This window comes from Oryzias latipes, chromosome 3 (assembly GCF_053564925.1).
Source record: "Oryzias latipes strain Hd-rR chromosome 3, Olatipes_Hd-rR_3.1".
Lineage (NCBI taxonomy): Eukaryota > Metazoa > Chordata > Actinopteri > Beloniformes > Adrianichthyidae > Oryzias > Oryzias latipes.
Window position 1 is genome coordinate 11,211,459 of NC_136239.1, and position 72,089 is coordinate 11,283,547.

The 72,089-nt window shown below is 39.7% G+C and overlaps 1 protein-coding gene and 1 long non-coding RNA gene across 2 annotated transcripts; one reads left to right on the forward strand and one right to left on the reverse strand.

The window, feature by feature from the left end:
• Positions 1 to 12,273: 12,273 nt before the first annotated feature.
• Positions 12,274 to 16,437, reverse strand: chst1 (carbohydrate (keratan sulfate Gal-6) sulfotransferase 1). The gene is made up of 2 exons (XM_004066843.5): positions 16,003 to 16,437; positions 12,274 to 14,064 (listed from the first exon to the last, which is right to left on the reverse strand). Exon 2 carries the CDS (start codon positions 14,016 to 14,018, stop codon positions 12,732 to 12,734), a length of 1,287 nt encoding a protein of 428 aa, XP_004066891.1. The 5' UTR covers positions 14,019 to 14,064; positions 16,003 to 16,437; the 3' UTR covers positions 12,274 to 12,731.
• A 3,677-nt stretch (positions 16,438 to 20,114) lies between these two features.
• Positions 20,115 to 35,053, forward strand: LOC144991172 (uncharacterized). The gene is made up of 2 exons (XR_013655127.1): positions 20,115 to 26,244; positions 29,720 to 35,053. It is a non-coding gene; the product is annotated as an uncharacterized LOC144991172 (long non-coding RNA).
• Positions 35,054 to 72,089: the final 37,036 nt, after the last annotated feature.

Here is a 72,089-nt window from a genome sequence, read left to right on the forward strand (position 1 = left end):
TTATGAGCCATGAAAAAAAAAGGTTATGTCAACAGCATGAAATAACAGTGTAGCTTCACAGAATGTTGCTTTTTTTATGTGACCATGTTTGTTTTTGGACATCTTGTGTGTCTTAGTTATTTAATCCACTTTTTTCTTATTGTCAACTTTCTTAAGTTTATTGATGTATCTCCAGATGTTAGAGTCCACTGATTAAAACAAACCAGTTGCCGAGAATGATCTGTCACGGTGAGGTGGCTCGAGAGCCGGTTGGACCCAGATGCAGAGGCAGGAGGCAAGGATCAGGGCTAGTGGGTTTTAATGCACAAAAAGAACAAACAAAAAGCGCTGCAGAGCAGGATGACAAAAACCAAACGAAAACTCACTGTGGCATGGCGAGGGACAAGGAACGAGGAACAGGGCATGACCACCAGAACAGGAATACTAATGGACCAACACAGGAGGAAGGCAGAGACAAGACTTAAATACAGACAGGGCAGACAAGACACAGGTGAACACGATCAGGGCAGATGGGGACCAAAGGAAGTAAAACTCAAAAAAACAGACAAGACAGGAGACTTTCAAAATAAAACAGGAAACAGAAACAAGACAGAACAAGGACCAAAACAAGACAACAGTTCAAATCATGACAGTACCCCCCCCCTCAAGGAACCGCTCCGAGGTTCCAAAAGTCACATGAGGGGGGGGCCCCGGAGGAAAAACCTCGACGGGCACAAGAGTCCAGAGGACGGCCGGGGTCGCGCCGTCCGGCGAGGCAGGTCCGGAGGACGGCCGGGGGGCCGAGCGGTCCGGCGAGGCAGGTCCGGAGGACGGCCGGGGGGCCGAGCGGTCCGGCGAGGCAGGTCCGGAGGACGGCCGGGGGGCCGAGCGGTCCGGCGAGGCAGGTCCGGCATGAGATGGGTGGAGGGGTCGTCAGGCGTGGAGTCGTCAGGCGTGGAGTCGTCAGGCGTGGAGTCGTCAGGCGTGGAGTCGTCAGGCGTGGAGTCGTCAGGCGTGGAGTCGTCAGGCGTGGAGTCGTCAGGCATGGAGTCAGGCATGGAGTCAGGCATGGAGTCAGGCATGGAGTCAGGCATGGAGTCAGGCATGGAGTCAGGCATGGAGTCAGGCATGGAGTCAGGCATGGAGTCAGGCATGGAGTCAGGCATGGAGTCAGGCGGGTCGGGCCAGCAGTCAGGCTCCGGCGGGTCGGGCCAGCAGTCAGGCTCCGGCGGGTCGGGCCAGCAGTCAGGCTCCGGCGGGTCGGGCCAGCAGTCAGGCTCCGGCGGGTCGGGCCAGCAGTCAGGCTCCGGCGGGTCGGGCCAGCAGTCAGGCTCCGGCGGGTCGGGCCAGCAGTCAGGCTCCGGCGGGTCGGGCCAGCAGTCAGGCTCCGGCGGGTCGGGCCAGCAGTCGAGCTCAGGCGGGTCAGGCGTGGAGCCGAGCTCAGGCGGGTCAGGCGTGGAGCCGAGCCCAGGCGGGTCAGGCGTGGAGCCGAGCCCAGGCGGGTCAGGCGTGGCAGTGGAACCGGGGACCCGTCGGGGCGCAGGCGGCACCCCCCTGGGAGCCGGGACGGGTCGGGGCGCAGGCGGCACCCCCCTGGGAGCAGGAACGGGTCGGGGCGCAGGCGGCACCCCCCTGGGAGCAGGAACGGGTCGGGGCGCAGGCGGCACCCCCCTGGGAGCAGGAACGGGTCGGGGCGCAGGCGGCACCCCCCTGGGAGCAGGAACGGGTCGGGGCGCAGGCGGCACCCCCCTGGGAGCAGGAACGGGTCGGGGCGCAGGCGGCACCCCCCCTGGGAGCTGGGATGGGTCGGGGTGCGTCCGGGACCACCACTGAACGTGGTTGTGGTGCATCCGGGACCACCACCGGAACATGAGGGGGATGGGGTGCATCTGGCACCACCACTGGAAAGCGATGTGGTGCGTGCCGGACCACCTCTGGAACAGGAAGGGGACGGCGGGGACGACGGCGACGACCCCCCCTCAGGGCAAGACGGCTCCCTGTGTAGTCCAGGTGGCTCCCACTCCAGGCATACGAGGCAAACTGGGCCTGGTCGAAAACCCAGTAAGACCTCGTGCGCTCGGCTTCCTGACAATAAGCCTCTAGGAGCTGCATGTCCCGCTCTGCTGGGTCCAAAAAATATGGTTGGTCCATTCTGTCACGGTGAGGTGGCTCGTGAGCCGGTTGGACCCAGATGCAGAGGCAGGAGGCAAGGATCAGGGCTAGTGGGTTTTAATGCACAAAAAGAACAAACAAAAAGCGCTGCAGAGCAGGATGACAAAAACCAAACGAAAACTCACTGTGGCATGGCGAGGGACAAGGAACGAGGAACAGGGCATGACATGGCATGAACACCAGAACAGGAATACTAATGGACCAACACAGGAGGAAGGCAGAGACAAGACTTAAATACAGACAGGGCAGACAAGACACAGGTGAACACGATCAGGGCAGATGGGGACCAAAGGAAGTAAAACTCAAGAAAACAGACAAGACAGGAGACTTTCAAAATAAAACAGGAAACAGAAACAAGACAGAACAAGGACCAAAACAAGACAACAGTTCAAATCATGACACTATCCCTTTTTGATTAGATTTAAAATAAAAAAAGCAAATTTTCCTCAGTTAAAGTTAATATTTACATCTCTGACCTTTATTTTGAAACTCTTCAATGTGACATTGACTTGCTTTTTAGCACAAAGAAGGTTAAGCTTTTATTTTCCTAGATATGGCTGCTGATTCCAAGTTGCAAATCAAATCAGCATATCGAGAAACTGATCTAAGGAATGCTAAAATGCGTGGTATTTCATCTAAAAGACAGTTCTGTGACTCCCAACATAAGGTCATGATGTAGACTGAAGGAACTCAGTACAAAGTCACTGTAATGAGCTTTCTCCTAATGGTAGCTGGACTCACCCTGAAGGATAGACGCTCAATTATTCAAGAGGATTTAAGAATAGCTGCCCCTGTGCATCGAAAAGAGCCACTTGAGGTTGTTTAGGGGATCTCTCTGAGAAAGCCTGGAATACATGACAGTATTTGTGTTTTTTTTATTTTCAAGAGCCCACACAGAACAAAAGTCATAAGGTAAAGCCAGAACATAATCTTGATATGAGAACCCCCCAGCAGGAGGAACTGGAGTAGGCAGTTATTTGTCTCACGGATCTCTGCCCATTGACCCATTCCTAGGACAATTAGGAAATTTTAACAAGATGGAAGTGTTGCAAATGAGGTAGATGACGTAAGGTTTTTGGAAACAACTGCAATGACTGAGCCTAAACCCAACAAATAACTTGCTTTTAAATGGCTTTATTGGAGAATCTAATTTTAAACACACAGTGGCTCTTTTTTTCTTAGTTAACAAGCAGTTCCAAAAGCTTTTTTAGGAGATTGCCTGAAGAAAGACAAACATAATAAAATAATAATAATAAAAACATAAAAGATATCTGATTAAAACTTTTGGTGAGTCCTCCTAACATTTTCACTAAGGGTAAGAAAGGAAAAGCCTAGAAAAGTTTAAAGACATAATCTTAACAAAATCTTACCCTGAGACTAAATGATAAGCTGTTTTGTTTTCAGTTATTTAGAATAAACCATCTTCTGAACCTGCTGAATCCCTTTTGGGGGTCATGGGTTGCTGGAGTCAAGCAAGCAACTGTTAGGCGATGCAAGTGCAATTTGGTTACAAGGCCACACAATCCCATTCACAAATTAAAATGTTAAATTAAACCATGATGCATGTTTTTTAAATGTGAAAAGAAGGTGAGGTGCCCGGATAAAATCCAGCAATGCCCAAAAGTCCAGACAAGGAGGGTACCAGCTGGGATTTGAGCCACAGCATTCTGAGTGTGAGGTGAGGGTGCTAACCACTACATCCCTGTGCAACCCTATATATGAGGTTGCTCTTTGGTCTAAATGATGGTATGTAGATAACAAAAAAGCAATGTTTTGCTGGTTAAACAATAAAATTATTCTGATTGGAAGATTCCCTCTCCCCCTTTACCATTTTTTTTAAAAAGAGAAACCTTACAATCTTCCAAACAGAAATCCATTCATCCATCCATCCATCCATCCATCCATCCATCCATCCATCCATCCATCCATCCATCCATCCATCCATCCATCCACCCAGCTGCTTTATTCCAATCCGCAGCACGCCCAACTACCAAAGGGCAAAGTCAGGATAAGTCCTGAACAGATCGCCTGCCAATTGCAGAGCCTCAAGACAGAATATTAATTATTTCAACAATGCTTATTTCATCTTCAGCTTTACAAGTAAAGCTGTAAGGTTGTAACTGTCAAACAGTCACCGTTTAAGGTTTCTTGGATTTTCCAAAATTTGATAGAAATCCGTCAGAAAGTGAAATAACTATGTACCGGAAAATGACAGCACAGAAAACAATGTGTTTTGAAGCACTGAAAACAAGTTGAGACTGACATGTTCAGCTTTGAACTGGCTGCACGTTATCCTGTTGAATTACACTTTGAGTGTTGAATTACACTTTCACTTTTGATGACTTAGCACTATGAGTTTAAAGCATTCATCATCAGGGTGTAATAACAAGGTTCAAACTCATTGAACTCTTATTTTACTGGTATTTGCAGGTGTTGTAACAACCACTAAAAACCATTAAAGATTCTGAAACCCCTAAAAAATCTTCACCTGAAGAAAAACAAAACTGGAACAAAATGGGATCAACTGAAGAAAAAACTTAGAGCATTTTTCTAGACAGACAAACATCTACTTGTTTTCCAGTTTTGTGCAGAAAAGGAGGTTACTTGAAGCTTGTATGGTGTAATATAATTTATTACTGCTCGAATATATTTTTAACAAAGGACCTAAAACCTGCAGAAAAAGTGTAATGATTTCAAGTGTGCAAATGGTATAATTACCAATTATGTTTTCAAAGTTTGTTTTCTGAAACATTGCTTTTTGAATGAATTGAACATGTCTAATGGTAGTGCTGGAATAACTATTAAGCACCTCATTACAATAGCTTATTCTGCAAAAACGAAAAAGCATAAGTGAGTAAATGGACTGCATTTATGTAGCACCTTTCAAGTGTGGCTGAGCTCACAAAGTGCTTTTGCATTACCAGATGCATTTATATTGCAATGTTTAGCCTACACAGTACAGATTCACTCCATACAAATATTGCGTGTACAAAGGAAAAAATGTATACTTCAATACCTGTGAGAATCAATATTTCGTTTAGTTTTGTTGGAAAAATGTATATATATTAACTGATAATACTTTTCTAATTTTGCCAGGAAATGCAAGTTTATCATAACAGCTGTAATGTCCAACTATCTTGAATACATATCTACATAGTCTTTGTCATTATAAAGCTGTTTTTGTAACTCATTTCACTGCTTTCCCATGTCTCCACAGCCAAAAAATGAGCGCCGTCCAGGCTAAAATGTGTAGAGGTCTCACAAGATCTATAATAATGAGCTCAGAAAATCCAAGGGTACATACATTTTTGATCATGCACATTTGGCACACATAATCATGTGAGAATAAATGGTTTCAACCATCACTACCGCTAAATAAAAGATTGGTTTTCTGCTTATTCTGCCATGCTACCCAAATACTTAATACATTCTGTCAGGGCATATAATCCTGTGGAAAACTGTATTTACATTTTTAACATCATTTGTAACGTAATCAAATGTAGCCAATTATCCTGTATGTATCTTGTTTGCTCTTCAGGCTGATGAGGAGTACTGGAAAAACAGTTGCGTTTACAGAGGATGCTGCTATTGAATAAAATATCATTCAGCAACGAACAAAGCCTCATTTAAAGTGGACACTGAATACAAATAGTATAGACATAGATGCTCACGCCAGCCTTTTTTCTTCAGAGCAGAGAGGGCCAAAACAAATATATGCTGCTAGCCAAAGCAGCAGGCATGTCAGAGGGATGTTCTCTTTTTGAGGGATATTGACAGACATGTCTGGCAAAGGCTTTGATGCAAATATAAGTCTAAGATCTGCATGCCAGCCGCAGAGATGTACAGATAACCATTACTTTGCTCAGCCGGGATTTACTAGACGATAGCGCCTTGCTCTTCCCGTATATCCAAATGAGAAACAACTCATGCAGGGTCCACTTATTTTCATGAAATCTTTTATTCAGACCTGCACTGCTGCTTTGGTACTTCACTCCATCATTTCACCATTAGGGGCCTTGATTTACTACCTCAATATCACAGAAAACAAATGTGTGTCTTGCATTTGTGAGCTTGAATAGGATTTATGTCTCACATGAAACATATACACGTACTACCCCGCTCGGCTATAGTCTATGAATGTTTTTCAAAGACTACAGGTCTAGTATCTTAACCTAAATGTCACTTTGACCCAGAATTGACATAATCATGTATTCTCAACTCCCCATGCTCAGACAGCTTCATTTTTAGCTCACGTATGCATCTGCTTGTTTACTTGTCAGTGTGTGTGCTAAAGTCAGGTCAGCCAAGGGGAGAATTTCAGCAATGGCATTGAAGCAAGAGAGCCATAACTGACCACAGTGACGTAAACAGTGCTGACCATGCTCACAGAGCCTGCCAGCACATATGCATGCTCTCTCACACACCGTCACACTCACCTAGAGCCACATTTCCACAGGGGAATTAACGATCAATGGCCCCTCAGTGTAGATATGAGCCTTCGTGTATGAGAGCAGAAAAAGGGCAACCTATGCTTGCCAGCTGCAGCTGAGGCTCCCTTTTTTCCGAGATAGACCATCAGTTCTTGTTTTCCCATAGTCAACTGAAAAAAACTTCAAACAAATCTGGAAGATTTAACTTTCACCTTTAATTTAAAAGGAGTAATAAGGAAAAGTGGTTTTCAGGTTTTCATATTCAGATTGCCCTTTAAGTTGAAAACATTTCAGTAGAATCCTCCATGCAATACTGAATGGGCTCAAATAAAATTTAATTTTAGTAAAAAAAAAAAAAAAAATATGCAGAATGATTCAGAATGTCAAAATAAGCAAATGAAAAAGACAGACGTTTTATTCAGTCTGGCATAAAACCTTCAGAACTCAACATTTGTTGAACTCTGCCAATGTATTTGATGTGTTTGTGTCTAATGCACTAGCCACATGCATCCTACGGATTAACCCCTGTTCCGGGTTTCTAGGTTGTCCATGTTGCCTTTAGGCAAGTGCGGTCACCTCAACATACATCATGAAAATAAAATGTACCATTGTCGTGTTGTAAATATTAATATTTGTGCGCATTTGTGACGTCTTCTTGATGATGTCGTATGGTTCCCTTTACGCAGCCCTCCAGTCGTTTACTGACCACATGCAAATGCCGCACGAACGGGGTGTGCGTGTGATACGGAAGTGCGTGTAGATACCCACAAAAATTTTACCGTGATTGTCTAGGTTCTAACAGTCAGGCTGCAGGCACGGAGTGTGCAACGGGCGCATAAGGAGCGCACATTTCTGACTTGGACAGAACTAACCCTTTTCGCAGTGCACAGGGTTCTGGAGGGTTGAAAAAATGAAAAAGCTGTATGACACGCTTACTCGCCTACTTCGTCCTTGCTTACCACCCACGCCAGTCATCTTTTGATCTATTGTAAAAGCATTCCCATTGGTCATTATGATCATGCCATTTTAGCAAGCATTTTTTTTAAAACTTGTGTTGGTTTTTTTAGGTCATTGTTTCTGTAGAGTGGCAGGAGTTTATTAGAAATTCACCTCTGAGTTGTGGGTAGGACTGTCGCTGCGATGTTAGCCTGACCACACTTCCCATCAACTCTTTGTTTACACTCTCTCGCTTGCTTACAACCTCTCACAACCTCGACCTAACATTACCAGTCCAACAAAAATGGCGAGCAATACTGGAGCTGTACTGTTTTGAGCCAGATGTCAGATCAGATGAGGGAAAACAAAGACATGCATGGATCTATTTGTATGCAAGCAAATGTATAGGAATGGAGTTTGTGGTCTGCTGATTGTAGGGTCTACAAACTGCTACAAGCTTTTTCCAACTGCATTTTTTCATCTGCTCCTGACTCACAACGATTTGAATACAGATGTTTAACTGTCTTTATGTGTGTCCTCCATCAGAAAAATGTCACATGAACATGTTAAAAACACCAACAACATAATTTTCATTGGAGTGGGTCTTCAAGTGTTTGCTGTAATCTGTCACCTGCAGCATGCCCATAGAAGAATGCACACGAACAATTTTGTTGTCTGGAATTACAGAATCTTAAAAAATGTGTGCAGGCCGTCTATATGTACAAGTTTCCCCATTTTTCACCAACAGACAGGCCAGCAGTTGTGACTAAGGCATTAAGATAAACACAAATCCATCCATCCACCTTGAACAATTGGCCAGTCCCCATTGCGCAAAAACATATGTATGCGGGCTATTTAAACTTTGAAAGGTGTTTCAGATCCCTTACTGGATAATGAGCAGACTACTAGTCCTCTGTTTCTGACCCGCTGACAGTTTCAGTTAAGCTCCTTCCAGCAAATCCCAGATTGGCAACACCTCCACCCTCCGCTCTCCCCTTGTCATTTTACCAGCAATCAAATAAGAGTCTGCCAGACAACCTGTGAACAAGAGGATCTTGTGATTTCTCACATGAATAGCTATGATTGCAGTGGTTAGCTTTGTATTAAGATAAAAAAAAAAAAAACGTAATAAAAAAAATAAAAAAAACAGCAGTCGCCTGAGCAACACCTCGCACTGAATCAGCCGAGCTATGAGATGCAGAGTTGTGTGCCATGACGCATCAAGCACAGAAGTGTTCATACTTGCTGAGTCATAGAAATGCACATAAACTCTGCACCTCAGACACAATGCCACAATTCATGTGGCTCAACTGAGTTAGTTATCACGCCACAGCTAGGTCTTATGATAATAATGGCAGACTCATAGTCACAGATGTTTGTTCACGCAAAAGAGTTTCTTTGTAGACCTCAGCAGGTAAGCATTAAGAATCAACTCTGACAATCAAAAAAATTGGCTTCTTAGGTTTTGCGAGACAAAGTAACCTCGTATAAACAGTCAGAAAGCAAAAATATCTTTGCTCTGTCCTGCAGTCATATAGTCAGATTATTGAGGTCACATTTAAAAGATAGGAAAAACAAAAGCGATGGAGGGAAAGGGATTTTCTGCCATCTCTACCAGTGGCATGTGAACCATATGTTCAGCCCTGGGACACAATAAACAACACAGGGGCTCAGCAAGCGCTCAGACAGAGACTAGCACATGGGAAATAGGCTGCAGACTGTCAGGAATCAGGCATGTGGAGGAAATGCAACATTGACTGCGAACCATCAACGCCCAGCACTAGCAGAAAGAAACAAGGTGGAGTTTAATTGAAAACTCTAGTTCAGATGTTTAAAGGTTCAGCTCAACCACACGACTATTGACAAACTGCCTAATGATGTTTGCTCCCACCTACTTTACAACAAGGTCTTTAAATGATGTGTAAATTGCAGCAAAAATGCCCTCTTCTTTCACCATCCAAATGCTGGTTCTGCAGTAGGACAGCCTTCTGCTAACCATTCTGGCATAACTCATATCATTAAAGGCGAAACTGTTCAAAATGAGTCTTGAATTTTACTTTTTTGTCAATGCCCCTAATTCTACATGAAAATAAACATTTAGCATTATTTGAATCTCAATTAATTTATTTCATGTTCCTAAAGTCCCACTCCCATTATATTTTGATCTAATGTAAAAGTGTTTCCAGTCATCTTTTAATTATGATAATGCTGTTTTTAGCCAAAATCCAAAACTTGTGTCGTTTTCTAGGACATCTAAAGCAGCAGAAGGAATTTGCATCTGAGTTGTGGGCGGGACTCTTGGCAAAACTAATCCTGCCCATACTTCCTATCATCCATGTGGTTAACGTTCTCCTGCTAGGTTACAGCCTCTAACTACTCCAACCTAACATTAGTGGTGCAAAAAAGACAAGCAATATTGGAGCAATCTAACCATGCAGTTTTGAGCCAGAAGCCAGTTCAGAAAACAAAGACGTTCATGGATGTAGTCATCTACAAGTGGATGCATCACCTACTGTATTTGTGACATCACAACTACAATCTTTTTTAAAACAGCCTCTTTTGTCTGCTCCTGATTCACAATGAAATACTCAGACATAGTTTTTTTTTTCCTAATATATGTCCTCCATCATCAGAAATAACCCACAAGAACATGTTAAAAACACCAAAAACACCATCAGAGTGGGTCTTTAAATAATTACCTGAAAGTGAAAAAGGTTCCCACATTTGCAGCATTCTTCAATTTTTAGGCTATACATTAAAATGGGTCTTAAAAGATTTAGAAAATTCAGGCATAATGTATAAAGAAAAACAAAATGTGAGTGTTGAAGCACAGAAATAAAAAAAAGAAATCCCCTGAGATAAATGTAAGAAAAAAAGGGAGAGGGGGGATGCTGAAGGAAGCAGAGGCAGAGAAAAAGAAGGGGAGGGAGAGTTTCCCTCAAGTCTCTGCGCAGAGGAGGATCAAAGGTTTGTGCTCTGCATCTCAATGGACATCCGGTCACCAATACTGATGAGCCCAGCCGTGTGACGCTTCATTCACAGGGTTTATCTAGTGGGGAAACAAGTGGTCATTGTGTGCAAATAAATGGGCAAGTAAAATTAACACTTGGGCATCACAGAAATTAAATTTTGGTTCAAAAAACAAAAAATCCAACAAGAAGACAATGTAAACAAATCCTCTGTATATTTTGTACATATAATGCATGCGTGATTTTTACTTATTATTTTTTTCAATAAATTACTTTTGAGGAATAATTTTCTCTATTGTTTGACCTGCCTGAAATATAGAAACATTTCCATATCCCATTTGTGTTAAGATTGTTTTTGTTTATTTTAAAAACAGAACAAATAAACAGCAGTCATAATTTCCACCCCCTCTTTTTAAGATAACCAGTCTTATTCTAAATGCACTAGTCATGTCAAGAACTGAAGCACATTGTTCTTGCATACAGTGCATTTATAAAGACAACTCTTGTATCTTGCATTTTTTTCTGCGTGCAGCTGCATTTTGAGCAAATTCTCATAAAAAACACCCAAAACACCCAAATAGAAATGCAATTCACTGCATGAAATGGAAAGAAATAGCATGCAATATTGTTGCAATTACATGTACAGAGGTAGGTCACCAATCCAGTTTCCGTTTGAAAAGGCAGTTTTGGATAACCTGGCTGGAACAAATTCAAATGCACTTTTGAAGCAGTACATTGGTAGGACTTCTGAACTGGAACTGGGCCAGAAAAAACATGTCTGCTAGTCTTCAGAACAGATAAGAGTGTGTTACATGTCCAAAAGTTGTGGCAGCTTGTGTGCTGTATTTGGGTTTGTCTTGAGACGCTGAAGCAAAGATTGACACATTCATTTTACTGTGTGTATGTGTTTCTGCTTTGGGCTTATCCCCATCACATTCTTGGCTAAAAAAGGCACATCAGCTGCGCTAATGATCAAAGGATTTGTCCCAGATTATGGAAAGCCATTAGTGTAATACAGTTTTTGCATGATCTAATGTGGATACAAAACCCATCTGAAATGTACCTGTGTTGTGTTGAGTAAACTGGGCGACATTTTTTCTGGAAATGCAGAAGTCTGTGGAGAAACCTGTTCTACAAAGACATGTTTTTCTCAGTGTTGAATCTTTTATAAACCGAGATGCAACACAAACTGTCCTAAAGTCGAATAAAGAAAAAGCTGCTTCTTTGGGTTGTGGCATAATGCATAGAACCATTTGCCTAGGCTGTGTTTTCTGTTTGTTTTGCACCTTGCTTTTTGTGGGACATTAAAACAAAGCAACCCCTTTTGTTTTGAAGCAAACAATGAATCTAATTTAATGCAAAATAGGCTCATAAACAATGACATCTCTTTTAATTTCTCACGGAAAACTGTAAAATTGCAGAAATGAACAAATGGCTATGAATAAAACCGACTCTCCATTAGAGTGCCTCTACATTTAATTATGTAAGGGCCTACATAACATCTAAGTACATAATTTTTAATTCAATTACCATTTTTTAACAATTCATTATTTGTATCCATCTTGACAAACCTGCGTGTTCGATTGGAGAGATTTGAGTTTTACCTTTCTTTACTGTTCGTCTATCACAGATGGTTGCAAATCCTCTGATGAAATGCTCGTGACCTCCAATGGGATTCTGTCCCTTTCACTTGAGAGCCCATTAATTGTCTGCAATTATCCTTTGCAAGCATGGCATCTGTCAGAAGTACCTCTCCTCTTCCTACGTGGATAAAAATGCCATAGTGGTAAAGGTTGACTGCGACATTCACCATTTATTGCACAAAAGATCTTGTACAGTTCAAATTTGCCATCACAGATCTAAAAGGGAAAAACAAAAAACAAAATAAAACCCTGTTTTTTGGAATCCCTTCTGAGTCCTGTTTTTAAGGGGACATATTTTAAACTTTGCAGAGACACTGTTTTGCATACAGAAGATTAATGATCAAACTGCTTGGAATTGAATCTACTCATCGGGAACAAAACAATAGTGTCATTTGTCAACAGATGGATGATATCATTTCTTCTTTTCATTATAATGTGCGGTTATGGTTTCCAAAAGGGACTCACCCCTGCTTTCTGTGATGCATTCTAAATCTTTAGTGCAAATCTTCGACAAACAAAATCATGGAAATGAAATGAACCAAGGACTTCATAAGGCAACAGTTATAAATATATCAAAAATAGTCATCAGAGAACTATCTTTGTTACAAAAACGGTACAAAGGCTTTATCCTGTACCAGCGAGAAGGACATGTTTTTCAGTTCCTCGACTGATTTCACAGCCTTATAACCCAATTGATTAAGTACTTTCTGACAAACTGTTTGCGTGAAATCTACAATGTCATAAGATAGTTTCAAACGCCAACTTTCTGCGTTAGCTGCTGAGTCCCTCACGGTTCCAAACTTGTGTTTAGCTGAAGGCTCATTGCTGCCTTGAGTGTTTGTACGTATCCAGTGTTTCACATTTTTATCCATAGATAATCCCAGGAAGTCATACATCTCCTGTGTCTTGAGAAGTGGATTTCGAGCCAAATCCTCGTATCGAACCACCATGTATTTCCCTTTAAGCCAATGGGGATGGCTCAAGCCAGTGGAAACAGAGTTGGAAAAGTCTTCACAAATAACTGTGAGCTGATTCAGGTCTAGATTGTAAGGCCTTCTCCCTGTGGCCCTCCAAATGCGCCATAGACGATATGGGTCCCTGAATGTCTCAATCCGTGATGACAGGATGCCACGAGGGTCTCTGACTAGCTGAATTATTTTAATATTCAGTCGAGGATCTTCAACCAGAGCTCTGAGATCCCCAATCTCTGGTACCCGAACAACTTTGATGGCAACGTGCCGCTTCTCTTGGCATGCTTCAGTCGCTAGGGTCATGTTAAGAGTTGCACATTTCTTCACACAATCTCCTTCCTCCACGTTTAGATCACCAGGACCAAAGGCATCGCACACAGGTTGCTGACACAGCGCCCGGCTGGCCCCGCGACGGAACAGCTTGTCTGTGGTGTGGTTTGAAGGAGTGGGCTTGATGTAGTTTTCCAAGAAATACAGGTCGCAGCCATATAGGCTGCGTAGAAGGTCTCGACTGGCACCTAAAGTCACACGCCGCTCTGCTGGATTGCGAGTGTATGACTGTCGTGGGACCAATGTGGCATAAACATGATAAAGGGGTTCGAACAGGTAGAATATATCCTGGTGCTGATTCAGTAGCTGGCCAACAAAGGATGATCCACTTCTTGTAGTGGCTAAGACTAGTATGTGCAGTTTACGAGTGGAGTTTACTGAAAAGTAGGAGTAGTCATCGCAGCCCCCCCCTCCAGCTGTTCCTCGCTCAAAGGATGGGTCTGTCTCCTGGGCCCCAACACCGCAGTTCTGGGGGCTGGGCAGTTGGCAGAGCTGGAAAGGCTTGGAGGTGAGCGTCCGAATGGCTGTGTACTGGATGGCGATGGAGGCTAAGGCCAGCAGAATCACTGACTTCCAGGAACATTGCATGGCTGAACCACTTCATCTAGACACATGCGTCTTTTCCAGGTCCTCCCTGGGAAAAAAAAGAGGCATTGGTCTTTAATCTGGTAATGTTTTAGTGTCTGCAAAATAAGTGTCTAGAAACCCAGTCATTATTTGACTTCCCATGGAACAACTTAATTATGTGCTGTCCCATTTTAAGACCGACTCAGATCATCCTTTAATCTATTTTTAAATTGTTCACAGTGGTTCTTTTAATTATGACAATGCCACTTTTAGCCAAATTCAAAAAACCTGTGTCGTTTTCCAGCACCTAGTTTGAGCAGAGCGGCAGGAGTTCATTCGAAGTACCCCTCTATTTTGTGGGTGGGGAACTGCTGGTGTGGAAGTAAGCCCATCCAATCATCCACCTGTTTAAACTTTCTCCCACTAGTTTACAGCCCCAGCCTAACGTGTAACAAAATTGGCGAGCAATATTGGAGCTATCCAGCCATACAGCTTTGAGCCAGATAACCGCTCCGGCGAGGAAAACAAAGACTTTCATGGATCTAGTCGTCTATAAGTGGATGCATCAGAATGCAGCGGAGCAACACGTTTTTTTTTCAAACAGCATTTTTTCGTCTGCTCCTGATTCACAATGAAAAAAGAAATACTAAGAAAATGCAATTTTGAGCTTAATTGTCTTTGTATGTCCTCCAGCATGAGAAAAAATGCCACATGAACTTGTTAAAAACATGTTTTTTTTTTTTTATTGGAGTCTTTCTTTAAGTAAAATTGAAAAATATAAATTAAAAGCATTCAAGCTCCATCAATTATGAACAGAAACAAAAAAATGATGTGATAGACTGGCGACCTGTCCAGAGCCTGCCTTCGCCCATAAGTGGCGGGGATAGGCTCCGGCAGCCCCGTGACCCCGAAAGGGATAAATGGAAGAAGATGAATGCATGAACAAAGAAATGAATTGGAAAAGAGCTTGTACATTGATTCATTCCACACTGAGGGTGAGTCCTCCTGTGGTTTAGTGCGCCCGATATTTTATTTATGCAAGGGCCAGACTACCATATTTTGATGTTAGCACTTCTGTTGGAATTAATTCAACGATCAAGCATATGCTAAACAAGGAAAGAAGAAAAGCCGTAATCGTGTGTGTCTCCTGCCAGCACTGCAGGTCTAAATTCAGGAAATTAAAAAAGAGAAAAAAAAAAGATTCTGAGCCTCTGTTTTGGGCTTTTTCCAATCAGCTGACACAGCCTGCCAAAACATGTACAGCACTCAGAGCCAAGATAAGTGCAGAACATGCACTATTTAATTACAGTAAGAAAAGTTTCTGTAAAACAGCCCAGATATGAGAATTTCAGAGAATACCAGTCTTGACCATGCAGTTCAAAATGCAAACCAACCTTTTTTTTTGGAAAGAACAGCTAATTACTCTACATTACACAACTGAACTGTTCACCCATTTGTTTTGACATTTCTATATTTAACTAAGAGACCTCATTAGCCTGGGTAACTGTACATTTGATCATTAAGGAAAAAAACGGGTATATTCAATAGGCAAATAAAATAATTTTAAGCTCCACTGCCAAAGTCATGTCAAGGGGAAGTGTTGCTTTAAATGCATATTTACAGAACAATGTAAAGAGACTTAAATATACATTTAACAATAGATTTGGCCATTGCAAAAACTAAATGAGGAAAGAAACAAAATAAAATAAGGAAATGAGAATAAGCCAAAAGATTGGATACAAACTTGGCAAAACCTATTTTTAAAAATGAAAACCCAGTGTTTAAAATGACATTTAATGCATTTTTTTTACCTAGGTTAAAATCAAAATGGAAACAGTAATAATTTTGGATACACTATAGAATAAGTCTAATTTGTCATTGTGTTCCAAGGCCTATTTTACTTTATTAGAAGACGTTTGGATGAAGCTGTTCAGATGAACGCATCCTTCCAAAAAAGCGCACAAATGATCGCATCCCACCCTGTCGCAGACGCACAAATACTCACTTCGAAACCCCAGAATGAAACCAGACAATGTCACAGAGGGATTTCAGGCTTCTGCAGCTCGTTGGTTTGTTTCTGATGCAGCACAGACCGCTGCTGCTGCTTCCCCGTTTAGTCCTCAGACGCTTCCTCAGTTAGTAGGGAACGAATGCGTCCAGCACGGTTCCAGTTTTCCATCTGGCATCGTTGAAGTTCAGCGGGAGGAGCCGGAGTGATGGAGCGACGCCGGAGGAGCGACGCCGGAGGAGCGGCAGCAGCAGCAGCAGCAGCAGCGTTGTTGTTTACCAGCCAGGCGGGGAGACTGCGCGCGGAAAGCGGCTCCTCTTCACAGGCTGAGCGTGTGAGGTACAGCGACACAAGGACCGACTGTCTGGACCACCCCCCGGCCCTCCCCCTTCCACCTGCCTCTCTCTCTCTCTCTCTCTCTCTCTCTCTCTCCCCTCCCCCACGCACGCGCACACTCTCAAACAGTCATTTTCACTTTCCTCTCCCCCCACATCCACACACGCGTATCAGACCATCACTTATCCAGCATGGGTCACTGTGATTCCACCCCATGTTCCCTGATTGTGCAAATATTTGATTTGCATTGAAGGATTTCCTTAACTCATAGTCCAGCCAATCCTCCAGCAGGTCAGACCAGCATCCATTCGTCAGGAGGACAGTTTCCCTCCTAAGTGGGAACCATGCAAGTGAACACCGCTTCTATGATTCCTGCCATAAACCCTTTCCCCGTGTCAATACGTGTTTATGTGCAACCCACTTATTGATGTGGGAGTGGATGGGCTCACAATGAACATGAAGAATCAAAGTGTCTGAACAAAGAGAATGGGGGGGAAAAACTGTTCAACAAAACAAGTGAGTCAAAAGAACCACGAGCAAGTCTACTTCAGAATTCTACAATTTTACAACATTCGTGCCGCATTCTTAGAGACGTCAAATTACTGATTAATTGTAATAAATTAATTACAAGCAGCTTAATGCGTTTTTTAAGGGCCTATATCATGTAAAATCATCTTTTTGGTGAATCATAATGTTCATTCCTCACTAAAATCAACCCCAGAGTGGTATTTTGATCTACACCACACATTTCTTTCTTTTCTTTTTAACGTGTTCAGTCTAACAGCTGAGAAAACAGATGAGAGACTTATTTTACTTTTACAATAGGGTTATGGATCTTCCGACACAAAGCGTATATTAGTATAAACCCCTTTTTTTATTTAGGCTAAACTTTATTTATATTGATTATGTTTGTATCCGTTATTTTTTTTTTGATCGGAAGGAAAAGAATAATAGGGAAGAAGAGAGGTGGATGTTAAAGAGGTGGTGAGGGGTAAGGCAACAACAGAAAGGGTGGAAAAGGGGGGTTACAGAAAAAGGATGGTGAATAAAGATTCTCAGCATTTTTCAAAAACCTGTGGTTTGAGCACCACCTGCTCCCAATCCATGAAAACGAGTTGGCTCTCACATTGTAACGTAGATAAGCGAGAAACAGCCCCTTCCAGGAAGAGTCTGTGCTGCCAGCACCGCTCCCAAGCTGACACACACACCCACTTTCAGAGTTAGTAGCTAAATGCTTCTCTTTTATATGCACAAATGCACAACCAACAAAAGATCAAATGTTGTTTGTTTTCGTAGGTGAAACACAGACACACTGCCTACACCGGTTTTAGGTTAATGCCATAAAATGGGCGGCACCCACAAGGAGAGAAAGGCGGAGCCTCAGAGATTGAGTCGTCTTACTTCCTGGTAGGAAAATTTGCTGCAAAAATTAATATTTGATTTAAAAAAAAATCTTTAGCGTACCAAAGGTAATATATTATCATATTGGGGCGGCCATTGGCAAGGGTAGGGCAGTCCACCTCGGATCGGAAGATTGCTGATTTGATTCCCGCCATGTGTCGAAGTGTCCTTGGGCAAGACACTAAACCCCACCTTGCCTCTGGTGGAAGGTTGGCACCAGTGTTCTGCAGCTGAGCCACCACCAGTGTATGAATGTGTGTGTAAATGGGTGAATGGGACTGTGACTGTAAAGAGCTCTGGGCCTTCGAAGAAGGTAGAAAAGCGCTATATAAGTATACGCCAAATGCCATTTTGCCATTTGCCATATAAGGATATAGTTTACTCTGAAAGTCTTACAAAAAGCAGGATATAGGCCTGTTAATCTCATTTTTGCAATGGACAGTTGTACATTCAGTTCTGATTATGCACATCTTGAAGGTCATTATGCCACTTATACCATGGTCACTTGGAGAGAAAAAAATAATTATAAGTACTTTAATACTGCTATATTTTCTAGATTAAAAAGCAGACTATTTTAAACACAAATTGTTCTAAACATTGAGAAGTCAAACAAAGCATCGGTTAAGAGGGAAGGTTGACCTTTTTCTGTTTGTTAGTTTTTTTTCTGCCCCTGATTCACAACATATCGTATAAAGAAATACATAACAAATGCAAGTGTGCCCTTAATTTTCTCATTTATGTCCTCCATCATAAAAAAAGGCCAAAAGAAAATGTTATAAACACCAAAAACACAATTTTCATTGGAGTGGGTCTTTAAATAATGTTTTAATGCGGGCAAACAAAGATGCAGTTTAAACGTAGGTTGATGTAAATGCTGCTACCACTGAGTTTAAATAAACATGTAATGTCTACTCAGATTAGAACTCAACACCCTGGACTCCCACGTACCCACATCCTCTGGCAGATACAAATACAGTCTGCAGTGTAAAGACACAATAAGAGCAAAATCTCAGAATAAATTATTTGGTTAATTCATAATTTATAAGATACTTAAGAGGCACAGACTCATTTCCAGCACCAATAAAAAAAACATTGCATAAGTAAGGGTAAATATTTCTGTAATGATTAAGAGAGCATTTTTCTTGCTAAGGATGCCTTTGCTTTCCTTGACAGCGGTCACGTGAGGAACATGGAAATGAAAGTGCTGAGAAGCTGTCAGGAGCTGAGGGGTAAACAGTTGAGTTTTTCTTAGTGAAGAAAAAACTTTAGATTTTTCTTTTTAAGGTCTCTTAATAGCAGGGTGCTTTTTAAAGCTAGAAATGGATTGTTGTGTTTTCAAGGTTTAAGAAGTGCTGAAATGTCCAATAATTCCTTTAAAATGCTTGACACTGAAATAACATTCCTCTCGATGAGACTGACTGAGATGAAGGAAATAAAATGATTGTGAAACTGGAGATAAAAGTTCCTCTTTTAAAGGACACAAAGTTCATCTTTTTTGACTATTATTAGGAAGAACACATTTAGTTTTTGTCTAGCCTGCTTTTATTTTGATATTTACATTTCTATGTGTTTTCCCTTACATGACTATGTATTTATAGTACAGTTGAATCTGTCAATGCTTTCTGAAAAAGCTTGATAAGTCTTATTAAATGAAAATAATAATTTAAAAAAATAACCAGTAGAATAAACCCAAAGAAGGCCACTGATAATTTAGTTGAGTTTTTTAACCATTTTTTTTTTATCTCTCATGTTTATATTACATAGTGGGGGCCTAAAGTCAATTTCACTTTGTATTTTTGCACCTTCTTAAGGTGATCCTGAGGTTGTCCTTCTTTGGATCAATTTTCTTCCTTACTTTTCTCCCTGCAAAACAACCAATAGAAATTTAAACAATTAGGGTTTTGTCTCATTTTCTGTTTCTTAATTGTCTGTCAGTAGGGAACCTATTAGCAACTGATCTATTTCTATAGAGTCCTAGAAATCTTTTTGTTACCTCTCAATTTGCCTCCAGACAAATACATTTAACCAGAGGTGTTTCTTGGATTTAGGTGACAATTTATGTTGTTTGGTTTAACCCTTTAACTGTTCAACAAAGACTAAATCAATAAAATAATGTATATTTTCTATTGCCTTGGGGAAGTAATGCACACAATGTCTTTAATACTATTTTTGCATGTTAAAATGTTCATAGCTTTTCATTCCTTAATTCATAGGTTGAGCATCTATGTAGCTACACTGACTAGTGTAAACATCATGGGCGTCAAATGCCTGGTGTGTTTGTAGCTTATGACAAAAATGCAACCCACAAAAAGCTCAATCACATACTATTGCTAAGAAAGCGTTCATATTTTAGTGGGCTAAAACTGTAAAAACACTACTAAAGCTACATTTAAGCATGTACATGTTTTCTTTTAATGTTGCCTACTGCCCCCTTGATGGTTACTCAATTGCACAGGCTGTTCGCTTACAGAGATCATATGCACGTTCAAGCGCAGTCATTTGCAGCAGAAAGTCTTTGATTGTATCCCCATTTGCAGATGTTTAAGGAGACGTTTGTGCTTAGCTGGAAACCATGAAGCTTCTCTGCCATTGTCTCAGCTCCACAGATGAAAGGGGCTCTGGATGTGCTTATAGCTATGCCACAGGGAGGGCAGCAGAGCAGCAGCTATACAGCTCAGATTCCATGCTTGTCCCCAGAGCATTCATGTCAATGAACCCTGCTTCTGGAAGCCTTGTCAGGGGACGCTCTCCCACACCGAAACTGGGCATCTGCTGTGGTGCGATAGCCTTTCAAGTACATTATCACACAGGGCTATTCTTCTTGAGTATGCTATAAAAGGATTTGTGATAGATTCATAACATGCCAAGCTAAATAATTTGTGTAGCAGAGATGGAGCAGGGGGGAGGTTGTCTTTTTGTTCTTCATTCTTTCCTCTTCTGCCAGATTTGGGTCCTTGGCATATTTTATTTTAAATTGAGAATCTGTGTAAACGAGGCTTTAAAGGATCATCCGGATCTTTTTTGAATTATTAGGAGAGCATATCACAAAGAACTTGTGTATTTCATATATAATTTGACATCTATTAAAAACAATGCAAAATATTTTGTTTTTAACTGAGCTGCATCGATGCTTTAAATCAAAGTCTGTTCTCCAGCAAAGAAATAATTATTCCTATGAGGTTATTATAGTAGTTTGAAGGCCAATAACACTGACTGTTTAATTCTTTTGATGAAATAAACAGGGTAGTTGCTGCAAACTCGTGCTACATTTAAAGATTTGCTGTTCCCAACATTCCAGATTCACCATCTTATTACAGACTTGTTGAGTCTGTTCTATTCCACAGTCCCAGTGTAATATAAACGTTACGTACACAAAAAAACACATTTAACCCTTGTGCTATCCTAGGCACTATACCATTGGGAGTTGGGTCATCTAGACCCATTACAGTGCGCTGAACCTTTTTTCTTCAATGATTTGTGATCTTCACTGGTGTCCATGGATTACATGAAATCTTTCCACCTTTATCCACGTTTTTAATGGTAGGGATAACACTTCAATCTAAGGGTGGGGTCATAGTATAGCATAAGGGTTAATTTGTAAGACAGTGTGGTTACAAAAATTGATGAACTTTGTAGCATTTGTTGTTGGGAAACGACAGTCTAAACGTGTGTCATCGACCAGGAGGGAACAAGCAAAAAGGACACCAACTAAGAAGATGTGTTAAATGTGCAGGCGTATCGGCATTATGTTGTCATTGTTTTTTAGGCGCTTTGAACTTGTCTTGACACCCATAGAATACATTTTTTTAACTTCATTTTTTTTGGCAACATTTATGTCTACATTTATTTTTACGGCCATGAGTTTTTGGTGGACAAACTCGGGTCATCTGTAATTTTGATGAATAAAACAAGTTTTTTGCCTTACCTTTTACTAAATTGAACTGTTGAAAATGTATTATTCCATAAATGAATTCTGATAGTATACTAAGCAAATTGAAATAAATAATCTTGCATAATGCTTCATTCACATACAGTTAACACGTATTTGTGCAACCTAAGTGCTGCTACAAAGCAAAAGCTTTGTCTTAAATAGAAAATTATTGAATCTACAGCATTGGTTGTGTGGCTTGCTGTGTGTTAACTGAATATATAACTGCTTAAAATATGTCTGCCAGTTCCTGTTTATTACCTTGGAACATGTGAAATCAAGGCATCAATCCGTTCTGACCAACACTCACGTAAAGGAACTGCTCAGAGGGGCTACAACTGAATATAAAGCTGATCTGCAGAGGATTACTAGAAACAAGAGATGCCAGAAATCCCACTGAGATCCTCATCTCTCACTGCAGCAAGGTAGAACTTCTGAGATGTGGTTTGGAAAACACACCTGACTGAGCATGCTTGTGTGAATATTTTAATAATCCATTAAATATCAGTTTTTCATGCAAAAAGTCAATCATTAGTTTTTAAATAAATTTAAAAAATTAAAAAACTTTTTTTTTTTTTACTGAATGTTAAAATTTAATTTATGCTACACACATCTGAAATGTAATGTATTTAATGTGTTTTTTGTGAATATGAATTACTTAAACACCAGAAGGATGCTCTGTCCAGATGTTTGTGTATTTGTTGGTGTAAGGGTCATTAAAAGAGGAATGTTGAGATACAAAGAATTACCAGTTAAATACTGATGGATGAATGGTGAAATAAATCTGACTTGTTTTTGTTTTTTTCCATGAATGACTTTTTTTTTTTTTTAGATTAAAAAAGTAGAAATAAAAGCTTTTAGGTTTGATCACAGACACATTCTTCCTATGGCTGTTTTTTTTTTTGCTTCGTTATTTTGGCTTAAGCTGCAGATATAGTTTGACCTTGTCGTTTTTGTCTTTTTAAAGCAAATATTTCAAATTCTGTTTTAGCATTCAAGACAACAAGAAAAGCACCAGCGAATGTGTTAGTGACTGGAAATATTTAACATCTCCAGCAGCAGTAGTTACAGCTTTATTTGCTTGAGACTGCTTGAAATTCAAACAGCACATTTTTCCCTCATGAAGAGATTTGTGCTGTGAAAACCCACTCATTCTGTCTTCTGTCTGTTTCGGCCAAAAATCTGTTTAATTAGACCGACTTCATGTATGTGTCCATCAAAGTGTACGGAGCCACAACTTCATAAACTTGAAAGAAAAAAAGAAAACAAACAACAAACAATGATTTGGGTAGTCTGCAACGTACTCGCAGACACTTCAAAACCTAAAAAAAAAAAACTGCATAGAATTTTCTGCACAATGGAGTTAAATTTACTCATTTTAGGTAGTCACATAAATTAAAGGGGAAATTATTATTGAAATCACACAATTTGTTGTTGTTAACACACAAACACAAAACTGCTGTAACCCCATTTAGACACTTTAAGGTTTTGTTGTTGATGACATGTTGCAGGAATCAACTGCTTTACTGTCTTCCTTTCAATAGTTGTTTGTCAATGTAGATTTTGTTCATACTCAACACGCAGTATTTGTAAAAGAATAAACCCTTTTAAACCGGAGCTTTTGCTTCAGTGTTTACATTCTTTTGACTATCGTTACTCTTCAGCTGTTTGCATTCGGGGTGTAGGAGAAAATCAATTTGGGGATATGTTGCTGTATTTCATTTGGCTATACTTGTGTCAATTTAAAAGGCTGTCAAGATGATATTTATTTAATTTTTTTACCATCTACACAGAGCTGCAAACCTACGTTTTATGTCAGGAACTGATGGTGTAGGATCCAATATGCAGGAGACCAGGCTTGGCATAATCCTAAACATTTAATAAATAAATATGACAAAACCAAGGGGCCCATCAGAAGTCTGCCCCCCCCCCCCTCTGGTCACCGGTGGGAACCGTCTCCGGAGTTCTGAATCTCCCAGCAACCCCAACACACAATTTCTGGATGCCACACACATGACTTTGTCCATCTCCATCCATCCTCGTCTGAATCCTGACTATTCTCGTTGTTTCTCTTATGCTCCCATGCTTGTTGTTGACTTCTGCCTGCCTGACCCTGATTTAGTTTTGTGGACTTTTAGCTGTGCTAATAAATCTGCTGCAATTGTACCCAGCTGTTTGCCTGTTTTGTGACAGCAGCAACAAGGGAGTGACAACTCAAAACAGAACAAGATTAAAATCAAGAAATTCAACTGACAAAATCAAATCCAAGAGCAGAATCCTCACAGTTTCCACTGTACAGCCTCTAAACGTCAGCCTTCAAAAAGGTCACACACATCTCCTGGCTTTAACAGGGCCCCTGAATTAGCATGACATTGACGTCTACCTTTTCAGGCTTTCAAGAAAGAATGTGCCGTCCTCACAGCTCTCCCAACCCCCTCAAGTGCAGCAAGAAAGGCCAGAGTTGTTTGTTAATTTTCTATATTTCTATGGTCCTAAAGCTTTTATAACCAAAGTTTTATAGATGTTTTTTAGTTTTATAGATCATATGACAGGATTTTGTATAAGTTCACCTGCCACATTTTCCACTTTTTAAATGTGGCTTTCATTTTCTGTTTTCCTTGATTTTTTTTCTTTTCTGTCTTTTGACCACATGATCATTAAGAAATCACAGAAAACTTCAGTAATAACGGATATTTGTAGTCACATGAAAAAGCTCCTGAATTGCATGTTTGGAAAACACCTGTTATTGTGTGGCTACCATGCCCATCAGCAGTCTGTGATATTCTTTGTGCGAAATATTGAAGCAGTGAATGTCTTGCAAATCTTGTTCCAGCTCTGTTCCGATAAATGAAAGACTCTGTGACATAAAATTCTGACCGACAATAAACATATTTTCACAATAAAAATCGATGTATAATTGAGGTTTTCTCAATGAACTGCAATTTTTAGCCTATTATTGAATATTACTGCAAAATCTGACACCCAAACAAAATAAAAAACATGTTTTTGAGGAGAAATGAAAACAACAAAAAAGTTACATTTGAGATCATATGATTGTCATTTTTAAGTAGTGAATACAATACAGACAATAAAATTCTGAGTATTTCTTTATTCTAATGTTTCGGAATCAGGTACAGACAAAAGAATACAGTTTGAAAAAGCTTGTAGTGGTGACATTGGTACTGCAATCGGTGGGCCACCAGCTCCCTGCTCCACTTCATTCCTATACAGCCACTTGCAGACGACTTAATCCATGTATGTCTTTGTTTTCCTCGTCTGAGCTGGCGCCTGGCTCAAAGCTGTAAGGCTGGATTGCTCCGACATTGCTCGCCGTTTTTGTTGCGACGGTTACGCTGATAGAAAAAAAAAGTGTGGCCTCTGCAATTCTTAAAACTTGCTTGTCACTATTAGGTCTTAATAAAAAAGAATAAGCCTACATTTATGAATCTGCACAACACTACTAATTGTAGTTGCCTTATTGTTGACATTCAAAATGTCCAAAACTTTCTGGTGCCCAGTGTTGTAAAGTAAAGATGATGTCAATCAGTTAATGATGTTTTGCTGTTGCAGAACTATTGAAAATGTTATTATCCATTAGCATAACGTCAATAAACAGCTAGCGCAAGTGTGCTGTCTTTCAGTTTTAACATCAGTTCATGTGTACAAAGCATTCTTTTGTTATGGTAATTCGTAATGTAACAAACCCTACGTTACGCTCCTCACACAAATGGGATGTTAATGACACTGACATTTTTTTTCCCCAGCTTTTAACAGTATATCAAAATGCCATTCATTTGTTCCACAGTCGTAAGCTTAGCTGTTTGTTGTGTTACAGTTAATATTGTGTGGAGTGCATTTATTATGTTTATTTTACCAGTGTCAAAGTCATTATGCGATTTTGCATTACATTCCCAAATGCTACTTTACTGCTGTTGAGGTGAACAGAGGTTCTGTGTGGTTTTCTATGATCTTTTCATTATGCATTACAGGGGTTCTATTATATTGTCTATGTTTTTGTTATTATGCATTTAATGGATTCTATATATGCATGTATATTGTACTGCAGAAATATGCTTGATTCCTGCCCTCAGTAACAGATAATATGTGCCGAGGTCACCAGTCGGCCTGTTGGTGACTTTTGGTCTCTGTTTTCTTTCTGTACTGGAGTGTTTATGGAGCCACGACACCTGCAATGCAGACTAGACAAAAACACACCATTCTAATGACGTATTTTGTATGTTTTCAACTTCCCGTTACTGAATAATAAAAAAAGCCTTTTTGCCTTGAGGACAGGGAGAGCGGACAGCCACAGAGCCTAACAGGTCGTGTTTTTCCACCTCTCCCCTTTTGCAAAAGGTTTGAAAATTCATGCAGACTCTTGTGTGTCTTTTCATTTCCCAACTGCACATTTCATTTTTGGACGTCCTGAACCACCCGAATCTGCGAAGGCCGGACAGGAGGCCAACAATTTGGAGGCACGGACGGGGTGGTTGAGGACGGTTTTTCCTGAGGAATTTGGCCTGGATGAAGGGTTTCTCACGAGTGGACTGACGACACGGGTGCACCCTATGAAGGTAAGCAGAAACCTGTTAATGAAATTCTGCATTGGGCGTAGCCAAATCAAGTGTCTGATGTCCTCAAAGTGAGTAACTCAGTAAATTGTAGAATTGTGCATTTGGGAAAATTAGAGTATTTAAGAAAAGTGAAAATAAAGTTTACAGAATAAAAGAAATAAAGGAAAAAGTGATTAAGTGTCCTAGAGTGTGGTAACTCCGACAGTTCTCTGACGGGAGGCTGGTTAACTGGGTTCGAACGATTCCTGGGGAGGTTAGGACCCCCGAATTCAGTCCTTGAGCTTGGTACCTCCGACAGACCTCCGACGGGAGGCTGGTAGCTGGGTTTGTTGTCCCGGGAAGTTGAGGACCCCCGAAGTACAGAATTGGACAGTCTCAAGATACTAAAGATTGGTGAGAGACCAAAATCACCAGTAGGACTGAGCGAAAAGACATATTGGACAGTCTCAAGATACTAAAGATTGGTGAGAGACCAAAATCGCCAGTAGGACTGAGCGAAAAGACATATTGGACAGTCCCAAGATACTAAAGATTGGTGAGGGACCAAAATCGCGCAGTAGGACTGAGCGAAAAAACAAATTGGACAGTCCCAAGATACTAAAGATTGGTGAGGGACCAAAATCGCGCAGTAGGACTGAGCGAAAAAACAAATTGGACAGTCCCAAGATACTAAAGATTGGTGAGGGACCAAAATCGCCAGTAGGACTGAGCGACAAAAATACCATGGTGTTGTAAATAAACGCATATAGGCTAGTATATGTTCTGCAGTGTTGTTTGTTCTGCTATGTGGTTTTGGTGTGAATGGAGTGCACGGCTGCGTATGTGTGTGTGGAAGCCATGTCTGTGCTCTGAAGCAGCAGCTCTGCTGGAAACCTGACGGTGTCAACACAAGGAAGGGGTCTGTTGGAGTAGGAGCACGAACCTCTGGATTAGGATTTAATATTAATAAACAGGTACCTATTGTAGTTTAATGATAGAAAAAAAATCTTGTATTATATTTGCATTTAAGATATAGTATTAATAAACACGAAATCACCAAAAAGATGAATAGTAAGCCCTTAAATTGGCTTTTTACACTTGTCGCAGTATAACGATGGTAGATAAGATGAGAGGAGAATTTGACAGGGAAACTCATGATGATGGTTGGGGCCCGGATGGGCCAGAGAGGATTGTGAGGGTGCATTTTTAGAAGGATTAAAATTGGTGGTCTCGGCTGGCGGTGTGGTGGCAGAGTACAGAACATATGATGAGGTGTTCTTTTACTGGTCTTTAGAAATTCCATTTGGACTTCCAGAACATTCCAGAAAATCTGTTAGATAAAACCTCAATCAGGGTCACGCAACATGAAAGTAGAGTAAAAAATAAAAAGACCGGGAAGAAACAGACAGTGAGGAAATTCTGCTGGGAAAGGAGGAGCAGCTGATGTCTAAACCAACTGTGACAACTTTTATTATAAATTGTTAGAAAAAAAAAAAAAAACTCTCCTCTGTAGCCTGATGTTGTTGAGAAATTCTCGATTAGAATAGGAATATTTTTAAATATTATTTTGTAAGGGAGCGGAGGATTGAGGTTTTGCACAGAGAGGTAGGTGCAGCTGCACGTTCCCGCGTGGGTCTGCTGGTGGATCGGGCGCGCGGACGAAGTCCGGGGGTGTGTGTGTGAAAAAACAAAAAAAAAAAACTGAAAAAAAAAAAAGGATAGGACATGAAGGTTAATACTAGTTACACACTAACAGACTCATTTCATTAAAATGGTTTATTTTGTTTAAGGGTTATACCTAAGTGTTGTGTTTTGTTTTTTGTGCTTTTGGTAAAGGTTTTGATTGTGTTAAAAGTTATGGACTGTATAATTCTTTGCTTTGTCTGTGTTTTAAAAAACATTTGTAGTTGGGTGTGTGACTTGCATTTTTGTTTAATTGGAGTTGTGTTGGTGACATGGCTAAAGGTAGATAAAGAGAAGCAGGGGCTCTGGGGACAGCATGAGGTCAGAGGTCATTGGGGAACCAGCGTATGCAGAGACAAAAGAAACGCAGCAAGGAGGATCTGAAGACGTCTGACAGGACAGAGTAGTGAAGAAAGGCAATGTCTTCCCTCTGCGGGGTGTCAGAAAAAACAGGAAGATGAGATACACCTAGGACAGGGAGCTGTGACAAAGCAGGTTCGTCTGGGAACTGCTTATCGAACAGGATGATGGACATACAGCACACACATACATTCTAAATATAAATAAAATAAAAAACACAACACAACTATTTTGGATGAACGGAAAGTTGCAGTATTAGGGGCTCCTAAATCTTTAATTATACAACAGGTGATATCATTTCTGTAGATCGATATTTGTAAGGAAACGTTTTCTGGAATCACACTGCATAGAAATGCTGTTAGTTCACGCCCAGCTTTTCCAGACACACAAATAGTTAGAGAAAGACTGAAAATAAATAGATAAAATACAATAGAGGTTTGGACAGACAATGCTTACATTCATTCTGTCCACTGACGGGGCTTTCGAAAATTATAATCAGAGATACTGTTTGGACACACATCCAAGAGATTCAGCCTCTCATCACAGCTGCAGGTCTGCAGCCTTGAGTTTCCCAGGGAGATGCAGTCAGAGCGCAAATGGTGTACAGGAGTGTCTGTGCATGTCGGTGTCATTCAATAAAAACAGAGGATATGGTGTCTGCACAGTGTTAACTAAACAACTAATGTTTCTTCGGACTATGATTGGGTATAATAATATGATTTAAACCCTCAAACTAACAATGCCAAACTATAACAAATGCATGCACCTGAAAGCGAGAAACAATTATGGATTAAACGTTTAATGTCAAAAGAAAGACAATAAATTGGAAGAAGTCAATAAACAGTTAATTGAGTTGCAGCTGGCAGAGGCTAGGCAAAAAGCACATAAATAAATACATGAATAAAGAGATAAAAATTAAATATATAAATACAATTTCTTAGGCTTACAATGGAAGCTCAGTAGTTGCATTTGTCTGATGTATTTCTGCCAGGTCCGGCCTGGTTTCATTTTACAACCTATGACTCATCTATGAACAGTCTTAGTGGTGACGGCTGTCAATCCCGCCCTCGCCCCGCAGGATTTAGGGGACAATGATGGGGAGAGGTGGGGTGAGAGGCGGAGGTTTCCAGGGCGGTACACTCAGGGAACTGATGGATGCTGGATTGTGCTATTACTGGGAGGAACCTTGCTATTGGACTAGAGGCTGTCCATACCAACTTTGGCAGCCTTATGGATGGCATGGGTCCAGAGGTGGACCACCTAGGGGCGGAACCTCGAGAGGGTGTGGACATGGGCCTGTTCACCAAATGCCTGCAATACACTGGCATCCCAGGAAGCATGGAACCTCTGGGATCCTCAAGAACAATGAGACAAGGACTCTGCCATACACCAAGTCCTTGAACACTAAGGTCAGCAAACAGACTGAACCACCGCTTTGTGTACTCGCCGACAGTGCCAGTCGATTTTTGGGTTGTGACCTGTTGGTGAAGCTGGGAGCCACTACTCTGTGCAGCCTGGATGGGTTACAGGTCACTCTACCAGATGGAACTATACTCCACTGCCGAGCGGATGAACTCACTCATGAGGCGCAGTACCTTGTTTGTCCAACGGAGGAGCCACTGGCAGACTGGTGCTGGGGATTGCTTGATACGGAAACCACAGCGCATGAAGGTATTCTGTCAGCGTTTCTGGTGTGGAAACTTTGGATCCCCAGCCTTGAGCCCTACACCTCCCCGCCTGACCCCCTCACATTATTTTTTTTTTAGAGAGAAGTGAGAAAACCTGGTACCAAGGCCCAACAGTAGGACAGTAATGGCAGATCGCTAGACTAAATATTTATGTAGCCTCTGAGGGGTTGGTAGCAGACGTTCTGCTCACACCCTCTCTCAAGGCGTAGTTTCTGATAAGTGTACCCCACATTTCCTTTACATTGCATCCCAAACATAAGACTAAATAATTAGGCGGAGTGTTAAAACGCGCCTTCGCCCAAGACTGGTTTTCTCCCATAGCAGAAACTTCTGGCATCGTGGTTGCGGAGAGGACAAAGCCACCCTAGAACAAGCTCAGGTACTTTGCCGTCATGGTCATGAGCGGACTGACCATCCCTCGGCGAAGGCCTTAATTAACTAAAAGCCACCTCATCTGTGGGCTCAGGGCACCACAGATGATGGGTCGGTAAATTGCCCACCAATTTGCATGCTGTATATAACATTTTGAGCGCTCTAACCGTTTCTGATCCTAATCCATACGTAGCCCCGGCCAAACTGACCACTCGCACTGCTGGGTTACATACGTTGACCTCACTAATTCTTTTTCCCGGTCTGCCTCTACACTCTGACTGTAGACATATTCTCATTTACGTGCTACACCCAGTAGATGTGTTACACGCGTTTTCAACAGGGGTTTGTACTCTGGGTGTACGAACCCCAGAGTTTTCAATTAGGAATTTTCAATCAGGTATTGGAGGAGATGCTTCTGTCTGTCCCCTGCCAGGCAACGTCACTCACATCCAGTATGTGGATGAAATTTTGCTAACAGCTCAAACAGTGAATGCATGTTTAAACGCCACAGGTGTAATTCTTACCCGTATAGCGGCCACAGGGTCTAAGGTTCGCAAGAATTGTAGGTGTGCCGCAGACAAGTAGATTTCTTAGAACATTATTTCCGAGTCCCACAGATAAGCTGTGCGTCTCATCCTAAGCACATGAAGGTCGAAGATGTTGTCATTTTTAGGTCTGACTGGATGCAGCAGACATTACGTTCCCAATTAAACAGGATTGACCCATCCACTCCATGACATGGTCAGACAGCACAATAGGAGGAACCTTAAAACAGACCTGCACTGGGTTGCAGAGGCTGAAACTACTTTAATTAAACTAAAATGCCCTGGCTGCGGCCTCTGAGCTGACAACACCAGATTATCATAGACCATTTTTCCTTGATGTTTCTGGAACAGAAGATCTTGCAAAAAGTGTTCTGTTCCAGAGAAAAGGGGGAGGAGAAGTAATACTTATGTACCCAAGTGTTATGTTAGAAAACATGGATAAGAGACATCACAACTGCATCCATAACCAAACCTCGCTAGCACATAGTCACGGGACACCCATTACAAATACTGACCACACATGGAGGAGTGGCTTACGTAAACTTTCAGGAATTCACTCTCTCTCTGAACAACATTTTAGAAGCACCCAATATCACATTCACACACAAAGGATCACAGACCACATGACCACAGGAACACCACATGTGTGTGCTGAACAGGTGGAAAAAACAGGAAAAGATCAGGTCAGAGGGAGCAAAGAGTTGCATACAGATGGTTGTTGTTTCAGGCATGGCAAGGATGCATTGAGATCAGAATGTGCAGTAGTAAAGACTAACAGGTCCCCAATCAGCTAAAAGAGCAGGAGTTGTCGAGCAGGATTACCTGAAGCAGAGGAACCAAGCTGTTCAGAAACAGAGTGGGAACCAGAGCCATGCTCCGATGGGTGGTAAGATTACAAAAGGGGGGTGTCACCAGGAGAACCAGGGAGGTATTCAGTGGAACCAGCGACAGGGCGAGAAATCATAATTAATTTAACAGACATGGTGACCTCCATCAGAGGTTACAGTCTTGTTTTGGTGTACTTGGATGCATTTATTGGGTGGCCAGAGGCGTGGCCCACCAAGAAGGGAGACAGGAAATCAGTAATAAAATGTCTAATTAACCATTACATTCAACGGCATTATTTTCCCATAATGACAGGTCCAACAATGGAATCCATTTCAGAAACCAGAACCTGCAAAAGGATGGAGCCCTGTTAGGACTGAAACATTCACATGAAATTGTATCACACCCACAGTCACAAGGAAAGGTGGCGAGAATAAATCAAATATTCAAATTAAATTGGGCAAGATCTGTGCACAGACCAAATTAAAAGGAATTGGCGCACTAACATATGCTCTGATGTCAATCAGATGCTCAGTTATTCAGAGAGTGAGTTTGAACCACATGCGTAGCAGACAGAACTTTTTACAGGGCCACAGTCACAGTTTCCATGCTCAGGGAACCTCAAATAACACAATGTATCACCCTGTTAATTAAAATGCTCTCCATAGTTTTGTATCAGTTTTCTCCAAACAGGCGGCGAAGAGACCAGAAGGTGTAACCACTGAGACTGACGCAGGTCCTGACTGGGTGCTGATACAGGTCATCAAACGGAGATGGTCAGGAGCACGTTGGACGGGGCCCTTCCATGTTGCGGAGCGAACGTCGCATGCAGTGAGGGTCCAAGGGCAAGGTGGCACCTGGTTTCAGTGGAGCCAGTGCACGGCAGCAGATGAACCACAGCACCCTTTGACACGGGTCCAGCAGGACCTCCAGGCAGCACCTGATCCAGCGGTTTCCCACAGAGGCTCAACCCACAGAGGGGCAGAAAATCCCCGGGTCGCAAGCCACGGGAATCATTTGCTCCTAAAGTCCCCCACCTCAAGAATAGGGCTGGAGCCGCTCTAGTGGTGGGACTAAAGAGAGAGGAGCAGCTCAGGTGGTTGAGTTTCCCTCCCACCTTTTGCCACGAAATCAAGGTCGAGTTCAGGAGAGGAAAGGATCCAGGTCGTGGAGTTTCGCTCCCACCTGACAGTGGTCGAGTTTCCCTCCCACTCAATTGAATCTTTCGTTCGTAACCATCAATTCGAACTGATCAACATTCGTTTTTGCGTTCGTAACCATCGATTCGAACTGACTGGTCCTCTTCTCTTAACAGGAACTGTTTGGAGTGTTTTGATTGTATGTAACTGTACAGGAGTGTTGTTTATCTTGTGATCTGTGTATGTTTTGATTTTCTTTTGAGAACCCGGGGTCACGTTGAATTTGTGCTTGTGGTTTATGAGGGTCGTGTGGACAGGCACAGCAAAGGGTAACACATCTTCACAATAAGTCTGGGCCGTCAGACATGTCAACCACTTTCCAACTTCCTCTAACCCCAGGTTATCCTGGTATACGTCATCTTTCTCGTCCTCTTGATCCGCAGCAGCTCCATCCTCTAGAGCAGTGTTTTTCAACCAGTGTGCCGCGGCACACTACTGTGCCGTGGGAGATGGTCAAGTGTGCCGTGGAAAATTGCCCTCATTAACTGATCTAAAAACATTTCCCATCTCCAGGATTTCAGCTCTGTGTTCATCCAAACAGGCCCTGATAAAACACTGAGGAGTTAGGAATATAAAAGATCGTAAAATACTTTTTCTTTGCGTTTATTTTATTTTATTAAAGACATTTTGATAAGAATGACCGTACCGCGATTCAGCTGCAGCTCCGGCTGTATTTGGGAAAAGTCCCGTCCCTTTGACTGTCTCCACCAATCATTCTTGAGGGGCTTAATCACATGTCATCAGTCTGACCAATCAGAAGTAGTTAAAGTCTTCACTTCCTTGTCCCGATTTAGCTCGTAAAGTCGCTCAGTTCTAACAAAAATACCAGCTAAAGCTCGTCTTTTGCGCTGTAGCTTTCCACAGAATCCGGTATCAGACCGTGGAACAAGTGAACAAAACAATGAAGCTCCGAAAACCGATCTCCGGCCGTTTTATGCACTACATCTCCCATGATGCATTGGGTTGTGAGAGTGACAGGGCACAAGGAGATCTGTCGTTAGACGTCTTGAAACCAACGAACACACATCAAACTATTTTTAAATCTTCTAACTTAACTTTTATTGAATCTTTTAGAAAAAAACAGCTGCATTTTCCAGCTTTTTCTGCAAGAATTATCTCAAAAATGCATGTGAGATTGTGGAGGGGCTGTAGATCAATACAGACTATGAGTTTCTCCTTTTCTTTTTTTAAATTTTTGGATGCTGGTGTGCCGCGGGATTTTTTTTAAGGTTAAAGTGTGCCGTGGCTCAGAAAAGGTTGAAAAACACTGCTCTAGAGGCGGCTTCTCCAACTCTTCGACACCTCATGTCTGTTCTAGTTTCTCTTCCACGGGTCCTTTTTGTTGCAGACTCTGGGGCACCGGTTTCCTGGAAGGATCTTCCTTTCCCTTCCCCTTCTTTGTTTCCTTTCCTTATTCTTCTCATCTCTGATGGAACCAGCTGACCCAAGCAGCTGCACTGTCAGTTCTCTGTCTTCTTCATCATGATCTATCTCTTTTCAGGAATTTATGAGATAATTGAGTTGTGCCCTTCAGGTGCGATGACTCTCCTCTTGGACCCCCACAGGTGGTACTTTTCTTTGTTTGGGTGATTTCAGCATTTGTGTGGTCATACATTTTGTGGTGTTTTTGTGAAATGCCTTTTCAGGTCTGTGTTTAGTTGGGCCAGGTTGGGATTTCATGATTGTTTTGGATCTCTTAGGAGATCCAAACAGGGGTATTGTTGAGGTGAACAGGGGTTCTGTGTGGTTTTCTATGATCTTTTCATTATGCATTACAGGGGTTCTATTATATTGTCTATGTTTTTGTTATTATGCATTTAATGGATTCTATATATGCATGTATATTGTACTGCAGAAATATGCTTGATTCCTGCCCTCAGTAACAGATAATATGTGCCGAGGTCACCAGTCGGCCTGTTGGTGACTTTTGGTCTCTGTTTTCTTTCTGTACTGGAGTGTTTATGGAGCCACGACACCTGCAATGCAGACTAGACAAAAACACACCATTTTAATGACGTATTTTGTATGTTTTCAACTTCCCGTTACTGAATAATAAAAAAAGCCTTTTTGCCTTGAGGACAGGGAGAGCGGACAGCCACAGAGCCTAACAGGTCGTGTTTTTCCACCTCTCCCCTTTTGCAAAAGGTTTGAAAATTCATGCAGACTCTTGTGTGTCTTTTCATTTCCCAACTGCACATTTCATTTTTGGACGTCCTGAACCACCCGAATCTGCGAAGGCCGGACAGGAGGCCAACACTGCACTTTACTGAATCTTTGCATTTTTAGCATTTTACTCTGATGGCAATAAACATTAAAATTATACAAATGACTAATATAATTTGCATATCAGAAAAAGTCCAATATGTCTTATACAGTTTAGTCTCATGTAGTTCTATGTTTTTATTTATTTATTGTTTTCTTGAATTATTAGACTACTGTCACATACTTCTCTACTGTCCTCAGATGCGCTGCTGAGGTTTCTCAGTCTGCCCTCTGCAAATACTCACGTACACATCAGCAGGACAATCAGCATTGATGCAGCAGCATCACGCGCTGCTTCAGTCATCTCTACATCAGGACGAACAAGGACATTTTGACCTTTGTGCATGAAAAGAAGCTGGGACAAATTTACTTTTGGGTTACTTTAAGAATCTCTGCCGCTGAAAGAGTTTCTCTAAACCTAAATCGATTCAAACTTATTTGAGATATGATGCATAAACAATGTGGTCTCAAAACATTGTCATTTGATGATGTTTAAAGGACAAAAAAACAGGCTCAAACGTAAAGGGGCAGCGGAAGGATAATAGAAAGAGGAAATGGGTTTGCTCAAGTTTCAATTTTCAGACACTTCGACCAATTCTTTTTTTTTTTCTTCATTGTCAGTCTGAATAAGAGTAAGTAATTCATTCTGCTGGACCCCAATCAAGCCATCCCCATTGAGAGGTGGGTACAGCTTGAACAGATGGTAAACATAAAGAAAAAGTTCAGACTTATTGCTATGGACACTTCAGACTTACATGTTGGTTTGACTGTGGGAAGGAGCAAGAAAAAGCTCACAAAAGTAATGAAACAAGTTTGACCTGTGAAGAAAACTGAAACCACCACAAAATTCTGTGTAATAATTGGAACAAAACGTAATTTTCATTTGCTTTTAAAATATCTTGTGCTCACAATTTGTATTCCAGAAAGACTTCACTAAAACTGTTTTTTAAACTCCACAGGAAACATAAATAAATCAATAAGTTGATGAATAAATAATGAATAGGAAAAAAAAAGTCTGCAGTCAAGACAGCACCCAGACACTGAAATTGTAGCACTAGACTGACTAAAAGGTCATAAGGCTTCAGTAGTTTTTCATTAAAAAGCAAATGTTATTTTTTTATATATATATGTTTTTTATATTTGAAAGGAAAGTTTTTAATGTGATGTTTTCTAATCTCCTGGTGCAACTTCTGTATGGCCTAGAGCGGGGGTCGGCAACCCGCGGCTCAGGAGCCGCATGCGGGCGGCTCTTTAGCGCTGCCCTAGTGGCTCCCTGGAGCATTTTCAAAAATGTTTGAAATTGTAAATAAATGGGGGAGATAAATATATTTTTTGTTTTAAGATGGTTTCTGTACAAGGAAAAACAAGACACAATCAATCTTAACGTTTTCCAATGCTGTAAGAATGTGTAGAATAAAGATTTAGCGGTAAATAAAGACTTCAAACAGTCACAGAGAGGACGGGGCAGAAAGAGAAGCCTAGAACGCAGTCCCCTTCCTGGCAAACAAGACCATTTGCGTTGAACACACACCATATTGAACATTGCACAGGCGTCATCAACCTCTCTCCCTTCCACACTCATGGTGTAGCATTAAGAAACAACATAACAGGAAAAATAAACTAAGGTGGAACAACAAAACTGCCATATGAAAAGAAACGTAGGCAAACAGAAACGCTCCTGCTGAGCCCTAATTAGATCACGAGACCGCTTCCCACAATCCCCTGCTGCTAACAGACCTAAAATGCACATGACCGCCACTACAATAAATTTCAACATTTCTGTCAACGAAAATTTGCGTCATAGCCTGCGACACACGTTTCTACCAGCAGGGCTTTTTTTTTCTTGTGGCCAGTCTAAGGCACACCTGTGCAATAAACATGCTGTCTAATCAGCATCTTGATATGGCACACCTGCGAGGTGGGATGGATTGTCTTGGCAAAGGAGAAGTACTCACTATCACGGATTTAGACAGATTTGTGAACAATATTTCAGAGAACTGGTTATTTTGTGTATGTGGAAAATGTTTCACATCTTTGAGTTCATACCATAAAAAATTGGAACAATAACAAAAGCGTTGCGTTTATATTTTTAGTCATTGTATTTAAACAATATTTTAAATTTCCCACACAAGTGTTTGGTCAATCAATGGTGAAGATTTGCTAACCCAGTGTATGTCAGAGTTTATGTCACAACTGTACAGAATTACAGATAAAAAATCATGGTAGCATGCTGCAACCAGCACAGACACTTGTTTATGTGTACATGTGTGTTAGTTAATGAATGCGCAAAGAATAAAGCAAGCACTACCTTTTTGGACCCTTCCGATCAAACGAGGTTCAAAACCCTACCTATCAAATTAAAAGCACAACCTTTGCCTGAATATAATGTTCTTAGAATTCCAACACTGACCCACGATCCAGTGTGGTCCAGTTTAGCAAGACTGTAAACTATTTGTACAACAAACAACAGAGTAACAAAAAACCATGTTTGAGATTACAGCTTGGATAGCTGTAATCAATGCTATATATAGGCTAGAGTCGCTAGCCTAAATACAAATACAAATAAATATGCAAAGTTTGACCCCATATTGGATATGTCGAGATGCCTGTCTACTGCTGTGCTACAAATGCACAGAGCTGGAAATACAAGAACATGACTTTTCACAAGTAAGTTATTACTGTCAGCTAATAAAGAAGGAACAATAGAAAACCTTTTAGGGAAAATCTAAGATTGTTAACTCTAAAAAGCAAACGCTTAGGCTGATCTTGTCTGTAGTCTATTCAAAGTCTATGGTAGTTTTAGACTTTGCACTATTTCCACATTTTCTGGCAACACCACCAATCTTTTTTTTATGGAGAATGACCATGGCTATGTCCCAATTCCTTCACTACTAACAACATAGTGCATTATATAGTGTGTTTGCCATTTTGTAGCACGGTCCGAATCTACAATTCCAAAATCGAGTGCCCTAGAAATCTCCCAGACGTCTCTGTGAAAAACCAGTGTGCATCGATTCTCACTTAGCGACTGTAGACAGCAATGCAGTGCATTTAGACAATCTTTGCAAAAAAAAAAAAAAAAAGTTTAAAAGTTATTTTTTAATAAACAAACAACATTTTCATCTTCAGAAAACAGTAGATTCATAAAGAATCCACCACCAGCTCATTTGTTTTTCTTGTATTGATCTGGAGGGGGTTCTGCCGGCACCAGTCCACAAAGTTGTGTATCAGTTCTCTGCACTCTCTGTCATTGTCATTTGTGACTAAGCCGACAATGGCAGTGTTTTCAGAGAACTTCTTATTTATGGAAAAGTTTGAAATGTCGTTCATCTGTTGCTATTTGTCCGAAAACATTTATACCACTGCATGGGTCTTATGTTTGCGATGATCAGAGTTTTTTTTTCTTTTCAAAGTCGGACAAAATTAAGCATTTTATAGTAGTTTTACTCTATCTCTTTATGCATCTTGGACGATAGTAACAGGCTAGCGTAGGGTCTCTATCCATATAACTCTGTGCTATAATATGGATAGCTCCAATATTGCTCACCATTTATGTTGCACTTGGAATGTTAGGTTGCACCACATCAAAAGGTAACCAAAACAGCGATTCATCTTTAGACTGTCAAAATGAAAATGATTGCTATCCTCCTTTTGCTGTCCACTTTTAGGACAGAGTTTGTTTACATTTTTTTATAATGTTATGGAACTTTTTTCTTCTAATAAATCTTCAAAAATAAATCCAGGACTACTTCCTTCATATAAAATTACTCTCCAGTTTCTATCTCATATCTGAATATATCTTTGAGACAAAAGGAGAATGATTTTATCAGACTTTACATTACATAATTGTCTAAAAATGGGCTGTTTGTGTTTGAATTTTCCCACCATCTCTTATACTAGTTTCTCAGAACCACTGTCATTGTCACAGACCTCCATACACAAATATCTTAGAGTTTCTGAATTCTAATGAAAAGCTTCATTGTGTATTGAAAGAATATCAGGTCTCGTGAGAGTTTGTTGTCTGGTCTGCAATATTCTCTTTGAACTGTAATTAGATCTCAGTTTTTAAGTGCAAAATAAACAGCAACATCTAAGGACTAGTGTTAGAATACATTATGGTTCAAAAGCATTTGTCTCCAAAGATCCCCGAAGATCCTCAGCAACTTCTACAGCTGCATGGTTGAGTCCATCCTGACCAGCGGCATCACAGTGTGGTACGGCAGCTCTACCGCTGCGGACCGCAAACGCCTGCAGAGAGTGGTAAAGACTGCGTCCAAGATCACCAGGACTCCTCTTCCCTCGCTGCAGAGCATCTACAAACGCAGGGTCTGCAGGAGAGCTGCCTCCATCATCAAGGACCCCACCCACCCGCAACGAGGACTGTTCACTCTCCTCCCCTCAGGACGGAGGTACAGGAGTGTGAAGTGCAGGACCACCAGACTCAAGAACTCTTTCTTTCCCTCTGCCATCAGACTCCTTAACAGCTGACTGGAGTCTGGAAAAACAAACTGCACCTTGCTTACCCTAATTGCTGCTACTGTCACTGTCACTTTTGCACATTTGCACTTTTGCAACAGCCACTCGACATCTTGTGTTTTTGTGTGTATGATGTGAGTGAATTGTTTTTGTTTCCTCTATACTTTTGGGCATTCGGAGCAGACAGCAAAGAAAGAATTTCATTGTGCAGGGAAACCCGTTTCTTTACTGTGCACATGACAATAAACTCTTTGAATCTTTGAATTTGAATGCTTGTAGATCCATTTTTGTATGTGGGCCATCAATCCTAATGATTATAAAAAGGTAACCTTTGACAAAGCATTTGGTAGTAATGTTACTAAATGTAATCAATGACTTTGTCCTGTGTACAGCCAAATGAATCCCAATGTGCCTAGCTCCATTTTATTCTTAACAAAGGTGAAGCAGGACTATTGCAGAAACTCCTGTAAAGCAATAAAGATGCTTAGTCAAGGTCAGCTGAGAGTCTTCATTTAGGTCTACTGGCTGACTCATGAACTGGCCTGTGACTTTGTATCCAGTGTGCCAGATAGTCCATCCACAGCTTCAGCATCAAAATAACACAACATTGGAAGAACATGATGCAGGTCAAATCCCTCCTGTAGACATATAGGTTATGTATTTGTGTAACAAAACTGGCAGCCATGCGATGAGCTGTTTCTGAGGTGATAATGGGGTAGTTGTTGTGGCTTTAACAATCAGTTAAAGAGCTGAATAGAGCTGAATACTAGAAACTGTATCTCCAAATCCCAACTGTTTTTCTATGGAGATGTATCAGTTTGGTTCTGCTACGATCCCAAATAAGCCAACACTACTGCCTATTAACCCTTGTGCTATCTTAGATGACCCCACCCTTACATTGACATGTTCTCCCTACCATGACAAAGGTGGACAAAGGTGGAAAGATTTCATGGAATCCATGGACACCAGTGAAGATCACAAATCATGGAAGATAAAAGGTTTAGTGGGTCTAGATGACCCAACTCTCAATGTTAAAGTGCCTAGGATAGCACAAGGGTTAATGGCAAAGTCTACATTTGCTTGAAGAATTATCAAAACTGTGGGTAAAAATGAGCAATAACTTTACCTTTTTAGTTTGATTTGGGAGCAATTGAAGCTTTTGACACACATTCTTGAGTCCAATCAGGACTCAGGCAGCCACACAACAGCGGGCATTTGGTTTTTGGTACGCCACATTTCCTTCACCACATTTTCATATTTTGTGCACACAAATTAGTATTTCGTGGCCACAAACTTGCAGTTTATTAGCATTTTGTAGGCAAAGAATTGCATTTTGTGCGCACAACTGAGCATTTTAGTATAATAAATATCTACCACTAATTTGTGTGCACAAAATGTGAAATTGTGGTCAGGGAAGTGCTAATTTCTGCACATAAAATGCTAATTTGTGTTCACAAAATGCTAATTTATGGCCATGTGATACTACTTTAGGCACACAAAATGATCTTTTCTGCACATAAAATGCTACTCTGTGCCCACAAAAAACTAATGTGTGCTCCAAAAATGCTTAAATGTTTAGCATAAAATGCCAGTTTGTGGCCAATTTGGCTTTTTTAAACCCAACTAATTTGTTGCCATAAATTATTAACTTAAAGGAATACTTAGATTACTTTTTTAAATGTCATGTCCAGGGCTCAGTAGTAAGAATTGTTTTGAAAAGGTACAGGTTACAAATTTACTGGCAAAGATAAACATACATTGGTGGCTTCTTGGAGATGCAACATTCCTCAACTGTGCGCTCTGACAGTTGTGACAAAGTTGTGACTGTATGTTTCAACCCGTCTACAGGTGTTTCAGCATATAATAAAAAGTTGAATGAATTGACTAAAAAAAGAATGAGAACAAAGGATGCTGGGTGATAAAATTTTCACTATCACTCTCAGTAGCCCGATGCTGCTCTACTCATACTAAACCACAGCACATCTGCCAACACCTGCATGTGTGTGAAAGCAAGCTCCAGCACAAAGCCAGACAAGCTCTTACAGAACAGTGTCTCTCCTTATCATCTATGGTGTAGATCAGGGATTCCAGCACTCTTTCAGGTTCCACAGAGATAGCCTTTGTGTGTCTGTGCATGGGGTATTTTTAGCATTTGATTCACCACTGCCACTGTGGAGTAGGATTTTTAATGTCACTTGGCAATGTCTGTACTATTTATGTTCTCACAAATCTGTCATATACTTTTACATGCCCTGAACAGACAGGTAAAAAGGATAATTAAATTAAATAATTTCATTAGGATTTAATACAGTTCTTAAAAGTTTTAAAGAAAACTCAAAGAAAAATTTCAGGAAAAAAACAAAACAGAAAGTGAGTTGTAGAAAAAAAAATCCTTTGGAATGTGCTTTTTCTGGAATTTTTTTTTGGGTGGAATGAATGGAAAACTAAAGCTTGGGCAGAGCATAGAGGGATGCAAAAGAAAGAGATTTCTATCAGCAATTGTTAGGGTTGAATGGGCCAATTCAGGTGTCTTATAGGTGGCAACTCTTTTGTGCTTTTCCCCTGTTTTCACTCAATAGTGTGACCCTTTTCCCAAAAACGTCACACGAACTAACATGCATGCACACAAGCACTTATGTGTGTGTACACAAAGAAGTCACTATTTTGATCAAATATATATGTTTTTAGATACTTGTGAATTTTTTTTTTTAATCCAAACATTTTTAGACATAACATTTTGAATTTCAATGGTTTGCAACTTGTACAGTTTTCATTGAGCCATCTTGAGTTGCTTCTTACTTTTTATTGACGTACTGCAGATCTTACTTGAAATAAAAATAAAAGAAAGTTTGAGGGAAAAGTAAATATATTTTTGTTTCATCTGCGAGCACAAAGCAGGAATTTATGGTTGAGTACAAACATAATGCAGTACATTTCAAGTACCACTGCCTGTCCTTGAGATGTGGGAGGGGCAGAGTCACCAACACTAGCTGCTTGGGAAGTAACATTCACACCGCCTTCGGTAACATGTGTTCAAGCGGCCACTTCCAAAGAAAAGTTTTAAATGGGCGTAAACACATGTTTCAAGTTTACACATTTAAAAGTCTAGTATTCATGCAAGTTTCTACTACCCTTTTTTCTGATTCTCTATGTGCAAAACGCGCGACCATTGAGGTTAAACCAGATTGAACTTTAAACAGTCAGGGACACAGATTTGTTAGTTACTTTTTCATTGATTGAAGTGCCAACCATTTGAAAATTGATCATGATGGATAAATTAATAATTGTTGTTTTTACCTGGCTGGAATTCTATGACATCAAATATTTTATATATCAGAGAGCTGTGAAAGAAAAAGCCTGGAGCAAGATTAGCAAGATTTGCACTGCAACATTTCCCAAGCCTCTTTAACTGTAAGTGGTGAAAATAATGCTAGTATCGGGTAGAGACAGTCCTGTGTGACCACCATGCTAAATGCACATCAAGAACATGCATCACATGCCTGATGTGTACGTAGCTTAAGAGTTAAACTTATTGGTTGTCTTGCTTTCTGTTTTGAAAATCTATTGAGGGAGGGGGCAGGGTTAAATAAAGCAGTTTTCTGATGCGCTTTTCTGTAAGTGCCTGAAATATTTAAAATAGAAAAGCACATAAGATCAAATTTATTGATAGAAAGTTCTTCTCATGATTTTAGCAGCTCAATGCGCTTGATAAAAAAAAAGGCACAAAAATTTTAATTGGAACCAACCCAATCCTTTTAATCTCCCCCCTCCCTTCCGTTGACAAATACACTCCATGACCCCACACACTATGAATGTGGGCATGAAAACATGACAGTAAGTATAAAAAAACTGTATTAAAGAAACAAATGGCTTTACGCTGTTGTTAGGGAAAAGTACACAGTACAGACTATATATAGATATAGATATATATATCTATCTATATCAATATATCTATATCTTTATAGATATATCTATATATAGATATAGATATATATATTTTATGTACTGGCTTTGTTAAGTTGGTCAGAGACTGCTGACAAACCCATTCAGAGCCCTCATTTTCTGCCCACTTTTGAATCATATGGGGTCCACCTGGCCTTGCTGGATAGAGTTCTGCGGAAATAAATTCATTGAAATAAGAATATTTTTTATGGCAATCAATTTTTTATTATTTAAAAATAAAACATTTATGATGTTTTATTATAATCTACTTGTTGCGTTATAAAACGTTTTTGCAAAAAGAGATTATTTTGGACTCAAAAACAAAAAGTGTCTTAAGAGAAATGATAAAGGACAGCCGCTTTCCTTTTTTTTAACTATTGTAATGTCAGTACATGCATCTCTTCCTTTTAAAAAGAACCCTTGATGAGATACACTTTTTAACAATTTCACTTAACTAAAACCATGCACATGTCAATGCAGCAAAGCATCTTCGGAATGACAGGATTATGAACTTATTTTCCTTTTCTGTGTTGCATTATGATGCATTTTATTACTGTCACACATGCCAAAATGCCACAGCGCAGCAACATAAATGCCAGTCTTTCAGCAAACTTGGCAGGTGGCCGAGCAGCTTGTCATCGGGTGACGGCAGTCATATTTTTACAGGTTGCGCGGAGGCAGCTGATGTTTAAGAAAAAATCAAAATTCAACAGCGACCGGACGAATTTTCCGCATCAGTCAGGCATCGCTCTGGCACATTTGGACGTTATGTGGTGGCAGGAATATTTTTTGTGTGCTGAAATTGTGCGAGAATTGGGCAATTTCACAAGTGCACAGGGGACATTGCCCTGGGCTACTGGGCGATTGGCATCCGGTGGCACTTGATACAGATGGCCGACGTCCAGAGACATATGGATGACCAGGGACTATTGGTGATGTCATCAAGTGGGACATCAACACTATTTTTTCTATAATTCTGTTTGGACGGATACATGTAGGGGGAGGGAGAAGCTCTGTTGGGTGTGGGCAAAAATTTGGATTCTGCATAAGACGAATACAGCGCAACAACCATGACATTTCATATATCTTAAGGAAGGTTAATTTAACTTGTCAGGAACTTGCATTGTCTACTTCTGTACTAATTTTCATATTTTCCACACTACAAGGCTTTTTTTTATTAGCCAGGATTTAGAAAAAATCCTTCCATTCGTCTTCTATATTTTGCTTGTTCTGTGTAGGGTCAGGGAGTTGCTGGAGTCCATCCCAGCAACAGTAGGGCAAAGGTGGGCTACATCTTAACCCTTGTGCTATCCAAGGCACTTTAACGTTGGGAGTGGGGTCATCTGGACCCCACAAGACAGTGTACTGAACCGTTTTTTTGCTCCTCCCCCTGCAAAAGAGTGCAGACGCTTTTTTCCCTGCTCCTGCTGCTTCCTGCTTTATTTGCTTTTTAATCATTTAATTAATCATTTCTAATCATTTTACTTCTTCCACACATCCTGGAATATCAGACTGGTCATCCTTTTTTGTGACTTCCACCTATATAAATCAATATTTTTGACAAGCCAGCGACATGTCCGGAAGAGGAAGAAAAACAAACTCCCACTGTGAACGCAGTCGGATCTACCAACAAGAAATAAAAGAGCTACAAACAAGGATATTTACTTTGGAAACTGAAAATGGACTTCACAAGACCCTTCCAGTAACATCGGGTGGTAAGAAGCCTGCTCTTACCACAAACGAGAAGAATAACAGTGACATAGACCTGAGTGATGTTGTGTCCTTTCCAAAACTTTGTGCGGAGGAACTCTGTGTTAAGCCAAAGCGTAAAGATGACAGAACATCCGAAATAAAGCTCACAAACAGATTTTTACCCCTAACACAATGTGATATTGAAGAACACAGTGAAATTGGACCACAGAGAAGCACAGGCAGAAAGAAAATCTGTGCCAAACGTCAAGGTCAGAGATATGCTGCTGCTTGGAGATGGCGCTATCAGTGGAGTCAGCCACAGAAGAATGCAAACTTTATGTTGCCCAAGTTCTACTGTTCCAGTGATTACAGGACTCTTATCTAAAGTCTTGTACCAAGGAGTTAAACGAATAATCATCCATGTAGGTGCTGTCGATATCAGAAAAGAACAGTCCGAACGTTTGAAAAAGGACTTCATGAAGTTATTTGAAGAGATTGACAAAGTAGAGGTTGAAGCATTCATCAGTGGACCTCTTCCTAAAATCGATGGGGTGTCACTCAAGTTCAGCCGTCTGTTTCAGCTGAACAATTGCCTCTCCAGAGAGTGTGCTTCCAGAGGATTGCATTACATTGAGAACTTCAATACATTCTGGAAGCGAAAGGACCTATTCATGGGAAGAGGCCCACACCTGAACAGAGGTGGAGCAAGAGAGTTAGTGAAGAACCTCCTCCACGCTCTGGGGCATAGAGGCCAAGGCCCTAAAAAGGCAGTAAGGAAGGACCGAGCCAGTGTCCCAGGAACCACAGCACAACGGCAACAACAACTACCTCCACCACCACAGGTCAAAGACTTGGATCCGGCAGCACCAGCACCACAACCACCTCCATCTAAAGACTCAGCCCCACCAGCATTACAGCAACCATCTCCATCTAAGGACTCACCTGCACCAGCACCACAACAACTACCGCCAGCTAAGGACCCAGCTGCAGAACCACAACAACAACCACCAGATTTGGCCCCAGAAATTCCACCATCTGACCAGCTGTGGGCGCCCCCTTACATCTACTCCCAGTGAAGAATCACTTTCCTTTTCGTCCCCCCCACTTTCACCCATGGCCCTACCTAGCCATTTTGATAGCCTCATTAAGTCAGGAATTAAGATGGCTCCCCTAACACCTGTGAGCCTCACACCACACAGGAGCTCTCCTACCCCTCCAGCGCCCCCTCCTTATCCTTCACCCAAAGTCCCTCCAACACGGCCTTCATCCAAACCCCCTCCAACACGCCCCCTCCGTCGTTCACCCAAATCCCGTCCAGCTCCCACTCCTCCCGGTCCATCACCCAAACTACCCTCAACTCGACCTCTCCTGCGCGCCTCTAGAGGTGCTATTCCCCGGAGCTAGGATGAAACGGGCCCCCAGTGTCCTAGGAAAGGTTATGTCAAACTGGGGCCCTGTGATGAACAGCTTCCTTCTGGTGCTATACCTGTAGTTGCACCACGTAGAATGCAAAAAAGGGCAGTTAGATTGTCCAATCAAAGAAATCTAGTTCACATCCCTTGCAAGAAGGTTTTGACCAGTCCCAAGGAAACTAAGCTCAAACTTGCTGCACTCAATGTCAGATCTTTATGCAACAAATCATTTTTAATCAATAATCTTATCTCTTCTTTTAATCTTGATATTATGTTATTAACTGAAACATGGCTTGACAAAAACACAGGAAACATAGTTCTAGTCGAATCAACTCCCCCCAACTACAAACATGAATCGGAAATACGAGAAAATAAAAAGGGTGGAGGCGTTTCTGCACTGTTTAGAGATAATATTGCAACCCGCAGACTATCATTTGGTGTGTTTTCATCATTTGAGTATGTGTCCTTTAAGATTGAGCTAAAACAAACTCCTCCCTTACTCTGCATAGTTATGTACAAACCTCCTCAGCACAGCCAAAGTTTTATTGATGATTTCACTGAAATGCTCTCAGTTGTGTGCACAGACTTTGATGGTCTAGTCATTACAGGTGATTTTAATGTTCATGTTGATAATGTCAATGACAGAAATGCAAAAGAGCTCAATGCTTTCCTTGAAACCTTTGGTCTAATTCAGCATGTGAGTTGCCCCACCCACAGCAGAGGGCACACTCTGGACCTGCTCATCAAAGGGGGGTTATTATTTACAATGTCAGTGTGGTTGATGTCGCCCTCTCTGATCATTTCTGTGTATTCTTTGACCTGTCTGTTGCTCCCAAACCACCGCCTGGCCCTGCAGTTGTCCAGGGGAGACAAATAAATGAGAGCACTAGGGCACAGTTTGTAGAAATGATAAACCCTGAAAACGTCTCTGGTGCCTATGTTGATGAAATGCTGAATTCTGTTACTTCTAGCATCTTGAATGTTCTGGATGCCATTGCCCCTATGAAAGTTAAATTGAGAAAACATAGACAGAAAGCTCCCTGGAGGAATGATGATCTAGTCAGGGCACAGAAACAACAGTGCCGCAGAGCCGAGCGAAAGTGGCGCAAGTCAAAACTCCAGGTTCATTATGGAATATATAAGGCGGAGTTGTACGCTTACAACCAGATCTTATGCAGAACAAGGGAAAGGTACTTCTCTGAAATAATTAGAAGTTGCAGCAGCAACTCTCGTATCCTGTTCACAACAGTTAACAGATTAACTAACCCTCCAACCCAGCTACCAATAGAACTGGTTTGTACACCCAAATGTAATGAGTTTGCTGTATTTTTCAATGACAAGGTTCAGGGCATTAAAAAAGCCATCAACTCCACAACACATATAACTATCCAACGGCCACCTACTCACTCTAAGCTGACTCACTTTGTACCTGTCACTGACCAAATTGTCCAAGAGACCATCACCCGTCTGAGCTCGTCTACATGCTGCCTTGATGTGTTACCCACTAGATTTCTAAAGTCTGTCTTGAACAGTGTGTTGCCATCAATTACTCAAATAGTTAACATGTCTCTTCAATCTGGAATATTTCCAGAGGCCTTAAAAACTGCAGTCATTAAACCCCTCCTGAAAAAGAGCGGTCTTGATCCCACTGTACTGAATAATTACAGACCTATCTTTAATCTGCCATTTTTAGGAAAAGTCCTTGAAAAAGTTGTCTACCAACAGCTCACTGACTTTCTCTTATTAAACAATTCGTTTGATGTTTTCCAGTCAGGTTTTAGACCCCATCATAGCACAGAAACTGCTCTTATCAAGGTAACCAATGACATCCGCCTGAACACTGATGATGGAAAAGTCTCTGTCTTAATCCTGCTAGACCTGAGCGCTGCCTTTGATACTGTTGATCATGGGATCCTTTTGCACAGACTCCAAGACTGGGTTGGCATCTCTGGATCTGCCCTAAGTTGGCTCAAGTCTTATCTGGAAGACAGGAAATATTTTGTTGAAATTGGGAGTTGTGTCTCAGACTACATGGGCTTGAATTGTGGTGTGCCCCAGGGATCGATCCTGGGACCCCTTGTGTTCAACCTCTACATGCTGCCACTAGGGCAGTTAATACGCAGTAATAACATTTCTTATCACAACTATGCAGATGATACTCAGATCTATGTGTCACTGACAACAGGTGAATATGGGCCAGTGGATTCACTCAACCACTGCCTCCAACAGATCAGCGCGTGGATGCAGAACAACTTTCTCCAGCTAAACTCAGACAAGACCGAAGTTATTGTTTTTGGCCCACAGAAACAAATAGAAATTGTCAGCAGCTACCTTCATTCTCTGTCTCTTAAACCCTCAAATCAAGTCAGAAATCTAGGGGTAATCATGGACTCTGACCTGAACTTTAACAGCCATATCAAGTCAGTAACATCAGCGGCATTTTACCACCTGAAAAACATTGCCAAAATCAAAAACATAATCTCAAAGCGAGACCTGGAGATACTTATCCATGCATTTGTCTCCAGTAAGTTAGACTACTGTAACGGCCTGCTCACCGGCCTCTCCAAACGAGCTGTAAAACAGCTTCAGTACATCCAGAATGCTGCTGCTCGAGTCCTGACCAAAACCAGGAAGTATGATCACATTAGTCCTGTGCTCAGGTCTTTGCACTGGCTCCCTGTACCTCAAAGAATAGACTTCAAAGCAGCTCTGCTTGTGTACAAGTCTCTCCATGGCCACGCACCAAAGTACATCTCTGACATGTTAGTGCCATATGAACCATCTCGTACTCTGAGGACCTCAGGGGCCGGCCTCCTGTTGATACCCAGAGTCAGAACTAAACAAGGGGAATCAGCGTTTAAATATTTTGCAGCTAAAATCTGGAACAGCCTCCCTGAAGGCGTAAGACAGGCCTCTTCTGTGTTCATGTTCAAATCTAGACTTAAAACATTTCTGTTTAGCCGTGTATATGACTGAAAGGTCCTATCTGCACTTTTCTTTCCTTCCTTTCTTTTTAAATCTTTTTTTTTTTCTTTTCTTTTAAAGTAAATTTTACGTTGATTATTTCTATGATGTATTGTGATTTTAATGCATTTTTCTGTTTTGTGAAGCACCTTGAATTACTTTGTGTACGAATTGTGCTATACAAATAAACTTGCCTTGCCTTGCCTTGCCTTGCCTTGCCTTTTCTTCAATGATTTGTGATCTTCACTGGTGTCCATGGATTACATGAAATCCTCTCCACCTTCATCCACCTTCATCTTGGTAGACTCAAAAAAAGGAAATTACCAGCCAATTAAGTTTACGAAAATGTAACTTGTCATTTCAACCAGAAAATTTTATGTTTGTAAATCTTACGTGAATGAATCATTTCGATTGTATATAAAAAGAATCCATTTAACAGTTACTAATTTCAATTATATTGTCTAGCTGTTTTACTCTGTTTTAACTAGTAATTTAAACTGTTATGTTTTTTGTTTTTGTTTTTCTGCACCATGAGTTAGAGTTTGGTAGCGGATGATGACAACCCCCTTGTGCGGCAAATTTGTAATGTACAGAGTTCGCGGCACTTGAGCTTCTGCCTTGTAATGTGGGACATTGCTGGGTAATTCATGTCTTTGATGTGAAAATTAAAAGACCCATTGGTTGAAACTTTAAAAGAGAGTGTAAATTACAGATGTATAAATAAAATTAAAGAAAAAATACAAATTTAAGTTAGATCAACATAAATTGAGTTGGGTAGTCATACAAATTTAAGTTGAATAAACTTCATACAATTACGTGTAACCAACTGAGGGATTCCTTTAAATTGGATCAACTTTTTTTTTTAAAGTGAGCAACAATATTAATTTTAAGTTGGGTCCAACTGTAGTATTTAAATTGAATGATTCATTTTTGTTCAATTAAAGCTATCTAATCAGGTGTAAATCCTTTCCATAATTATTTTATGTTCATAACACACGTAACACGTCAATTTAAGGGTGGGGTCATTTTGACCCCACAAAATAGCACAAGGGGTATATGGGTCATTTTGAAAGCTTGAAAATTTGTAAAGCATATGAATGAAATTCTGCGTAAAAACTCAGCTAAAGATATGAATAAATTGAAACCAAAGATCCTGATACTTATGTTCTGATGCAACAATAAGACATAGCAAGAAATCATATAACTCTGCAGTTTTTCAGTTTTTCAAACTGGAAAACTTCATGGGTATGTTGATTGATCTAATTTTCCACTTCTGTGAGCACAGCAGAAAAGTCACTGATTAGTGACAGGTCTCAGAAGGGGCTGATATGTAAAGTAGTGCACCTCCTGTTGGGGAGACTCCTGAGTATCTTATAGAGAGATTGGAGGCATTGAGAGAAGATTTACATGCATAAATTACCATTGAAAATGGCAGGGGGCATGCACCAAAGCTCATCCACAATTAACAAGTAACTTAAATTATTTCAGATGTGTACCTATATTACCCATAAAACAGCTTTTTACCTCAACTAAAACTGAACTTTTTGATTATTCACTTTTAGGATAATGTGACAGATTTTTTTCAAGAAACTAAATCCTGGAAAAAAAATTACTTAATGCTTTTTACTCGTCATCTTCCATTCCCACGTAAGGTCATGTGGGGTTGTCTCAGCTGCTTCACTCTGGACAGGTTGTAAGCCCAGATGCATTCGCATTCAATGAGGACAAATCAGAGAACCCAATCAACCCTTAAAGCATGTTTTTGGAAAATGGGAGGGAGCTGGAGTTCCTACAGTCCAAATTATTTGATACATACAAATATTTTAAACCTTTTTTTTTAGAACTTATCGTTGCTCCATACTTTTTCAAGCATTCTCTAAATGTTTCGGTTTGAGTTCTTTGCTTTTGTTTTTTAGTTATATTTTAGTTCTGTTTCCTGTTTTATTTTGAAAGGTTCCCTGTTGTGTATCATGGTTTCGAGTTTTGCTTTTGGTCCCCATGTGTCCTGATTGTTTCCACCTGTGTGTCGTCTGTTCTGTGTCTATTTAAGTCCTGTCTTTCCATTCCTCCTGTGATGGTCCATTGTTTCCTGTTTAGTGTTTCTAGTTTTGAGTTTGCCTGCCTGCTCTGCAGTGGTTTTGTGTGCTAGTTTGTTTTAAGTCATTAAAGATCTTGTTCCCCTGGAACCTCCTGCCTCCTCCTCTCTGCATCTGCATCTGGGTACTCCCTCAACCCCCCTCTATTTCTCTTTCGGCTTTTCCCATCAGGGGTCGCCACAGCGAACGAGTCGCATGGTAAACTTGGCAATGTTTTACGCCGGATGCTGAAACTGGAGGTTTTCTTATTTTTGGATTTTTGAAAAAAGACCTGCTACAACGGTCCCCGTGGCGGCTCTCCGTCTTCCAGGAAGCCAACTGCTGATGGTCCAGCATAGTGAAGTGCAATGCCCACGGAGCGGTAGCCTAAGCAATGGCACTCGCTAGCTCTGCTGGACCATGGGCAGCGGAGCTCACTACGCAGAAGGTGCAATTGCTTATTTTTACCTTTTTTTACACTTGTGTAGAACTCTTTGTTTCTAGATATCTGATAGCTTGTCATAAAGTTTCCTGGTAAGAAAAAATAACTTGCTGCATGGACAGATAATTTTTACAACTTTTTAGTAATTTTTTTCAAGATTAGCGTTCTTCAGGGTGACCGTGGTGCAGGGGTAGGGTGGTCGACCTCTGATCATAAGATTGCAGCCTAGGTTCCCTGTGAACCATGTGACCCTGTGGTTCCTGGAGGTTATACCTTGGTGCCAGTGTTTGGCTGCAGAGCCGCCATCAGTGTGTGAATGTGACTGTGACTATGTACTGTAAGTATTTTCCATTTATTGTTTTACCATTCTTTTCCTATTTTTAGGCTACCTTTTTTTTGTAGTGTACAGAAAAGTTGACTCAAAAAGACCTGGCTGAGATGCTAACCAGAGCCTTTTTACTGTGATGAAACAGTACTAATCACCACACCACTGTGCAGCCCTTACTTTTGAGGCATTTTGAGTTTAGATCTAGCATATTTGTTACACTAAATTTAATTAATGAGCAAAGTTTTGTTTAGGATTGACTAATTGGGATTTTTGAAATGAGATAAGTGAGAAGCTATTCTATATGAAAGTCTTTTTAGGCCACAGAACATTACTGTAGCATTAAAAATAAAATGTTGCTGGTTTTATACAAGGTTTGACCATAATCTTAGGACCATAATATTTGATCATAGTTTGGCGGTCGCAGGGCGGTCGATCGCTAATTGAAAGATTGCAGATTTGATTCCTGTCTTGCTCGCCCATGTGACAGTGTCCTTGGGCAAGACACTGAACCCTACATTGCCTCTGGCGGTTATTGGTTGGCCATCATTGTGCGAATGGGTGAATGGCACTGTGACTGTAAAGTACTTTGGGCCTTCGAGGAAGGTAGAAAAGAGCTATACAAGTATGTGCCATGTACCATAATCTGGTTACATCAGGAAGTGTTCGTCCAGTGTAAAATTTCTGCAAAACAATAATTTGAAGGACAAATGTGTTCATCCATCTTTTGATACCGATCAATCCCTTTTGGAGTTATGGGGTTGCTGGCACCAATCCAGCTACTGTTGGGCAAAAGCAGGGTATTTCTTGGATAGGTTGCCAGTCTGTTTGTAGGGCCGTACAATCACACACCAAAGGACAATTTGGAATCATAAATTAACCTACAAAGCATGGTTTTGGAATGTGGGAGTAAGCCAGAGTGCCCGTAGAAAACTCACATGAACCAAATCAAGGGGCAAGTGTATTGTGGCATGCCTTCTGCATACCAGTATGTTTACTTTAAAAATGTCAAACACTTATTGTGCTGAATTTAAGAAGGATTTATTATATACTGCTTTGTTACATTACACCAGACTTGGTACACGCCCAAAGGCAGATTTTCCTTCATTGTTTTTTTGTTATTGTTTTGAAATCATAACTCATCAAGTCATAGACAAGTCAAGTCATAAATTGAACCGATAGAAAACTGTGACACAAAAATTGAGGTTTGAACTAAATCGGGAAGAAAGTGTGTCGTTGCATTGTGTTAACCACTACACCACTGGGTATGAAACTGACAAACTTATTTACTTTAGGAAGTTGTGATGGAAACAATTTGAAAGTTTCAGACATAAACAATTTAAGGACTCTTAAAAATATCCTTCGTCATCGACAATATTTATTTTTGATTTCATTTTTCACTCACATGCAGTTAGCTACCTGCATTTCATCGTCTTTTCCAAAAACACATGAGAATACTCCACACCTTTCATCTTCATGGAAAAATAGTTGGTGAGTTAACTTCAAAGTTTAATTGCAAAATCTGGTGTTGTGGGGAAAAAACATTATTTGCATATAGTCATGTAAATGAGGGAGCTTTATGTTTATGTTATCTATTAAGATTTAAATAATATTTATTTGAAATAAAAAAGTTTCTGTCACTGAAAGATTCTCCAAAGGCTCATAGTTAAAAAAACATAATTAACCAAACATGCTTCACTGGATGCAGAACATTTCGAGGCAGTTGGACCACGTTTCTCTGCTTGCAGTCTAACGTTTTATTTATTTATTTTTTGTTAGATTACACTACAACACCATTGACCTTTCTGTGAGTGAGGATTGTGGGAGTTATTCCCACAACCTGTGGGAGGAAATACTTAAATATTGTGGCAGCGCCTCACAGATGCTTTCTCTTCCTCCTACTGCTCATCATGATTATCCTTTAAAGCATCTCCGAAAGGAGTACTGTCAGATATGGGCTCAGGGGCCACCGAGGGCCTCTGGGCATCTCCACAGCAATAAGGAAGACCTTGAAAAAACAGCTTCCCACACAGTCCTGCTGAACAAACCTGTTGATACAGATCTTTCCTCAAATATAAGTTCACCTCTCCCTTCAATTCTGGCTTTCAGAGATAAGAAACAGGATATAAATAGTTTTTAACCCTCTGTGTTATTCTGGTGTTCCTGGTCTGTGGTCCATTGACTTCACCAGTGCTATTTTACAGGTGCTTAAAGAAACACATCATGGTATGTGTATTGATTTACCATGATAATTATTATTAGAATCCTTTCCACCTCAGTGATGAGAACACAATAGTATACCCATGTATATTAAATTGTAATGAATTTTGTAGTGAACAAACACACCTGCTCCCGCAGCCAAGGAGGATGACCGACAGGAGTCGCACCAACAGCAAAGACGAACAGCCTGTGGTTTGAACGTGTTTTGACAGATTAGGAATGGTGAGGCGGAAAACTGGAGGAGAACAAACACTAAATATACCCGGCTGACAATTAGGAAAAAGCAGCCAAACAGCAGGCGAAACTGTACAACCGCTGCGGGTTCCAACCATAAAACAGTGGGTCCTGGGCTGATTCCAACTTTGACAGGGGGGAAGGGCTTTTATCAGCCCTCTGCAGGTGAAGCAGCTGCTGCATGCAGGTGATGAGTTTACTTGGTCCACCTGAACCAAATTGTAAAAATAGGCAAGTAGGTAGGGTTAGTTAAGGTGAGAGTTTTGTTGAGTTCACCCATGGTTACCCATCTGCCAGTCAATCTTCCACCTCAATGGTGCAAAAAAAATTGAGCTCTGACAAATTAAAAGTAAAGTTGATTATAAGAAACTCCTTTCCAGTAACATGGTAAAATGGATTTTTGCACGAACATTTTTGGTGTAAAATCAAACTAAAAAAAAAAAAGCTAACAGGAAATATAGTTCCCTTTTTCACCTGCCTTCAGAGCTCAGTTCAGCAACATTTTGTATTTACCTGAGGGCTGACATATATTAACTTTGACTTTTGGATGGTTTTCCTTTTAAAGTTTAACTGACAGTTAAACACATGAATAATAGGCACTAATAAAATGTAAAGCATACTGTATTTTTGCATTATATTTCTTTTCCCAAGATAATACGTCGCGCTGTCCATAAATAGTCTATTTCCGAACTTATGTAAGGTGCACCGAACTATGAGATGCATTAAGCGAGGCAAAAGACGATAAATCTGACAGTCAGACTTTATTAACTACGTTCACAGTAACTCTAAAAACTTGTTTGTAACATGCTACACTTCAGAAGCACTAACTGCATTAGTGCATTGACAATACCTGTATTTCTCAACCTTGTTAGTAACACGTAAAAAACTGTCCAACACAGCCACACGTTAGCATATTCTCGATACTGCAATATTGTTTTCAACACGTTAAAAAAAACAGACTGTCACAGCTAAAACGAACATTACTGTGACGACGCTAACTCCCAACATAAAAAAAAAGCATTCTGACACTGCCACACGTTAGCCAGGTTAGGGTATTAGCAATACTTTTGACCCCCAACCTTGTTTTCAACACGTGAAAAAATAAAACAGACGAATACAGCTAAATAAACATTACTGTGACTAACTCCCAATGTCAAAGCACATTCTGATACTGCCACAGGTTAGCCACGTTAGCGTATTTAAAAGAAAACCAAACCAAACATTTTTACTGGGCGCTGTGTTCCTCTCAAAATAGCTTTGCCAACAGTGAGCGCAACCAGAATTAATCCACATATGAGACGCTTCGAAGTACAAAGTACGCTGTTATTTTAAATGCACCTTATAGTGTAAAAAATAAGGTATTAAATGTAAAAGTTGGTGCTTGGTAATTCTATTACAAATGCGTAAAACTAGAGCTCAGAGGTGGAAACCACTCACTGCCAGTTCTCAGACTTAAGCTTTTCACATGGAATTTGTGACTAGTTTGCTTCTAGTTTGACTTTAATAAAAAAAATTTCAAAGGAATTGACAGTCTATATGTGTTTTTCTTTTTTCTTTTTTAACCTTTCTGGTTGTCAATCAAATCTTGTCACTGGGGGCTAATTGGTTAAGACAGTCCTTTTAAAACAACTGCATTGGGTTTGATTTTGGAACATGCTTTGAAGACTGTGACCTTGTCAGCAGCAATAGTGAGCAACAAATGATGGACTGTGGTGACAGGCCAGGCCTCGTGCTTCCTCCAAGCTCAATGCTTATTCAAAAAGGGTGTGTGCTAGCCGTTGTTTTGAGCTCCTGTGTCTCATTGAAGTAATTTGGACTGATTGTGCGTGTGTCTGTGCGTGACTCTATAGCCTGCAGAGACAAGGCTGATCAGGCATTTAGAATGTCCTCTGTGACACCACATCACTGCTGGCCTCTCTCTTCCGACATCCCCCCTCATTATTGCTGCAACTCTTTGAGGGTTCATGGTGTTTTCTCCAAGTCCCAGTCTTGAAGAGGATGATGTGACAACCCACAAACTCTGCAAATTCTTAACCTCAACAAACAGATGGAAAAACTCTGTATAAATCTGTTTATCAAGAGAGAATGTTTCAAGTTGTTTAGTTTGTTTTAGCAAGTTGTAAACGTCAGGTAGGAGCAAGTAAAAAGGTAGCTAAAAAAGAAAAATCACTTTTATTCTATGATGAAATTATTGCCCAAAGAAGGCAACTGTTTCCACACTGATTATTAGTCTAGAGGTGCAAGCTGGGTCTTCAAAGATGTTCAAGTTGATTCTAAATCCTAAAAATCAAAGTAATTTCAAAAGTTTTACATATTTTGTTCACTGATTAAGGTGCTTTTGCACACCTTTTGTAATTACTTAATTGACGGGTGTAATGATTAATTAACATGATGGATTAATCTTTTTTTATTCCGACGATCCAGCCAGATTATGAAATTTTTTCAAAATGAACTAAATTTATGATAATTAAAATTGGAAAATACCATTTGGATTAAGACATGGAAAGTTTATTTTACATAAAACAACCATTACCAACACACTTGATGACAGCAAAAACTGAACAGTCCATCTTTCCAGTCCAATGTGTGGAAACACTTTGAGTTTAGCAAAGACGTGACCATACAGTGTGCTAGAACGTTCTAGTAATGTTTTGGTTGTTTTATTTTGATGTGGAAAAACAACAGTGGGGTGAACTTTATGAAACTAAAATGTGAATGGTTTCGACATTAATTCTTGTTTACTTGCTTGTACGTACACATATTTAATTTACACTTGATTATCTTGAAAAAATACAAGGAATCTGGAAAATTTCACCTGCACTGTTCAGTACCCAGGTATTTATCTCTGAGTCACACTGATTGAAGTTTTAGGTAAAAGATGTTCTAGATCCATTTTAGGTCAGTAAATCGAATAGTTAAAAAATGAACCAATATTGACTGTGAATTGTATAAGCAACCATAAATTAAGATAGGAGTCAAATTTTAAATTAAAATGGTTTAAAGATGGTAAGATTAGCTGGTGATAAAGAAATTATGTTTCAGGCAGTAAGTGCTGTTGAAGGGTGGTGAAAATATGAGTAATGTAAAGAAAGTTTGGAGATGTCAAGTATCAAACTAAAGGACAAACCACATTACTTATGTTGCTATTCAGACACTTATTGCAGTCAAGACCTCAGAAGAGCTTTGCTTAAAAATTACAAACATACTTTTTAAAAAAGTGTTGTGAAGCATGTGACTTCCAGCAAACTACATTTATTTATTTCTATATTTACTGGGTTAATGGGTGGTGCAAGATGACAATTCATATTTGGATTCAACCCATTGTTTTCCTGGTTCTCTTCATTTCTTTATTTTATTATAGTATCTTCTGCCATTTTTTTTTGTCTTTTAACTCCTACAATTTTTCACAGATTTTAACCGTTCAACTATTCAAATGTTCACCTTATTCCAGCTATGAGTTTTGGTTTTTCAAATCCTTCAAAAAATCCTGGAAATCCTGGAATATCTTAAAAAGTTGGTCTTGGTGCATGAGGTCGTCGGTTCAAGACCCTGCTCGGACATTTAAAATTTTTTAACCATTCGACTATTACATGTTCAGCTCTTTCATCTTATTCTAGCTATGACTTTTGGTTTTTCAAGTCCTTGAACTTTTAAAGATATTCCAGGATATTCTAAGATTTGTGCTCCATTAAAATACACGGAGAATCCTTGAAAATCTTTGCTTCTTTCATCCATTAAAACTTGAACATACTTTTAGCTAGATACACCTTTCAACCATTGAAATGATCTCAAGGATTTTGACTACAACATACGTTTTGAAATTATTATGGGATGGCAACACCTCCTACGGTTTGGCGGCCATTTTATGCCAAAATGTGAGGCGATTTTAAACTCCTTCAATTTTTCAGCTATTTTAACTATTTTACTATTAAAATGTCCAGCTCTTTCAGCTTATTCCTTTTATCTATGACTTTTGGTCCTTCAAATCCTTGAACTTTTTAAGATCTTCCAGGATTTTCCAAGATTTTTGCTCCATTGGGCACACCTTGAAAATCTTTGTTTCTTTCAACCTTATAGCTTTAACATACTTTTAGCTAGAGACACCGTTCAAACAATGAAATGCTCACAAGACTTTGCACTTCAACATAAGTTTCGAAATCATTATGGGATGGCAAGACGACCTACAGTTTGGCAGCCATTTTGTGCCAAAATGTGAGGCGATTTTAAACTCCTTCAATTTTTCACCTATTTTAAACATTCTACTATCAAAATGTCCAGCTCTTTCAGCTTATTCCTTTTATCTATGACTTTTGGTCCTTCAAATCCTTGAACTTTTTAAGATATTCCAGGATTTTCCAAGATTTTTGCTCCATTTGGGCACACCTTGAAAACCTCACCTATTTTAACCATTCTACTATTACAGGGGTGACCAACCCTGGTCCTCAAGAGCCTCAACCCTGCCTGTTTGCCAGCTCTCCCTGGACTGCTTGATGCTGATAACCTAAATCAGGTGTGTTCAGTCAATCAGGATTGGAAATCTCTTGAGTCAGCTAATCAACAGCAAGCTGTTGAGGGAGAGCTGGAAAACAGGCAGGGTTGAGGCTCTTGAGGACCAGGGTTGGCCACCACTGTACTATTACAATGACCAGCTCTTTCAGTGTATTCCTGCTATGACTTTTGACCCTTGATCTTTTCAAGATATTCCAGGATTTTCCAGGATTTTTGGCTCCATTAAAATATGTGGGGAATCCTTGAAAACCTTTGCTTCTTTCAACCATTATAACTTCAACATACTTTTAGCTAGAGACACCATTCAAACGTTAAAATGCTCACAAAGCTTTGGACTGCAACGTACGCTTTGAAATTATTATGGGATGGCAAAGGTTTGGCAGCTATTTTGTGTTCTTCAAATTTTCAATAGTTCAGCCAGTTCTTCAGCAAATTCAGCTTTCATTCAGCAATATAGCATTCAACCCTGCATTTTCTTCTGGAAATGCAGCTCCCTATGGTTTGGTTTGACTTTTTTCTATTTTGTATTTAACCTGTATTATTGATAATTCTTTTTGTTTTTCCAACTGTCACATAACCAAGCTTTTCTGTTTTCGTCATTGATATGCTTTTCTGTTTTCCTTTTCTCGTGTTATAATTCCGTGCTCAGAAAAGTATATTGCAAATCCGTATTGTAGAGTTTCTCAATTTATCTCTGCTATAATGTACTGTTGGGCGGTGCCCTTCATGGTTTTTTACCACTGGCGTTTGAAAATTTTCAGCATTCACAGCCCCAAAAGTAGCAATGTCAGTTTTAACCTGCTTTTTTCTGCAGTCTCGTCTACAATCTGCAATCTTGTAGGAAGTTGAAGTGAAGCTGAGGAAATGGATTACCCATTTTTTTTTTTTTACTCTTAAAAGTTTGTTTGAGGAGTAACTCCTGCTTTCCATTCAGATCTTTTTTTTCACATTAACATTTACATAATAGATTTATTGTAAACATCACTATGTTCAACATTAACTGTGGAAGTTTTTGACCAAAAATCGGGTAAAATTGTGAGTTGCACAGCCAACTGGCTGTTGTGGCGCTTGTAACCCTGGCAACCCCAGAGACTTTTTTTATTGGAGTACCATGGGGTGGAATTTTCTCAGTGGGGGTAAAAGGGCTTTGTAAAACTGTGGCAGCTTTGGCGCATATTTAAGCAGATGAAGCAGGATTCATGAATAAAGGTTCAAAGAACAAGCAGCAACACACATGAAAGGAGAAAATTAAGTCAGCATATTCTGTTGATTAACTGAAAATATGCTTTACATATAGCAATGCGACATTGGTCAAATGTAAATAAAAAAGCACATCTTTTATGCCACATGGCTCAAAACTCCTTTTGAGATTTTGAAAAAAAGTTTTTTCGAAGAGATTTTGAACCATTAATTCCCCTATATTCATGGAATTAAATACATATTGTAATCATAAACACATCTAAAACAGAGCTGACCAAAGTTCTGCATGGAGAAAAGAAGACCTTAATTCGTCTAGGCTTCCAGAAAAGTTGATGTAACTTACTGAGTATTGTTACAATTGGTAATAGGTAATTGTTCAAAGTAATGAATGTATATATTTTTTTCCCAATGAAGTAAAAGCCTGAAAGATGAGATAATAATAATAGAAGAAGGGGTTTAGCCCCAATCTCTATTGTTAGCTGAACATGTATTTTTTTTTTTTTTTGTCACGTCTCCTTCTGAACCCTATTATCAGTATTACTAATTAGTATTTCAGTTGTGTAATTGGTCTCCAGCTGTGTGACCCGTTAGGAGACGACCTCTCTTCTTAACACAGGGGTTCGGGGTTCAAACAACCATAACCTTTCGTGCATGGCTGTAATATTAACAAGTTTTATACACCCTAGTGTGTGACAACCAGAGGCACTGGTTATCACACATGTTTTACCAACTGCCCGTTTCCTGTTGGAGTTTTCATCAAATTGTGCTTTTTAAATCTGTAATCCAGCACAATGTGCATTTGTGCTTTTTTTTCAGTTTGACAGTACGGTTTTAGACTTAAAGACAAAAGTTAATATACTATACTATAATGTAAAGGTAAATGTGGAAATCCCAAAAGTTAATTTTTATTATCATAATGATAAAATGACAAAGTAATTCATGTTATTTACATATATGTTATGTATTCTTGGTATTGGAGTAATATTCCATGTGTATTTCTGTGGATATTTATTAACAAATTGATTCCTTCTATGGTGCATAAATATTTATTTTTGAAGATTAAGAGAAGCTCTTGTCATTAAGTAAACACCTTATAAAATGTTCACACTTTTGCAATAAATTAGGCATTTTTGGTGAAATCATGAGCCATCTTTAAAGCTGCAGACTTTCTTTCTATGGAAGTCAGAGCCCTGTCTTTCTGAGCTCCACTGCGTTGTGCTGTTAAGTCAGGTCTCCCTGCAGCAATGTCGGCTCTCCTTTATGAATAGCTCACCAGCCACAGTAGATCACAGTGAAACCAATTACTGAGGTGAGTCAAAGGGAGCTCGGATGGAGCTTGCATGAATTCATATTCAGCAGACCTGAAGGTTGGTGTTACACCACAGAAATATCCTTAAGAGATCAAAGGCATTTTTAATCATAATTAAACTTAATCTAAGAAACATCCCTGTGGCTCCGTTAGTTTTCTCTTTTTTTGCAGCATACTACGTTTCCGATTAAAAGTTTTTTTAATGATAAAAAAATCCAAAACTGACTCAATTTATAACAGTCTTATAATGGTAGGCATTATTTATTCATACCTACCAAGGAATATATTACCTATTTACCTTTCAATTTTTCCTCTGAAAACTTGCAAGACTACTCATTGGTTTTATATTTTAATTAAAATGAGAATAACAAAAGCTTTGATTAACACACGTCTAAAAGGTTTATTTATTTGGCAAATTATACTGTTTTGAATAGAAGGAAAAAAATGTTTTACAACGTTTTAATCAACAAAATGATTCTTTTTTTATACTGTCTTTCTTGCTTTGTATAACAATGCTTTTCTGTGCATGAAACAGTGCATAATTCAGTTTTTGTATCAAGGTTCAGGCATATCCTGTACTGTGGAATAATTGTGTTAATCTGCTGAAATATTACTGTGACAATATTTAACTAGAAACAACAGCTTGCCTGCACATGGGAAACTTTGTAAATTGAAAAATGTGCAAAAAAAAAAAAAAACTAACATGAGATGCTAAATATTTTTTTTTTTGACCAATTGATTATATAAACTGTAGTTAAAAAATGTTACAAGTGTTTGTTCAGAGGAAAGAAACTGCTGAATTCTTTAAGCACTACAAACCGAGCCGCTTTCCCTTTACAAACAAGAGACAGGAAGTGGGGCAAAGAAGAATTTAGTCAGCCACCAATTGTGCAAGTTCTCCCACTTAAAAAGATGAGAGAGGCCTGTAATTTCCATCATAGGTTTACCTCAACTATGGGAGACAAAATGAGAAAAAAAATCCAGAAAATAATTTTGTCTTATTTTTAAAGAATTTATTTGTAAATTATGGTGGAAAAGGAGTATTGTGTCATCTATAAACAAGCAAAATTTCTGGCTCTCACAGACCTGTAGCTCCTTCTGTAAGAGGATCGTCTGTCCTCCACTCACTACCTGTATTACAGTCACAGTCCAAACTCCACTATGGCCAAAACCAAAGAGCTGTCTAAGGACACCAGAAACCAAATTGTTGTCCTGCACCAGGCTGGGAAGACTGAATGTGTAATAGGTAAGCAGCTTGAAGGTGACGGTGCTGTCAGAATGTTACTGTTTTTTTAATAAGTTGTAAACAACTTAGTGTAATTAATGTGTAGTGGTGTAGGACTGTGTTTTTTTTTCAACATGTTACTAAGGGTGGGGGTTTGCGTGGTTACGGTAACGTTTCTTTTAACTGTATCAGTCTATAATTTATTTGCTGCAAACAAGGTTGGGAATTATTGTAAAGGAGTTAGCAACATTACAGTAACATTTACTTTAGCGGTATCAGTCTGTTCTTTACATGTTGCAAACCAGGTTGGGATTTACTGTACATGCACTAGCGCTGTCGGACTGGTCATTTCTTTATTCTACTTGTTAATGACAAGGTTGGGAGTTAGCGTTGTCACAGTAATGTTGGTTTTAGCTGTATCAGTCTATCAGTTTGTTTTTTTACACATCGCAAACTATATTGTGAATACGCAAATACTTTGTTTTATAGCATGCTACAAACAAGATCTAGAGTTACTATGAATGCAGTTAATAAGGTCATACTAACTGACAGACTTATCTGACTCTTGTCTCAATAAATACACATTATAGTTTGCTGCGTCTTATATATGACATAAGTTAGAAAATAGACCATTAATTGATGCACCTTACAAACCTGTGCGCTCTATAGTGTAGAACATACAATGTTCAAAATGAATTAACATTAATGAATTGAATTATTCTCGTTTATTCTTTTAGAATGTTCTAGATACTCAAAGACAAGCACACAGTCTCCAAGATCAATTTTTGCCGTGGTCCATATGTATTTATAAATGACTGACTCTGCCAGGTCTGTTAAGGACTGGTGAGTTCTAAAAATATCTGCAGTTAGTGAATATAGGTCACACAAAAGGATTGGCGCACTCATGTTGTTTATAGACATTGACTTGTCATCCATTTCCTCTGTGACTCCACCGTGGTGCTTTGCTCTGAACTGACAGTTTAAAGCTTCCACTTTATTTTCCCACTGTGTTTCTCCTCTTTTGTTTTGCTTTGACTCAACATGTAAAACCAGAAAGAGAGCCTGTTTCCTTTCCTTTCCTTTTCTTGTTAGTCATTCTTACTACTGCCATATCAAATCACCGTCTATCTTTGAAGTTGTTCTGCAATGTATATGCAAAACTAAAGTGCCATTCTCTTTTGCACAGACTTAATAGACATCCTCTTGGGAAATTGGGAATATAACTTAAGTTTGAGCAACAGCATGCAATGTAATGCTACAAATTTTGTAGAGAGGCATAACCTTTAGTGTTCCAAAAATAAGGCAAAAAATGCTCATAGACGTGCATTTGCTTCTCTGTTTTATTCATGAATCTGCAAAATACCTGGCCTCTGTAGGCGAGGTTGTGTATAAATTGTGTAAACTTAGTGAATCTTTTTTTTTCATCTTTGAGCCACCATTCCTCAGAAAAATATACGTCAACAAAACAAGGATGAAAAGGAGATTTTTATGTTCATGCAAAATGTTCAGGAATAGATTTAGTTTTCAAATGGGGCCTTTAGCTTCCTTAGAATTTGACAACACTGTTGCTATACTAGCATGAAAATGCATGCCTCTTTTGTTTTGCTCTCAGTAATCTATCAGAAATTGGGTCGCAGTAAGCTGATTAGGCAATAACTGAGTAAACACTGGAAAGAGATTTTTTTAAGTACAGGAAAAAAAATTCTAGACAAGATAATTCACTTTAAGAATGCTTACAGAAATATTACTAGAGTATCTCAGTTTTTTGAATATCAAAATATAGGAAATGCTGTTTCTAATGAAAATAGAGATAAAAATAAGGAACAATTCATCCAGAGTGCACCCGGCCATTGCCTGACAATGGCTGGGATAGGCTCCAGCATCCATGTGACCCCAAAGCAAAGTTTTGTCTGTGGCCTGACATTGTGTTCGTACAACATCAGGAAACTCAAAGATATCCCAGATCCATCCAGAGAAATTATAGCATTCAGTTGCTAAATCTACAATAACCCCATGGGGGTAGTTTATATATAGTTTATATATTCAACTATAGAAATATAGTTTGTGATGTAGTGTGCTTGTAGTGTCTACATTAAATTACCAAAATTATTTGCTCACCTGGCCTGGCCTCACGTGTATAAAACCAAGCACTCAGGCACACAGATTGTTTTACAAATATTTGTGAAAGAATGTGCCCCTCTCAGGAGCTCAGTGAATTCTAGCATAGAACTGTCATACCAGATGCCACCTGTGCAAAAAAATCCGGTGGTGAAGTTTCCTCACTCCTAAATATTCCACAGTCAACTTTAAGCTCTATCATAACAAAATGGAAAAGTTTTGGAACAACATCAACTCAGCCACAAAGTGGTAGGCCACGAAAACTGATGGAGAGGGTCAGCATATGATGAAGCGCATAGTGATAGGGGCGCCAACTTTCTGTGCAGTCAATTGCGACAAAACTTCAGAATTCGTGTGACCTTCAGATTAGCCCAAGTACAGTACGCAGAGAGCTTCATGGAATGGGTTTCCATGGCGGAGAAACTGCATGCAAGCCACGTAGTGGAATAAGGATCGGCGCCACTGGACTCTAGAGCAGTGGAGACGCCTTCTCTGGATGAATCATGCTTTTTCATCTGGCAATCAGATGGACGAGTCTGGGTTTGAGGTTGCCAGGAGAACAGTACATTTAAGACTGCATTGTGGAGAGTGTGACTTTTAGTGGAGGAGGAATTATGGTGTGGGGTTGTTTTTCAGGACTTAGTTCCATTGAAAGGAACTCTGAATGCTTCAGGGTACCAAAACTTTTGGACACTTCCATGCTCCCAACCTTGTGGTAACAGTTTTGAGCAGTCCCTTCCTCTTCCAACATGACTGTGAACCAGAGCACAAAGTAAAGTCCATAAAGACATGGATGACAGAGTCTGGTGTGGATGAACATGACTGGTCTGCACCGAGTTCTGACATGAACCCGACAGAACACCTTTGGGATGAATTAGAGCCGCAAGTGAGAGCAGAGCCTTCTCGACCTCACTAATGCGCTTTTGGAAGAATGGTCAAAAATTCCTATAAATACACTCTTCAACTTTGTAGACAGTCTTCCCAGAAGAGTTGAAGCTGTAAGAGCTGCAAAAGGTGGACCAACATGATATTGAACTGTATGGGTTAGGAATGGGATGGCACCTCAGGTCATATGTGAGTCAGGGTAGATGATAATAAATTGTTAAAACAAAAAGACATGTTGCCTATTAAACATTTTAAAATCTCACTTACTAAAGCTTAAATAATTGAGTTTTAGAATGTCTTGATGACATGCATATTGATATTGTGATTGTTGTGGGACACAGATTCAAATTTGGCATCATTGAATTGTACAGCCGGTGTTACAAATCCATATTTTGATGTATAAAGTACATAAAATGCATGCAACTACATTTTTCTCAATATATTATTATGTGAAAAACCTAATTAAAAACAGTTTTGTTTTTTAAATAAAGTACAAGTACAATGTAAGATGGCATCTTTGGGCTCTTTCTTCATTTGACTGAAGCTTTTGTTTTGACAAGTCAGTGGGAATCCTATTTTTCCTCTATGAATGATCACAGTGCTTATGACACAAGTGAGGGTCATCACTGTCATCATCTTTAGGTCTGTTGTTGACCTGGTATCGTAGTTTAATATTCCATGGGTAAAAATTCTGTTTGATGGTCACTCAGTGCCTGGCTTACATTCTTTTCCTGTTTGTTTTTGTCTTTGTGTTCTCTCAGTCCACTCTACAGAAAAATCTGGAAAGAAAGCCAGCTCGCTGCAGAGGAGCATCATTTGTAGCAAAGAGTTGCTGTTTCTGATAATGTACTCTGGAACTTGGCAACATTTCTTTGCAACCTTTTTATAAGACAAATTAAAATTAAAGCAGACGTGTTAAATGGTAAACTTTGTTGTTTTTCTGTGTCAATAATATTCTTTGCCATACAGTAACTTTAAGAGTTCTGGTGGTTTGGTGGACTTAATTCCTTTAAAAAGGAATTATTTTTGCTTGTAGTGTGCTTTTATACATGACTGAATCTTCTTCTGCTATCTCCAAGGTAAGGACTGTTGCCTTTTCTATCAGCAAAAAATAGTGCATCTGATCGAAAAAGGCATGCCTTCCAGGCACATTGGATGGGATGGATTTCAATGAGGGTTCTCCTGGGCTCAACGTCAGTGAATTACCTTTAACGGTAGCATTGGTTAGAATTGACAGGAAATGCCTTGGAGCACAATAACTGCAGTTTGGATGCAATGAGCTGCAACAATAAAATAAGCCTTTTTTTTCCCTTTTTTTTTTCCCTCTTTGTGCTTTTATGACACACACCTCTCTGAGCATAGTCAATTAAATAGAAATTAAAACAGCCTGTGGAAATAGTTGAGACTCAAAGATTAAGACCAGATGGAGCCTGCTAACAAAATCAATGGATAGGTTTAGCCCAAGAAATTGTTGCTATGGGACTGGAAGCAAGGGAGCACTAAAGGTAGGAAGCAGAAAGCCAGAGGAAGGACAACAGTAAAGACTGGGTTAAGGAAAGGTGCATGGAGGGGTAAAAAACAATAATCAGGTATATGGAGGCTTCAAGATGATTGAGATTGATCAGAAAGAAGAGAATAACAACAGTAAGAAATAAAAAAGGAAACATCTAAAAAGTAATCAGTGACATAACATTAACATAACACAGTGGATACAGAAAGTAGTTAGACCTCTTTAAATCTTTCACTCTTTGTTTCATTGCCATTTGCCAAAATCAGGAAAGTTTTTTTTTTCTTAATAATATACACTGAGCGCATCATTTCGCCAGAAAAAAACAACAGATTTCTGCAAATTTACAACAGAAAAAAACAACTAATCTAAAAAGAAAAAAAGTATTCAGTGCCTTTGTTGTGACCCTCATATTTAACTCGTATGCTGTCCATTTTTTCTGCTCCTTGTGATGATTCTACTTCTTCATTAAAGTCCAGCTGTGATAAATGAATCTGATTGGAATGGCTTAAGAAAGCCACACACCAGTCTATAGATGAGTTTACAGCTTACATGGCATGTCAGAGCAAATGAGTATCATGAAGAGGAAGGAACTGCCCGAAGAGCTCAGAGGCACAATTGTGCCTGAGCACAGATCTGACCAATCTTTTGTAAATTTGTAGACATTTCTACAACTCTACATCTTTGTTTATGTTAAGCTGGGGAACTAAGTGTACATTATTGAGAAATAAAGGGGATTTTCCTGATTTTTGGAAATTGGCTGTAATTGTAAGAAGAGTGTGGCTTTCTTTGAAATAGTTGTCAGATTTGGTCTAGAGAAACTGGATTGCTGATTGTACAAATTAACTTGCATGCCATCAGATTTCTTGTGGCACTGAGCTCCACTTCAAGTCAGGAGGCATTTTGAGATTATCATGTCAGACTAAGAGACAGATTTGTTATCTCTGTGTTGTCCAAAATGTAGAGTCCTGAATTGGATTTGTAGTTTATATTGAAGCTTTCTTAAACCTCATAAAATGGCATTTTTACTTTTTAATTTTTTGAAACATTTCCATCTATGTTCCAGCTAATGAGAGAGCAGCACAACTCCAGAACAAAGCGACAGATGTATTCTGATGCAGCACAGGTCATTTTCTAACTGTATTTGCGAGTTCTGGAAACAAAGCGTTTTTATTTTTTATTTTTTTTCCTCCAAAAAAGCTTAAACATACATGCTGCATAAAGTGACTTCTACGATCTGACATCACTTTTGATCCTTTCTGTTTTTCCTTTCTGACAGAGGCAGTAGTCTCTCTTGATTTAATCCTTACTGACAAAGACACTCATGCTCACCGACATGCATACTAACTAAAAACGTGCACGCAGCACTGCACAAGTGGAATTTAGCTTTATTGACTGATCACACATCATGCTCACCGGGATGCTGAATTTTATGGATAATTTGCTCAGAGTCTGAACACGGAAAAAAGTATCAGAACTTAATCACTCAGTTTAAACAGTGTAACTGTAATGTAAAAACTCCTTATTAAAATCATAACTGACAGAATTAATTTAGCAATAAGCAAATCTCTGAATATGTACAATGAATGTTTTCTAAATCCGCCACATCCTTCTCCATACTGTATCTCTCCAGACTTCCTCAAATCTCCATTTTTTTCTCACTCCCTTAGATCTTCCTCTTCTATATAGCTCACAGTTTGCTCTGTTTGGCCCACCACCATGGGGGGCAGAGCATTCATTTACACTGCCCTCAGACTGGAATTTTCTCCTACCCTACATCCATAACATAGGCTTCATATCATTTATCTAAAACCTGACTTAGAACTTACCTGTTTACATTTTTTTGTTTAACTTTGGCTGTTCAGTTGTTTTACTTTGGAAATGTTTTATCATTAGTTTTTATCCTCTTTTTACATTTATTATTTTTTATTCTTGTTTTTCAGTATCATCGGGTTTGTCTTTTAAATGTGCTCCGAAATATAATGAATGATTGCTAATAACATTTAATACCATGGTGAACTAAAAGCTACCACAAATACATCTCCATGTCTTGATAGATGCATGTGTTCATGCTTGAAACTTTCAATATTTCAAATTTTCAGAGGCACCAACTCCACCTAAGCAAGTTTTGGTAATGACTGACATCATCTTACTGAAAGTCAGAGTTCATTGATTAATCAATGAATCGATTTATCCAACACGATCCATCTGTCTACGGCATGTTGTTAGGTCAATCAAATTAAAATGACCTATACAAAATATTAAATCATTTCAAAATGAGATACATCAAAAATAAAATTGATCTTGGAAAATACCATTTGACTTCAAACACGGTAGGTTTATTTTACTATTATGCAAAAATGTAATCAAAATAGACAAGACATGTGATAACAGCAAACCATCATTCCAGTCCAATATGTGGAAACACCTTAAATTTAGCAAAGACATGTGACCATACAGTGTGGTAGAATGTTCTAATAATGTTCCCTCTGGATCAGTTTGATGTGGAAAAGCAACAGTGGGGTGAACTTTATGAAACTAAAATGTGAATGGATTTGACATTCATTCTTGTTTACTTTTTTTCTTTGTACCCATATTTAATTTACACTTAATTATCTTGAAGAAATACAAGGAATCTGGAACATTTCACCTGCACTATTCAGTACCCGGGTATTTCTCTCTTAGTCACACTGGTTGAAGTTTTGGCTAAAGATGTCATGGATCCATTTTAGGTCAGTGAATCGGATTGACTTGAATCGTTCAAAATGAAGCAAAATTGACTATGAATTGTACTGGTAACCAGAAAGTACTGTATGAATTGAATTGCTGCTAAAATGGATTGCTAAACCCCTAGTTAAAAGCCATCCAACTGTGTAGACCAAAGAAAAAACAAATGCATGAATGACTAAAAAGTATCTGGATAAACGCATGATTAGTTATTGACCAGTGCTTTGAAAATGTTTTTAAACTAATAGGAGTCTATATTGCTTCGCCAGAATCTTTAATTTAATAACTGATAAAAGAACGGATTTGGTTACATTTTTTTCTTTATTGTCCATTTTGCAAACTTTTGTTCAAAGTGATCTATATTTCAGGACCAATTAAAAGGATAACATGTTCAACTCAGTGTCATGGTCTGTCCTGTGCAGTAGCCAAGCCCTTTGCTTTCAAATTTGAGCCTTGCACTTTTAGAGACAAAATAAGTGCTCTCACCTTTGCCATCAGCACATACAGTGGCAATAGGCATGCTGTTGTGCTTGCCTTAACCCAACTCCGTGTTCCGTCTGCATCCAGTTAATGGCATTCAGTTGCAATTGTGACCTATGTACTGAACAGAACAAAAGAGGTCACAGAGGAGTCCAACCTTGAGATGCACAGCCAATTTGAGTCTTTGTGTAAGGCTGCCACGACAAGATTGCCAAGTACAATGAAACTATTATTCTGTTTCAGTCTTGTAGAATTTCACCCCAAACTGTACTTCTTTTGTGGTCTTCCATTCTCACACAAACATCCCTATAAGCCTGTTTCTATATTGTCAAAGAGACCAGACAGTATTTTGTATGAGATTGTAATTAAGCAAGAAAATGAACTCAGAATAAAATGAAGCCATGTGCAGGCATTCTACATTGATCTTCCATCTGCTATTTCTGCTCCTTACAGCAATCATTGACCCATAAATCATCTTGAAGGTAGCAGGACACAGGCTGATAAATCTGCAGACTATTATCTAGAAGTGACTCACAAAAATGTGTGCAATACTTTATAAATGCTTATTGTTTTAGTTTATCGCAAAAGCTGACAAATTCCAATTATTACACTGTGGTGATTTAGTACAACTCATTTAGTCATAATTCCAGCAAACACTAGAACACAATCCAACCACACAAGGAGCTGATCTTCGGAGGCATGCATACATCATATTTGATGATAAGCATAATTGTTGTTTTAATTGGGATTTTTAGACACGTTCTTTTCTTTTTTTCTAAACACATCATTACCACTGTCATTTATCACACTTTCCAAAGAACAAACACCTGGAGAACAAACCCATAGGAGAAAAACCTGGCCAGGTTACTAGGAATGTGAGTTGAACCGCAAACTGTCTGTTTGACAGATGTATTTCCACAGATAAGCCCCTAACATAAATAAAAAAGAGTCCATACATTTTGGTAGTATTTTGGTAATAATTTTAGACTCTTTTAGTTGCATTAATAATCACCTTTCCCATTTTTGATTGATCAAACTGGAAACACTTTCACTCACGGACAAATACATGCAATTTTCCAAGAACACATCTGAATGATATAACAGACAGTGTAAATAAAATGAGGGAAATAAAAGAGCCCACATTTAAACATTTTCAAATAATTGAGTGTTTTCTCGCTTTGTTCCAAAAA

Coding starts and splice junctions, on each gene's coding strand:
- chst1 (XM_004066843.5), bottom strand. CDS start 14,018: ATGCAATGTTCCTGGAAGTCAGTGATTCTGCTGGCCTTAGCCTCCATC.